The sequence below is a fragment of the Lemur catta genome, chromosome 7 (assembly GCF_020740605.2).
Source record: "Lemur catta isolate mLemCat1 chromosome 7, mLemCat1.pri, whole genome shotgun sequence".
In the NCBI taxonomy this organism is placed as follows: domain Eukaryota; kingdom Metazoa; phylum Chordata; class Mammalia; order Primates; family Lemuridae; genus Lemur; species Lemur catta.
In genome coordinates this window covers 56,477,069-56,548,846 of record NC_059134.1, presented here as the reverse complement: position 1 = coordinate 56,548,846, position 71,778 = coordinate 56,477,069, and the positions used below count along the sequence as shown (strand labels likewise).

The 71,778-nt window shown below is 42.7% G+C and overlaps 3 protein-coding genes and 1 long non-coding RNA gene across 6 annotated transcripts; 1 reads left to right on the top strand and 3 right to left on the bottom strand.

Annotated features, from left to right (window-relative positions):
• Positions 1–12,250: 12,250 nt before the first annotated feature.
• On the bottom strand, positions 12,251–25,316 carry LOC123641237. 3 transcript variants are annotated; one of them, XR_006736252.1, is made up of 4 exons: positions 25,173–25,316; positions 17,729–17,953; positions 13,218–13,384; positions 12,251–12,345 (listed from the first exon to the last, which is right to left on the bottom strand). It is a non-coding gene; the product is annotated as an uncharacterized LOC123641237 (long non-coding RNA). The 3 variants fall into 3 exon arrangements; XR_006736253.1 differs by lacking the exon at positions 25,173–25,316 and adding an exon at positions 22,289–22,325; XR_006736254.1 differs by lacking the exon at positions 12,251–12,345 and adding an exon at positions 12,622–12,694.
• Positions 25,317–29,933: 4,617 nt separating this feature from the next.
• LOC123642319 (52 kDa repressor of the inhibitor of the protein kinase-like) lies at positions 29,934–34,566 on the bottom strand. Its single transcript, XM_045557319.1, has one exon. The coding sequence runs from the start codon at positions 32,870–32,872 to the stop codon at positions 30,854–30,856; it is 2,019 nt and encodes a 672-aa protein (XP_045413275.1). The 5' UTR covers positions 32,873–34,566; the 3' UTR covers positions 29,934–30,853.
• On the bottom strand, positions 32,740–54,391 carry THAP12 (THAP domain containing 12). Its single transcript, XM_045557320.1, has 5 exons — positions 54,241–54,391; positions 41,877–41,997; positions 38,547–38,654; positions 35,149–35,243; positions 32,740–32,766 (listed from the first exon to the last, which is right to left on the bottom strand). The coding sequence occupies exons 1-4, from the start codon at positions 54,327–54,329 to the stop codon at positions 35,199–35,201; spliced, it is 363 nt and encodes a 120-aa protein (XP_045413276.1). The 5' UTR covers positions 54,330–54,391; the 3' UTR covers positions 32,740–32,766; positions 35,149–35,198.
• Positions 54,392–54,839: 448 nt separating this feature from the next.
• On the top strand, positions 54,840–56,866 carry GVQW3 (GVQW motif containing 3). The gene has a single exon (XM_045557318.1). It carries the CDS (start codon positions 55,307–55,309, stop codon positions 55,934–55,936), a length of 630 nt encoding a protein of 209 aa, XP_045413274.1. The 5' UTR covers positions 54,840–55,306; the 3' UTR covers positions 55,937–56,866.
• The last annotated feature ends 14,912 nt before the right edge of the window (positions 56,867–71,778 follow it).

The window sequence follows — 71,778 nt, the reverse complement described above, 5'->3', positions numbered from 1 at the left end:
CTGCAGCACCAAGCAGCCCTCTACCTCCACAGGCGCCTTTGGGAATACTGGCAACAGCTATCCCCCAAAACAGGCGAAGAAACTGAGGCCCAGAGGAAATCACCCACTTGCCCACATCCACACCTTCAGACAGCACCCGGGATTAAAATAAACCAGTTTGGAGTTTAAGACTTGATTTCAGATTCCCAGATGGGGCACTGGGCACTGGGCATGCGGGGCCATTCCGGTCCCTCCCTCTGTGGTCCCTCTTTCCTCAGTGATCCTGTGGAGGTGGAGGGGCCGGCCCTCTGGGGTGTGGGGAGGCTGGGCTGGGCATGGCACAGGCGTGGTAACCTGCAGAGCCTTGCAGATGCTTGCTGGCCCTGTGGGGGGATTGCAGGGCCCTGCCCCCCAAGCCCGACCCCCAGCAGGCCCTGGCTGATGTCAGTGCGTCTGCTGGCCAAGCAGCCCTGCTTGGGGCAGAGAGATCAGAGCTGAGATGGCGCATCTCTGAGATGAAGCGATATGACACAGCGTGGGGCTAACGCAATTTGATGGGCCCTTCCTCCACCCTCGGCAGGTGGGGCACACGCCGAGGGGCAGGCACAGGGAGGCAGCTTCACCCTGAGAATCTGCCAGGGTGCACTCAGCCCCACCCTCATGCCTATTTCTTAGGGGCAGAAATGCGAGGGTCTCATTACCCCGGTGTGCGATGTGGCATTTGAAACCAGCATGGAACAGGGCTTTGCCCAATGTCACCAAGCCAACTGGTGGCAGAACTGAGGCCCAAGGTTGCAGACTGGAGATGTTTGCACTGCCTGTTTCTTTCATTCATTCATGAATTCATTCAACAACCTTCCTTCCTGGCCCTGTCACAGGAGCTGCAGACTCAGAGGAATCAGACAACGCCCTCCCCTCAGGGGACTCCTGGTCTGATGGGGAAACAAGCACATAACTAGTCAATGACAACATGGAGCTTGTGCCACAACAATTCATAAGGGAGAGCCCAGAGTGAGGTCCCATCCAGGCTCAGGTGCAAAGACGCTTCCTGGAGGCGGTGGAGTCTGTAGGAGATGAGGGACTCCCAGAGGTGGACTCCCAGCCAGCCAGGGAGCACAGAGGCGTGAGAGCCACATGGGAGGGCAAGACACAGGAACCCACAGAGGGGACACCCCGCTGCTAATTCAGCCCCCCATCCACATCCTGGGTTCTCTTCCCCCTCCTCAGATTTTCCCTGGGTACCCCTCAACAGTGGGGACTGAGAGAGAGGAGATGACACCCTGGGAAGTTGTGAGGGACAAGCACGGCTCTGCCCACAGGCTGCTCCTCTCTGGCCTCCACTGCCACTTCAGCACACAGTATGGTGGCCGCCAGCGCTGGCACTGAATGCCAAGAAGGGCAGGTCATCTCAGCAGCCCCCAGCCCTGAGAACTAGTTTGTCACTCAACCAGTCATTGAACAGATATTTACTGAGTCCCTACTATGTGCTAGTTATTCCCACCAGTTACAATCAATTTAAGAAAAAACAATGAATGGACTTTCTCTATACATGCATGGAGACAGCTTAAGAAAAGGAGTGAATTTGGATTCCAAAAGGTTTACATTCAAGTCCTGCTTCCCCAGCTTAGAGGCTCGACAATTCAGGGTCTCAGCTGGTCAGTGGGGACGGTGACGCCCACTGCTCATGGAGTGGCGGTGAGGCATTTCTGCAAGCAGGCACTCAGCACACGTGCGTCCCCTCTCTTGACCAGTGGAGCACGCACCCTCCACACACGTCCCTGGACAGGGAGTGGATGTCTCAGCGATGAGGCAGGGCCTGAGGAAGAGCCAGGAGGCAGGAAGAGAGGATCTGGGGCAAGTTAAGACTTGCCTGATTTCCCCACTTGGGGTGGGACGATGCTTACCCCTCATGACCCCTGCAGCAAGTTGGTGGCACCATCTCAGAGGCTGACCTGACTTTTCCCACCAGGGAACCCGCAGGGACGTCTCTCTGCAGCCCACAGCTGGGGAGCAGAGACCAAAGGCCCCGCCACTGAGAACCGGGTGGTGGTTGGAAGAGGCGCCCTGCCCCGAGAGTGATGACCCAGGGGAAGAGTTACCTTCCAACAGGAGTGGCTGGAGTCCTTGGCTGAGTCACAGAGAAGCCCTGACCAGGATGCCGTTGGGGCTCCCAGAGAGAGGATGACCTCACCAAGCGGTGTGATGCTGGCGGGCAGGCGTGGTGATGGGCTGGCAGGCATCGGCCACCAAGCAGACACCCCTCTCCACAATGCCCTGCCCCAAACACACCCCCAGGCAGGGTGGCTGCAGCCAGAGGGAGCAGGCAGAGATTCAAGGAAGTTCTTCAGCACTCTGGAGTGGGGTTAGGCCAGGAAGGCATTCTGGACACCTTCTCTTGGGGGTAAGGGTTAAATTGCTGCTGCTCAGCCACAGGGGCTGCACCAAATGACCGCCAAAGGGTTCCGTGAAAGACCTGAGCACTAGCCTCGGAAGAGCAGGAGGGAGTGTGCCTTGTGCCGTAACCAGGTCAGACGGGGAATCAGAAGACCTGGATTCTGGGCCTGGATCTGTGTGCAACGTGGGCAGGACCAATCTCTGTCTGGGCCTCAGTTTCTCCTTCAGATAATGAAGGGCCTGGGCTTAGACACCAAGGACGCTTCTGTTCCTCTGTGTAGCTTCAAGTCTGGAAACCTAGACACAGGTCCCTTGGGAGGTTCCAGGCTACAGTTTCCCTTATTGGTGCCTAGAGAGGAGCAGAGCCCAGACCAAAGTCACACAGCAAGTTGAGGACACGCCCATCATTTATACTGTGACCCAGAAGCCTGAGACCACTCTGTTGGCCCCTCCCTCTGCCCTCCCCACCCCTGGGTTTCTCTGCAGCAAATATTTGCAGCTTGTTCCCACATTCTGCCCACCTGTCCTCTGTGGGCAGCCCCGCCATGGCCACTGGGCCCCGCCTGTCCCTGGATCACCTGGCCAGCCTCTTTGCTGGCCTCCAGCCACTGGTCTCTGCCTCATGGCAGCCACATAAGTACTTCTGGTCCTCAAGTCTTCCCAGGGCCCTGCCTGACTCAGAACAACTGGGGGCTCCTCATGCTGCAAAACAGGGAGGGAACCTCCCTTCTTGAGGGCCCAGGCACCCTGAGTGTCCAACTGACGGCTCCACACCAGCCTTGCTCAGCCCCTCTGGGAGATGTGGCCCCCACTGCCCTGTAGCTCCTCACAGTGGCCTCACGAGCTGAGCCGATCCCTTCAGTTGTGGCTGAGGCCTGGCTGTGCCAGGCACCCTGCCAAGACATGTGACCTTGGGCAAGTCACCTTTCCTCTCTGCGCCTCAGTCTCTTCTACAAAACAGGGATAATAATTCCAATCTGACCTCTCCGGGTTGTTGTGAGGGTTGAGAGGCTGTGCGAGAAAGCACCAGCACAATGCCTGGCCCCCAGCAGGTAACAATGCCATAGTAACCTGGCAACATGCCCCCCAGAGTGTACCTGTCATTCAGTCATTCACCCAACAAGCCTGCACCAAGCTCCACCTGGAGCCAAGCCCTGTGCCGGGAGAGCAATGGTGAATCAAGTGCCAGGGTGCCCACCTTGGAAGCATTCCAGCAGAGGAGATGGGCACAGGGACCCTCAGTTGCACAGAGCAGTCATGGCCCTGGGAGCCTGGAGGGGCACCTAAACCCCTACACCTCGAAAGCCCCCACTGACTGGTGAAGGATGAGCAGAATTTGGCAGTAGGGTCAGCATGGATAAAGGCCTGAGGGCCGGAGGGGTCTGGGGGCCCAGAGCAGATCTGCATGGCTCAGGCCTGTGAGAGGAGAGGGGTAGCAGGGGAGGAGGGAGGCCCGAGGCACTGGACTGCCAGGCTAAGCAGCCTCTAGCGGTGACGGGGGCAGGCAAGGGTTTCATCAGGGGACGGTGATGGTTGGATCTGTGTGTGAGAAGAATCCCTGGGCTGGGTGGGGGATGGCTGGGCCAGGGCCAGGCAGGCAGGGAAGAGACCACAGTGCAGGGCTGGGTGGAGGCTGGGGTCGTGGTCCAGGCGGGCAGATGGTGAGAACTGAGTAGGCAGGGGCGGGGGGTGGCAAAGAGGAGGCACACTGCTGAGGGGTTTGGGAGGAAGGGGCAGGATGACCTCCCACGTCGGGCACACTGCAGCCACCCCCACCCCCAGCTCGGGCCTTAGTTTCTCCACATGTGAATAGGAACATGGGCCCCAAGAGCCCTGGAGGCCCTCTCTGCTCTCATACCCTCTGCTCTGTCAAGCAAGTGGCCTTCCTTGTTCTGGAGGAGGCAGAGCAAAGCCCATCCCCACCCCACCCCAGCCCTATCACTGGAGATAGGGCCCAAGAACCAGGGCCAAGCAGGACAAGGGGTCTCACTGGCCCAGGTGAGGGCAGGTAGCCCCGCCCTGGAGGCTGGATACACAGAGCTGCAGCGCCACCTACCGGCCGCGCGGGAAGAGGCCACCAGTCCCAGGAGCCCGTCTCTGACCTAAGTATTAAGTCCCAGGGGACTGAAACACAGCAAAGTGTTCCAACTGGGACCCACTGTCCCAGTTCCACCCCCTACCCCACCCCCAGGCCTCTCCAGGTGGCTCACTGAACACAGAATGTGTCCTTCTCTAGTGGATTCTGATCACGTCATTCTCTTGCGCAGAAACGTTTCACGGCTCCTCACCGCCCTTGGATTCCATGCTTGCTCCTTAGCCTTGAATGCAATGCAATTCAAGGCCCTTCCCATCCCAGCGTCTGCTGACCTCTGCAGCCCCATTTCCTACGCAGCAAAATAGCAGCAGCTCACTAAACACTCCACATGTTCCCCAGCCTCACGGCTTTGTGTATATTCTTGCCTCTGCTTAAAATACCTTTCTCTGCCTTTTCGGCTTAGAAAACTCCTGCACGGCCATCAAGACCAGTGCAAATGTCATCTCCTCTGTGAAGCCTTCCTTAACATACCTTTTTCCCCACGTTCACTACCGAGCACAGAACCTGCCTGCAGTAAAGGTTCGATATCATCTTCTTCTAGGTCCCCACAGTCCCTGTGCTGTCCTTCATCCCTGCATTGGCCAGGAATGTTTCTGAGCCCATCTCTTGCTTTCCCCAGGCTCTGAGCTTCTCAAGGGAAGAGACTATGTGTAACCCACTGATTCCCAGCATAGGATTACTGAATAAAGTTGTATTTATTAAGCATCTACTATGTGCCATTGGACAGAAACTTTCCCATGCTTTACCTCATTACCGTGACTCAGTTCACCTGTGCTGAATGGGAGTCTTTACCACTTCGTTCCTGCTCTTCCTGTCAGCCAAAAGGCCCTGCCGTGAGCCTGCTGCATGACCATGGGTGGCTCACTCCGCTTCCATCTTTTCACCTGTTAAGGCTCCTTCATCTAGCACCTACCTAAATCCTATGGCTTTGCTCACACACATCTCATCCTGCTTTTCCCAAGATGCTCACTTCAATGCCCTGATACCTGCTGCAGCTGTTCCAAGCCAGGCCCTTGCCAGTTTGTCATCTTAGACCTGTAGTTCTGGGCTGGCCTTCCAAGTAGCTCTGCCTTCCAAGGAATCTCAGGCCCAATCCCACCAGATTCCAGGCCCTGCTGGAGGACAGGCCCCAAGTCTGGTCTCTGCAGGTCTGTAGGAGGGAGGGAGATACTCTTTCATCCCCATCAGGTGGCCCAGGGGGAAGCCAGACTCACAGGCTGGAGGGAGGAGGTCATGGCAGCCTGGGAATGAGCAATGCTATCCCACAGTGCTCAGGGCCTTCTGGCAGCCGTGGAACTCCACTGGAAACCGGATGATTGAGGCGAAGCAGTGGGGACATTAGGGGTCATCCTGCCCACCCCTTTCTTGTCCAGGGTGCACACAGGGGCCCTAACTTGCCTGAAATCATATAGGGAATCCACATCAGGAGCCCACGTATTCCAATCGCTGGCCTTAAAAATCTCTCTATCTATTCTGTTACTTCTATCCAAAGTCCTAGGGACGTTTCCAGGCTGATCAAGTAGTGGGAGAAAAGCTCACTGAACATACACCACATGCCAGGCACATAGAATCCTTCAAGAGAGGGATCATTACCCCCATTTTACAGAGGAGGAAAGTGAGGCTCAGAGGGAATGAATGACTTTCCTAGGTCACAAATCTGCATAGGACTGGGGCTCTCATGGGGTTTTAACCACCATGCCAGGCTCCCTTGAAGGCTGATGCACACAAATTAATCCCAGAACAAGACTAGACTGTAAATAACCAAATACAAGTTTGGATGTTCTGAGAGCCATGAGGGAGCAAGGAAGGCTTCCTGGAGGTGGTGGGGTGGGGCAGTAAGTGACTTTTGGAAGAAGGATCCAAGCTGGGCAGACAGGGAAGAAGGGGTGTTTTGCAGGAGAAGGCATCACCCTCCCCCTTGCTTCTACTTGGGAAAGGCCCCTCCCTCCCTCCATATCCTCTTCCTGACCCACATCCAGTCTATCACCAAGTTCTCCCCATTCTACCTCACAAATTCTCTTTCCTTCATCCCCTTTCCTCCATTCTCACTGCCAATCCTTGGCCGAGGCATGTGACCTCTGCCTATAGACTCCTCACCCGTGCCCCTGTCACCACTCTATTCCACCGCCCACACCAAGCCAGAGTGGTCTTCCTTAAAAGCACATGACTGGCTGGTCACAGTCCTGCTTAGAATCCTCCAGTGACCACCCACCCCTCCAGCATGGTTTCACAAGTCACTGCTTGGGGCTGGCCCCTGTCACCCTCTCCAGCTCCATCTTGAGACACTTCGCCTTGAACTCAGTATTTCAGTGACACACAATATTTGAAATTTCCCCAGCTGCCACCCTTTTGGTCTTTGGTGTTCTGTTCCCTCTGCCATCATGTTCTTTCCTCTTTCAGAGCTTAGCTTAAATGTCCCCAGGAGGCCTTCCCTGTCCCCTGGGCTGAGTGGGAGCTCTCCCCCAGAGGCCCACATTGGTGCGGGTCTGCGCGCCCTGCCCACGCCGAGCATGCACCCCTCCAGCCCCCAGGCTGTGCGGGCAGCGAGGTGCTGACTGGCTTCCATGCTTCTCATCCAGGTTCCGCAGATGAAGGTGGGCCAGGGCCAGAAGGCGCACTGGAAAGTCAGTTTCCGCCCCCTCTGGGCCCAGGGAATATTTATGACCTGCTGGAGGGGCGGGCGGGGGCAGGTGGGGGCCGAGGCTGCCTGGCGGGCAGGAACGCAGTGCACTCGGGTCTCCTGCCATCCCTGGGGGTGGTCTGCGCATGCGGAAAGCGGCCTGAGCCCCCAGCCTCTGGCCGATTAGGAGGCGACTGCAGCCTGGAAGTGAAGCGCCTCCAGCTGTTTCCTTCCACCCGGGCGGGACTGGACCGATGGAGGCAGGCAGGAGCCCGGGAGAGGCAGGTGTGGCAGCCGTAGGCGCTTCTCCCTCTGTGCTCCACGTGTCGGCCCACTGTACAGGCGGGAAACTGAGGCGGTCCCACGGCCAGAACTGGGAGAGGCGGTGCTGACTCCAAGCCCGCTCTGCCCAACACGCTCCTTGGCATCACTGAAGGCCAAGTGCAGCTCACTCTTAGGTCACCACAAGAATCATCAGGGACAGTTGTTCACATACAGGTTCCAGGGCCCCACCTCCCAGAGATCAGGTAGGTCTGGGGTGGGACCCAGTAATCAGCTTCTTAAAACAAGCAGACAGTCCACACTTTGTGAAACTTTGGTGAAGAGATATTTTGGAATAGGAAGGTTCCTCTTGGCCTGGATAAAGCAGAGAGCCTAGACTTACTTGGAAGGGAGGGATTTGGATCCTGAAGCCAAAGCTTTCCGGCTGAGTGATTAACTTCTCTGTGCCTTGATTTTCTCTTGCCCTAAAATGGAGATAACATTCAACCCACAGGATTCTGTAATCTCAAAGAGATCTGTGTAAAAGTGCTTTCCAGACTTCACCACCACCATCATTATTTGCTGTCACTGCCGATCCCCTAGGTAGGGAGAGAAGGCAGCCTGAAACGATGAGGCCATGAGCTCATATGCCACCACCTCTGTAAGGGCAGCCCTGATTCAGTGGCTTGGGTGAAGGCCTCCTTGCTTTGAACTGCACACCACTCCCTTACCCCATTTGGTACTCCTTTCCTATTCCTGGGGCTGACTTTGCAGTATATGTGCCATTTTTCACCAAAATCTGAGCTCCTCCTTTGGGGAGCTTCAAAGTCAGCAATAATGTCAGAGGGCTGGGTGGTGGAGACAAACTTGAGTTGAAGTCTCACTTCTATCACTTACTAGCTGTGGGATCTTGGTCTGTAGCTCCGCCTCTCTAAGCCTCAATAAGCTGTAAAGTGTAAAGGTTTAAATGGAATATTGTCTTAAAACACCATAATGTTTATCACTCAGTTGGCCCAACTTGGATAAAACAGAATACAAGACTGAGAAAGGCATCTCAGGGATGACTTTTAACCTGGGCTTTTAGAGCCAGGAAAGGTTGTAACAGGTCAAGAACTGGCGGAAAAGGGCCCCTATAGGCCCTTCTCCATATTCTGGTTACACTCTTTATTTGTATTTATAAATTGGCAGCAGAGAATTCCTGCTCTGAAATGTATTGTTGCTGTCCATTTAAAAATTGAACTTGTATAAAGATAGGAAGTTGAATTCACACTGTGGTCTTTCCTGAAACCAACTAAAATGACAGTAAAGAGATTTATCAAAATATTGGAAACTAGATCTGTCGTGGTGGTCTGGTTTCCTGTAATGCTAACACTTTGGGAGGCTAAGGCAAGAGGATTGCTTAAGACCAGGAGTTTGAGACCAGCCTGAGCAAGAGTGAGACCCTATGTCTACAAAAAAAACAGAAAAATTAGCTAGGCATGGTGGCATACGCCTGTGGTCCCAGCTACTTAGGAGGCCGAGGCAGGAAGATCACTGGAGCCCAGAAGTTTGAGGTTACAGTGAGCTATGATCACACCACTGCACTCTAGCCTGAGTGACAGTGCAAGACCTTATCTCAATTAATTAAAAATGAAAAACAATTGGAAACCAGACACAATAAACAAGAATGGTAAAGAATCCTAAACAGGCAACAAAGACAGCTGAAAAGCAGCTCAGTTTACACTGTGAAACCCCTAAATGGTTAAGGAATAGGTTGTACCAGGTAGGCCAAAAACAGGAAGATTGCTTAGAAATCTATTTAAGAAGCAATCAGATTCTCAGATACCCTTTCTCCTGGCAAAATACTAATACTTGAGATTAGAGGAGCTTTTCTCTTGACCAACTCGAAAGAAAAGACACAGAAAGGCCCAACCAGATCCCTGTGCACAACCCCAATCTTGTTCAAAGGGTAGCAAATCTGTTTTAGTGTCCCATTCTTAAATATGAGCAGACAGCAAAAGATACGTAAGCATTTGAGGAAAGCCTGTAATAAGAAAGAAGTCAAAATAACAGGGGAAACAAAAAAGGAACTTAGAAGACAGTAACTATACAAAATGCAAAAGACCTAAAAGAGAAAAAAACTATAATTAATGCCCTAAGAAATAAGATAGTATGTCCATGAAAAACAATGGGATGCTACAAAAAAAGAAGTCTTAGAAATTAAAAATACAATAGCAGAAGGTGAAAAACTCAAAAGAATGGTTGGAAGATAAATTTGACAAAACAGAGGAAAAAGGCAAAGAGACGGAAAACAGAAAAGATAATTAGAGGGCTAGTTAAGGGGATTCAACATCTGGATGGCAGGAATTTTAGACAGAGGGATTAGAGAAAATGTCTGAGAACTAAAATACGTGAGTTTCAGATTGAAATGACCCATTGAGGACTCAGCACAACGTATGAAAACAGATTCACAGCAAGACATCAAAATTTCAGAATCCTGAGACCAAAGAGAAGACCACAAAAGCTTGCAGATAGAAGAAAAAATAAGCAGGCTTCATACAAAGGATTAGAAATCAGAAATATCACTGGATTTCTCAATAGCAAGATGGGAACTAAGAGACAATGGGAAAGTGCCTCCAAAATTCTGAGGGAAATTATTTCCATCCCAGAATTCTATACCCAGCCAAATGATCATCAAGGGTAAAGACAGAATACATTTTCAGTCAAGTAAGTTCTCTTTGCATGCTTCCTCAGGAAGCTGCTGGAGGATGTGCTTCAGCAGAAATGAGGGAGTAAACCAGGAAACAGGAAGACATGGCATCCAAGGAAGAGAAGAGACAACAAAGGAGAGGGGCAGAGGAATCTCCAGGCCAATGGATATGCAGTAGAAAGCAGCCCATCCTGACCAGAACAGGATAGAAGACTCTGGGGGAGATTTCTCCAGGAAGATGAAATTGGTAGAATAGCCAATGCATTTAAACATATTGACAGGAGATTTGCATAACTGTAATTGTTATGCAGGGAAGGAAAAAGAATTGTAGAATATTACATGGTTCAGTTGTGGACAGCATTTACATGGCCTAATAACACAAACAATGACTACTCTTCCAACCAAACTTGTGATGTAATTATACTTGGGGGAGGTGGGGAGACGCAAAATGTATATGTGAATGTGGAGAGAGCAAGCGGAGAGGCGAGAGAGAGGGAGAGAGAGAGAGATTGAAAAATCAAGAAGTAGCAATATAAGCAAATAATTTAGAGGTGAAAAGCTGCCTCCGCAGAGTGGAAAATATTGTGTGCGTGCATTTGTGTGTGTGTGTGTGTGTTCAGGGTGGATGGCAGGGGAACTGCTTTCCATTACAAGTCTTGTAGACTTTCTAAACTATGTGCATGTACAACTAAAATTTTTTTAATTGAGTGACAATAAGCCCTTAAGTCAGGGCTACTAGTGGCAGGAAGGCAGCCATTTTCAGTAGGTCTAGCCAGATACTAACCAACTCCATGAGGCTGGCAGGAGAATGTTCTGAGGACTCTGGGGTGTTAAGCAGAGTAGGTGGAACACAACTCACTTATCGAGGACAAATTCAAGTGCTGTGCCTTTGAAAAGTCTTCCATGGTCCCTGCAAGCTCATATGATGCTTGCTTCCTCCTTGACCTTCATCCCACTCTCATTACTGTGATTATGGCCTGGCTTCAACTGTAGATATTTTGCCTGGTCAGCTCTACCACCAGGCTGTGAACTCCCCAAAGACAGTGACTTCAGCCTAGAGACACAGAGAAGCTGCTAAATAAATGTTTGCTGAATGGTCAGCACTTAGTAACAGCCAGGCATATACTTATTGAACCTAAAATACTTAGTTACCTATTGAACAGAGAACAGAATAAATGTTCTTCCTTTGACTCACCTTAACCCATGTTTTGATATAAAGCAAGTCCTTGATAAATGTGCATGCCTTGGTTGAGTGGATATGGCCTCCCAGACTCCCAGCCTGTTGTGTGATTTTGAAAAACTCTCATAAACTTTCAGAAAAGTGCCAGGATTTCCCCATATATCAGTGGAGAAAAATGGGCAGAGAGTGAATTCCCAGGTCTGGGAGGATGACCTAGGAGTTGAGTGGGGGGAGAGGGGATGGCAATGATGGAGCACTGAGGATTCACAGGAAGACCTGCCCCTCGGGCAGGCAGGTGGAAGGGGAAAGTAATAGCTAATGAAAGGGGGCTGCAGAGAGGCCTGAGGAACGATTCCTTCCCCCACCCCCACTTCCTACGCAAAGACACTCCTCCTTACTGCCCCTTGGCTCTGGCTCCCAGCAGCCAGCCATGCTGAGTGAGTCCTGCTTCTGGAGGGATATTTTGGCCAGATTCTCCCTATCCCCTGAGATCAGGTGGCTGGGTCCCAGGCCCAGGCCTGCTTCCTGCTGGCTGGTGCATCACCAAAGATAATGGCTCCAAGGGCTCCAGCAGAACTGCACAGGACATTAGTAGATCAATTAGCCAAAAGGTCCCCACATGTTAGATTTTACCAACTGGTAAAATTTAAGTAAAGAGGAGGCAACCAATATAAAGTTACCAACTTTTTAATTTTGTTAAGAAAAGGACATTAAAAAAAGCACTATCACAATGTTGTGTTTCTTGATCTGGGTGGTGGTTACACGGTGTGTCACTTAGTGGAAATGCATCAAGGCTGTACATTTATGAGCATGACTATTTTATAGGTGTTTGACTTTGTAAAAAGTTTACTCGCGGCTAGACTCGGTGGCTCACACTTGTAATCCTGTCACTCTGAGAGGCCAAGGTGGGAGCATCACTTGAGGCCAGGGGTTCAACACCAGTCTGAGCAAGAGTGAGACACGTCTCTACAAAAAATTTAAAAATTACCCAGGTATGGTGGCACATGCTTGTAGTCCCAGTTACTCGGGAGGCTGAGGCAGGAGGATCACTTGGGCCCAGGAGTTTGAGGTTGCAGTGAGCTATGATGACACCAATACACTATAGTCCAGGGCAAGGGAGTGAGACTCTGTCTCAAAAAAAAAAAGAAAAAAATTTACTCAAACTATCATGTACTATCACACCATTATTTCATCTTAAAAAAATTTTAATACCCAAAAATGGGAAAGGCATAACCTCAATGAAGGAGAGTTGGTCCTTCTAAAAAAGGGCAGGGATAAATTTACAATAGCATATTTTTATATACGATAGTTTAAAAAAAATTCCAGGGGAGAAACTATCAAAATCTTTATTTGACAATATTACTCACACATTGGTTTTGTCAATTTAGAGATTCAGATGCGAAGTGGAATCCTATATCCAGCTGTTCTTAAGCCTTATCATAGTTTTTGAGAAAAATCCAGTTTCACTTGGTTATCCTAAGGGGAATGGAAGCCATGTCCAACGTAGCTCCACTGAATCTGGATGTTCCCTGACTCCTGATGGCAGCTGCCAGCCCCTGCACTCCCTACCGCTTGAAGGGCCAGAAGGCCAGGTGGAGAGGACCCACAGCCCTCCCATCGGGCACCCTGATCACCCCGCAGAGTAGTCAGACCTTCACCTGCAAGGGAGGCTGCAGATGGAGAAGACCCTGGCCAGTCGGTCCATCTAGAAGCATGTGGGGACCATCTGTCAGACTCTGTTATGTGAAAACTGAGGCCCAGAGTGAGGAGGTGATATATTGGAAGTCACACAGCAAGTTAGTGGAGAGCAGGGGCTAGAACCTGGCCCATCAGCCCTGTGTCGCCGCCCCCTGCCCCACACCCCGCCGGCTCTGGAGCTCCTGGTAGCCACCCTCCTTTCTGATCTTGAAAACTGTTCACGAGTCCTGCCATGTCAGAGGTAAACTCTTCAGAGCTCTGGCTCTGGTGGCCAGAGCTGGGCTGCAGGGAATCAAGTTACCTGCTTAGAGAGGGCCCCCTCAGGAGCCAGCCGCTCTCCAGCTTGGCAGGAGGACAACTTGGCGAGGCTGGGCTTGTGGAAGATGCCAGAGTTGCTACAATGGAGGGCTTCAGCCATCCAACACCTCCTTCAAGGCTGCTGTCACCAAACCCAAGCTGACACCCTGGCTGTGGGCAGAGGATGGTGGGGGTGGGTGGAGGGGGGGAGCTTGTTAGGAAAAGCCTCTGCCAGGCAGGCCAGCGGGGGGCTGGGGGAGAGGGTTGGCCCCTGCAAAATGGGCCTCTTTCCCGCCTGGAGGGCTTTGCGCTTTGCTCAGCCGTGCCTCCTCCCTATTTCTGTCTCCTCATAGACACACCCAGTCTCCACCAATCGCACAAAGCCTCTTTGATTAAGGATGCCATAAAGAGGCTGCTTCAAGGGGACCAGGGCCTTCCCCACCCAATCTGTGACATGGCCGACTGTGAGTTTGTGAGTATCTCTGAGGCTTGTGTCAGTGCTGACAGGCAAGCTTTCCGCTCAGCACTGTGACTGGGGGCTCCCAAGTGAGGGCGGGGGCCCTTGGCAGACCAGGTGGCCCATTCCTACCCTGAGTGGGTAGGGGGAGGGATGCTTAATTTCTCTAACACATGTCAGAGAGACTCAAAGCAGGAAGAAAAGCAGTGACCCATATGTTTCAGGTACCCTGAAGGTCTCAATATTTGTTGAATGGATGAATGAACAAAGTTCAGCTTAAGATTATTTTAAAGAACAGTGCCACTGCTTAAACAATAAAATCAAAGACCTCATCTGGCTGCGCTCATATGACAGAAGAGCAACAGAACGAGTGAAAGACCCTGGTTCGGAAGGTCCCAGGGAACACATGGGGCCAGGCAGGCATCCTGAGCGCGGCTGCTTGGCCGCTGCTCTCTGGCTGGGCGAGAGCCCCTACTGCTTGCCTGCAAATCTACAGCTTCCACGGACAGCCCCAGCCTGAAGTTTCCGGAAAATTCCTATCATTGTTTGGGCGAGCCTGCTCTACCTCACCTTTCTTTGAACTTCCTCCAACTTCCTGGACCCTCTGCAGCTAGTTGTGTGACTTGGGCAAGTTGCTCCGCTTCTCTCTCTAAGCTTGAGCCTCCATATCATTAAAGTGAGAGAAACTACTGACCCTGAAGGGTTGTCGTGAGGCTCACAGCTCCAGCCAAGAAAAAGTGCACGATAAAGCCAACATTTATGAGACTCCTACTCTGGGCCAGACATATGCAAGACACAAAGTAGTATAGGGGTTCAGTGAAAATTTGACTCACAGGTGGGGACAACCAGAGTTACAATTCTAGCTCTACCATTGACTTACTGTGCAACACTGGGCAAGTCACTTAGCTTTTCTAGGACTCTCTTTTTTCATCTGTAAAATGGATATGCCAGTTGCTGAAAGGATGAAATGGGAACCCTGTAAATGAAATGCATATAGCAGGTGCTCAGTGGAGGGCAGCCTCCATGCATTTCCTTCTCCCACCAGGCCAGTCCTATAAGTAGGTTCCCCGGGGCCTCAGGTGAGCACTGGCCTCCGGTGCTTAGTGCATCGGCAGCCCAAGGCTGTGGAGTCCTACTTGGGTCTAACTGCAAACACCAAAGTAAAGACATATGAGGAGGTCCTAGGAGGGTGAGCTTGGAGTGGGGGTGCTGTGTGGGGCGGCAGCCAGCAGGCCTGGCTCCGAGTGTTGGGGCAACCATCTTTCTAAATCCAATCCTGCCCTCCAAGCAAGCAGGCAGGCTCTGGTGAAGGCTCTGGCCAAGCACAGCAGAACCTTTGTGAGCTCTTGGCTCTCCCCATGGCTTCCCCCTCATCCTTGTCATCACCTGCAGGGAGCTCTGGGGCTGGGCTGCCCAGCTCCCCGTCACCTCCAGCAATCTCAGAGATTCAAGGTCTGAAGGACTTGTCTCCGCTCCTCTCTCCCGTTGCACCTCCCTCCAGCCCCCTCCTCCCCTCCCAGGCTCCTGCTTTGTCTTTGAGGCATGGCTCTCTTTCCCTTTGGGTCTCTGGAGAGGTGTGAACTGGAGTGGAGGCCAGGGCTATGGAGGGGCAGGGGGAGGCCTCCGCTCCAGGAGAGGCCAGCGCTGCTGCCCCTAGAGCAGTGCTTCACCTCTGTCCCATCTCATCCTAACCCCTCAGACCTCAGTCTAAGTCTCACTGAGAGGGTGACTTTAGCCTTGAGAGTCACTTTCCTCCTCTGTACAAAGAGATGAAACTCTCTAGACCCTAGTAGGGCATCTTTTGGTCTACCTCAGGGACTCGAGGAGACTTCTTGGACTCCTGTCCTTGCCCCTCATGCCCAGGCATGGCTGTGCCAGGTGTGTCATCACCACCCAGGACAGCTTAGGCTCCAAGAACCTGAATTCTAAAACCTCTCTCTCTCTGAGACCTAGCCTTGCACTAGTTACTGCTCAGAACTCTCCCCCTGCAGCCTGGACCCCTGGGGAGTCCCTCTTCATTCCTCAGGTCTGGCTGAGGGAGGTGTCCCTGTGACATCCTCGCTGAGTGCTGCCCTGCTCACCCACCATGGCCATGATGGCAGAGCTTCTGCCCATCACACTCATCCCTGGATTCCAGTGTCTGGTCCAGGGCCTGGAACAAGGTACGGGCTCCGGAAACAGGTACTGCCTGCCTGGCCCAGGTCCCCCATCAGCTTCACATCAGCACCTGAACCCGCCTTCCCTTCACTGAGAAGTCAAATAAGAAATGGAGAAAACATTTGCACACAAGACAGACAAAATGCTAATTACCTCAATATTTTTATAAAGCAGTAAGAAAAATACCTTTGTTCATATTCTTTATTTTTTGACACAGGGTCTCTCTCTGTCACCTAGGCTGGAGTGCAATGGCACAATCATAGCTCACTGTAACCTCAAGCTCCTGGGCTCAAGTGATCCTCCTGCCTCAGCTTCCCAAGTAGCTGGGACTCAGGCACGTGCCACCATGCCTGGCTATTTTTTTTTTGTAGAGATGTGGTCTTCTCACTATGTTGCTCAGGCTGGTCTTGAAATCCTGGCCTCAGGTGATCCTCCTGCCTTGGCCTCCCAAAGTGCTGGATTACAGGGTTGAGCCACCACGCCCAGCCCCTTTGTTCATATTCTTTGTCCAATTGGAGAAAAAAAAAATTATAGAACAGAGGAAAGTAAAAATTTTTGTATCTCTAAAATGATGTTTAACCTTTTATAATAAAAGAAAAAATCAACTAAAATAACAGTAAAATGTACTTTTTGAGCTATGTCTCTCAGATTGGCTTACATCAAATAGGATATTTATGAAAGATCTCTCACACATGTTTGCCATGATGGGGAAAGATAATTCTTGCAGCTTTGTTTAGAGCAGGGGTCAGCAGACTTTTTCTGTAAAGAGCCAGAGAATAACTTTTAGGCTCGAGGACCATAGGATCTCATCGCCAGACATACTCAACAATGCTATGGCAACTCAAAAGCAGCCATCAACAAATGAATGCGGCCTGGTGAGGTGGCTCACTCCTGTAATCCTAGCACTCTGGGAGGCTGAGGCAGGTGGATCGTTTGAGCTCAGGAGTTTGAGACCAGCCTGACCAAGAGTGAGACCCCGTCTCTACTAAAAATAGAAAGAAATTATATGGACAGCTAAAAATATATACAGAAAAAATTAGCCAGTCATGGTGGCGCATGCCTGTAGTCCCAGCTACTCGGGAGGCTGAGGCAGGAGGATTGCTTGAGCCCAGGAGTTTGAGGTTGCTGTGAGCTAGGCTGACCCCATGGCACTCTAACCTGGGCAACAGAGTGAAACTCTGTCTCAAAAAAAAAAAAATGAATGGGTGTGGTTGTGTTTCCATAAAATCTTATTTGTGAGCATTGAAACTTAAATTTTGTGTACTTTTCATGTGTCACAAAATATTTTTTAATCATTGAAAAACATTAAAAAAAAAAACATTCATAGCTTAAAGGTCATACAAAAACAGGTGCTAGGCTGGATTTGGCCAGCAAGCCAAGTTTGCCAACCCGGGTTTAGATTGACAAAAGACTAGAAACTATTTCCATGCCTCTCACTAGAGGAATGGCTAAATGCATTATGTTATGTGTCAATATTTAAGAGGGACTACACCCACAGCCCTTAAAACGCCTGCAGTAGAGATGTGCGTTTCAGTTGTTTTCACTTGCATTTTGAAAAGAAGGCACACCCATACATCCTCGTATAGCCTAGACCTTCCCTGGGAGGATACAGAAGAGAGACAAACGACTACCGGTGGGGAAGGAAACTGGGGGGCAGAGGGAGCCAAAGGTGGGAGGGAAACTTTTCAAAGTATACCCTGTGCTCTATTTGAAATGTAATAATGTTGTTAAGCAAATTAACTTTCTAAAAAAACAATTAATCCCCCCCAAATAAAGATGTTCCCTGGCACCAAGTGATCTGTGGTAAGTTTGGTACATGCAGGGTTAAGCAGAGTTAGTGTCTTTGCTGCAGGATTTGGGATGGTGTGGCCTTTCATGTGCTGCTTTGCCTTGTAAATTACCTGAGGACGGGTGCTTCTCACGCTTACTGCTGAGACATCTCTGAGGATAGTACGCTTAGAATAGATGTTGGGGATCACCGCATCTAGGAGCCAGTACAAATGCCTTCACCCTCACTCTTCTCTCCGCACACATCGCATGCCACAGCATTTTCTAAAGTAGTGTATTCCTCAGGCCAGGGATCTTGCGAGATGCTCCGTGGTCAAATAGTCTTAGGGAACAGTGCTCTGCCAAAGTGGATGACAAATTATTGCTCACATTTCTCCCAGACTTTACTACTTCTCTGCCTTTGCTCCCACCTTTTTTTTTTTTCCCCATCTGGACTGCTCTTTGTTTTAACCCATTTCTGTCTGCCAAAGTTCCATCTCATCTGTCAAGGCTTGGGTCTCATGCTTTCTGCACCACGATGAAGGCTTTTTGGATCCTAGCAAAATACTAGAGGTGCCTGACAGGTGTCCCCAGACACTCGCTGAAAGAAAAAAAATTACTGAGTGCAATAGAAAATGACTAAAACGAAGGAAAGGAAATGATAGGTGGATGGATGAGTGGAGGATTAGATTAACGGGGGTGATTATGATTGGGTTCATGAGTGGGGACATACAGTGGCTTGTTATAACCGTGTCCACAATTGTATTCATTGTGGGTGGTGCAGGCAGGAACTTGAGCTCTGCAGGCCTGAGGGTCCCAGAGCAGCTTTTTGGCCAGTTCTTAGGCAGCCCCCAGGGACAACTGAAAGGTCCCATTGCATTCTCGTTGGTCTCTCATTCCTGTTCGAAGCCCCACCAAGAACATTAACCACTTCTGGATGTTGGTGTGGGGGGGCCTTGCCACATTACTCATTCTTGCCCTTTAGACCATCCCCACGGGCACTCCGGCAGGGGGGAGGACCCCGAGTTGTTTTGACCAGAGAACCTGGTGGGGATCCTCACTGGGCTGTGCTCACTTCCCACTCAGACTCTGCAGCTCCCTGGATACCCGAACACTGCCCCTGTCCAGGGCCATATGAGGGTGGACCTCCACAGGGACCCAAAATGGAAAGAGGCCAATTGATCTGCTTATTCTTATAAGCAGGATTCCTTATAAGCAATTTCCTCTGGAATATTCAGCAAATTGCCTAACCTCTTTGAACCTCATTTTCCCCAACTCTACAATGGGTATATCTACCTCACTGGCTACTTATACGTTAAATAAAGTGGATGAAAGTGCCTGGCACAAAGTAGGTCCTTGGCAGCAGTTACTTTTCCCCAATTCTGCTTCTGAGCTGCTAGAGACAGACCGTTTCTTAGTTTTCCATTGCACGGTGTCAGGACACTGAATGAAGGATAAGTTGGGATGGATGGGAGAGGGCAGCTGTGGCCCAGTCCATGACAAATACAAGTATGCAAATATCAAAAGCAGCCTCGCCCTCCAGGGAAAGCTTCCCTGATCCTTTCCCCTCCCAGGATTGCTTTTATCGTGCTATCTTGTAACTAGCTGGTTTTCTCATCAGTCTCCCAGTCGCCCCCACCCACCTCGCACAGATGTGAACTCCCCTCAGATCAAGTGCCGGGGATGACCCAGCTGTGTCCTCAAGCCCCTTCAAGGGCTTGGCACGGAGTAGGCTCGCTCAATAGAATCGTGAGAAAGGCTGTGCTCTACAATTGTCACTGATGGTTGCTGAAAGAACAGTGTTACTTGCTGCCAAGAAGGTGTGGAGCTCTTGGCAAGAGAGAGCAGGCACTGGGGGCCAGGCAAGGAGAGGGGATAGGTGGTGAGAGGCAGGGGTGCACCCGAGCTCAATAAGGAACAAGCTGCTTTGAGATTTACCCTTGGGCATTCACTCATTAACTCAATTAACAAGTGTTAAGTGCCTAGTGTTTGCCAAAATCTTCGCACATTCTGGCTTAGGGTACTGCAGTGTGTTGGTTAAGAGTGATGTGAATTCTATGCATTCTTGGGCAAGTTACTTAACATCTCTGAGCCTTGGTGATATCCTCAGCAATATGGCCATAATACTCAAGGAACCACAGGTGGTTCTGAGAATTACGTATGTTTATTTACGTAAGTTGCTTGACACAACCCCTGCTAGAAGACTGTTCATGAACATAATTGTTAAAGATAAAAATAATCGTCACTCAGTTCTGTATGGTTGGAGCAAGGGCTCCAGCAGGCCTTGGAGCGCAGGACAGCAATCCAGTTCCTTCATTTGAGGGCTCAGAAAACCGGGGCCAGAGAAGACAGAGGTGGAGCAGGAACAGATCCCTGGCCAATGGCTTTTAGGACACTCTCTTTCATCTACACTGTTGTTTTTCCTGGAGTTTAGAATCTGCAGAGGAGGCATGTATGCTGGTTTGCCAAGCACTCCTTTGGGGAAAGTGGTATGTGAAGCTGGGGCGCAGTTTGCACATAACAGTGCAATAAAGGCGACTTCCTGGACTCACAGCTGAGGATGTACTTAAGGAGCAATTCGCTGCTGGGCCTGCAACGTGCTGCTCTGAGCACCTCCTCTCTCTGGCTGTCCCTTCTGCTGAGTTACAGCCTGGCCTGGGAGAGTTTATTGCTTTGCCCCAGCACATTCCCTGTTCTGGATGGAGTTTGAGGCAATAACAATGATTCAAGTGTATTTGTAAAATTTTCCACTGTTTCCACAGTGCTATCATATCCTTGATTCCACTGGATCCACACATTTTTTAACAGATGGAGAAATTCTGGCTCAAGGAGATAAATAACTTATCTGGGAACTTGGTACTGGTCACCAGGTATTTTCACTAAATCTAGTGCTCATTCAGTACTTGAAATAAGAGCTGACACTGAGTGCCTTGTGGAAGCCAGTCTCCACTTGAAATGCTCTGCCTGCCTTAAGTCCTAGTAATCCTCACAACTGTTACCCTATGTGACAGACAGTTATCATTCCTTTCACAAACACAGTGAGGGACAGAAGTCCAGTAACTGACCCAAGGATACACAGCTAGTAGACGGCAGAGCTAGTGTTCAAATCCAGGCAGTCAAGCTCCATAATCTACGTTTTATAGTAACCTCTATGTCAAGGTTTCTTAACCTTTATGGAAATTTTGGGCCAGATGATCCTTTGTTGTGGGGGCTGTCTTGTGCATTGTAGGACGTTTAGCAGCATCCCTGGTCTCTACTAACTAGATGCCAGTAGCACTTCTTCACCACGGTTGTAACACCCAAAACTGTATCCAGACGTTGCCAAATGTCACTTGGGGGGGCAAAACTGCCCCCAGTTGAGAACCACTGCTCTGTGTCATGCTATGCTAAATGACAACATACAGAGTTTTTACAATTAATAAATGGTAACCCCTAATTTTAGACAAAATATGTTCTTGTAGACCTCTTTCCAAACTGAATCAACATTCAGATTCAAATAACCTTCACTGTTCACCTCCTATGCCCAGACAATTTATAGACCACTTAAAAAATGAATTGACGCTTAGAGAAATCAAGTGACTTGCCCAGAATAACAAAGCTAGTATGTGGCAGAACAGGAACCTGAATGTTGGTCCCAAAGTCCACATGACTTTTTTGGTAGTATTCATTCTGAAGTGTTGTGACTGTATTTTCTCAACTCCAAGATACATTTTCTCCCCACAATTTAATGGTTTTGAAATTGGGATGCAACTTAAGACCAGTGTTTGTTTATAGTAGGAATGTTTTATAATTCCCTTAAAAGTTATTTTTTAATTAAAAGTGAGTCCAAATAATAGCCTTTTAGAATTGAGGACCGAGGGCTTGAGCTGTGAGTGTGGAGGATGCTGTCAGAGCATTAGCTCTCCCTGTTCTGAGAGGGCGCCTGCCTCTGCCCTAGTTGTCTACGCCAGCTCTGCATCCTTACCCCCTGACCCCACCCCAGTCTTTGTGACTGAGCTCACACCACACTCCTCCAAGAACCTAGGGCTAGGTCCTTCGGTGTAAATCTCACCCTTTTCTAATTTCACCTAGAAGCTTTTTTTCTATAAGAGCATTTCAGTAACACAATATAGTATACAGCTGGTTAAATATTTTCTCCTTCATCATGGACAATTTTAGCATCCTTGCTTTACAGATGAGGAGACCAAGGCACAGAGAGGGGCCGCCACTTGGCCAACATCTATATCAAGGCCAGTGGAAGGAGAGGAAAGAGGAATCTCCAGATTCTTCACATCAATACTTCATGCTTGTTCTGGGACAGCTAACCACAACCAGCTGGTTAGCAGTTGGGTCAGCCAAGCCTTTCCTTGGAGAAAGTGGCATTCCAGGATGTGATGAGGTTTGCACGTGATTCCACAATAAAAACTGTGATATCTGAGCTGAGAGTGGTGAGTGGTTTACCAAGGCCCCACAACTCCCAAGCGGTAGCACTTAGGCTCTTACACCAAACCCCTGCTTTCTCTTGCTCCTTGCTGCTGGTCTGTCCAACCCTGCCCCCTCTCTCACTCTGATGCTTCCAGGTCCTGGCCAGGCCTGCCTCTACTCTCACCAGCAGGAAAGGGACAACAGCCTTTTCTAGGCCTCCCTGAGCATAGGGGCCGAAAAACTTATGGATGTCACAGGGGTTGTGGTCTTGCTCCACCAGCATATCCCACCAATGCTCTAACTCTTCAAGAGCTGGACTGAACTCCCTCCATCTAGCACGGTGATGTGCACAGGATCCTGTGCACCAGATCCTAAATCAGAGGTCCATAACTGTAGAAAAGGAGACATGAAGTCGAGTCCCAGCAGTGCTGCATTTTGGCAAGTCACTTGGCGATGACACCACCATCTCACAGGTTGTTACAAAGCCTGAAATGACAAAACATCTGTGAAGACCCTTGGCACACTTTTAGTGGCGTGGTGGGGTTGAGGCTGGCTGCACAGTGTAGTGCAAAGAGCACGGCCTCTGGCTTTGGACAGACATGGACCTCAGACAAATGATCTCTTTGAAATTCAGTTCTCTCATGGGAATAATACATCAGCCTCATCAAATTGTGAATCTTAAATGAGATAATACCCATAAAGCATCTCACATAGTGCCTGGCATACAGGAAACACTCAATAAATATTATATTCCTTCCTAAATGTGCCATTAAATGAAGCGTAGCAGAATCAATCCCTTAATTCTATTATATAAGCACATAGATAAATCTCATGCTATTAGTAGGAAATTTAACCTCAAATGAGCACTGAGATTGCTAATGATTTTAAGGCACTGGCAACCACCTTTGCATTTAGTCATCTATTTTCCAGGGAGACCGCAAAGCTGGAAAAGAAATTGCAGTTCAGAAAGACACACTATGTAATGGGGGTATTTAAAATTGCACATCTCTTCATCTGTACAGTTTCAGGTCTGCTTCCCTTCTCCATAAAAAGGCAGGAGCCGAGATACAAACAGGTTCTAAAGGGGGCAATGAAAATTATATGGGTTGTGGTTTGAGAAGGGAAGGAATAGAAGAAAAAACAAGGCAGGAATTACTTAACTTGGAAAGGAAGGCGTAAGACAGGCGATAAAGAGGAGGATATTGTATGGCTGAGGAGGGTGGTGAGTCGCAAGCCAAGGTCGTTACTGTGGCAGGGGCCTGGGGTACAAAAGGGATTGTATCTCAAGACTTGGAACACTTTGTAAGAAAGACTATACAAATCACAGACATTATTAATTATGATTAACAATGACCAATGTGAGGTTTGCTTTTTGGTTTGACCGTGTTCTCTCAGTTTCTACACATGCCCAGAAACTGCAGGCTGTCCTCTGCCGTACACTTCTCACCTATGAAGGGCAGCGTTCCTACGGCCAGTTCACATAGGCGGGATCTCCAGGCTCAGCATCTCTTGGAGCACCTCTTGACCAGAGAATGATGGCTAACTCCTGAGCAGGACTTCCTAGGGTTTTCAAGGATTGGCCCCTAAATCGCTTTCTATCCTCTTGTCTGGTTGCTTTCCTTGCCAATCCTCTAGCCGTTCTGAATTTCCCATTGGTCCTAGAACACATCATTTGTTCATTCATTCAACAAGTATGGAGCAACTCTTACATGCCAGGTCCTGTTTTACACAGTGGCGATACAACCACAGTCAACAAGGCAAGAAAGATCCCAGTCCTTGTAGAACTTACATACCAGTGTGAGGAAACAATTTCTAGGAAGTAGGCTAGTTTTGAAAGGGTAGTCAGAGAAAGTGTCTCCGTGGAGACATTATTTAAGCAAAGGCCTGAATGATGCAAAAAGTGAGCTAAGAGCTAACTGGTTCAACAGCTTTCAAGGCACACCGAGTATAAAGGCCTTAAACAAACTATGAATGAGCTTGGCGGGTGGGAGACCATTAATAGCTGTGTAGAGTGAACAAGGTTCAGAGGGTGGCATGGGCCAGGCCATGTATGGCCTTAGAGTCACAGTCAGGAGCTTGGATTCTGGCCTCAGCGTGGGGCTCTGCGAAGAGGAGGTGCACATGATCACTCTGCCTGATGGGTGGAAAGATGAGGTAGAGACGATGATGGTTTCTACTAGGGTGGTTAACAGCAGGGAGGGTAAGAAGTACCTGGGGCCAAGAGATAGGGGCACACTGGTGATAGACACTTGAGCTGCACCTTGAAGAACTAGCAGCTTTACAGTTTGCCAACAGGGTCAATGTCTTACCTTTGTGGCCAGAACACCTGGCATAATACCTGGCATGATGTGTGCTAAATGGAACTAGAAAAGTAGTTAACAAATATTTTAGCAGAAAAATGGTTTCATATAAATAATCTTGAATTTTCTATTTCAGAATGCTACTTAATCCTTACCAAGATGGGAAAAAAATACTGTACGTTACAGAAAATTTGGAAAATAGAAATGTCAAAGGAAAATTTATAACTCCTTGTACTCCCACCACTTGGAGACAAACATTGGTATTTCAGTGTACTTTCCCCTGTTTTTTTCATACTCATGTTTAAAAAGGTGAGTATTTCCACTTTGACGAGTAGCCTGGTCTACCAGAATGAGTTGGTCAGGGTCTGAATCCACTCTACTACTGAGTGGCCTTGGACAAGTCACTTGTTTTCTGGTCCATAAAAGAGGGATAGCAACACCTACTGTATCCGGTTATTGTGAGCCTAGATGAAATGACTCATACAAAGTACCTAATATGATGCTTGGTACACAGTAAGTGCTCAATATATAGTAGATGCTATTAATAAAAGAAAGTCCAAATTTCACAAGACTCAATTATAAAGAAAGCTTTCAACATCTTATTTTTTAGGAAAAAGGCTTTGTAAATCTACAATCTAATCATGTGTACTGTTTTAAAGAAAAATAATCATACCAAGAATGGGAATTTGCCAAATGAGATGTAAGCAATACCAAATATTTTTAAAACCAAATTTTACAGTACTACAAAACCAAAATGTGCCAAGAACTAACCCCAGACCCTGGCCTGTTTAAGAAATCTCTCTTTTATAAAGCCAGCATACTTACGGGATTACCATTTACATTAACAACTGCTGAAATGATAGACACTGCTCACCCTCCAAGAAATGATCCTTTCAGGTTTTCCATCTTGAGTTATGTGTGGCATAGGACAGAGGACAGCACTGAGTTAGGACGCTTCTGTTTCCCCCTGGCCTCTGCCATCACCAACCAGTGTGATCCTGAGCAAGCTGTCCTCTCCAGTCCCCTGTAAAATGAGGAGTTGTCCACATAGTTTCCAAGACTCCTTCCAGCTCTACAACTCTACCACCATGCAGAATTTACAGTTTACCATGTCTAATCTTCGTGTGAGGAAGAAGTATTACATATTAATCGGGTACCTTGAAAACTTGAAATAGCATGCAGGTCATAGTTATCATTTACCGTTTCTTTGTAGGGGAGACATGAATCACACATTATAAGGGTATACTTCTAATACCAAGATAACTACATTTTCATTGAGAAGTGAGAGTCTAATTTAAAACCAATTGGGGTCATGAAGTTTCACAGTACACACCATTTCAAAGGTCCACCTACTCTTAGAAAATGCCAATTTCTCAGTGGCTTCAAGCCTATTCCAAGAGGACCTACACTGGCAATGATGGTGGTGAATCTGGCTTAGTTTTATATACCATCATCAAGCATTAATTTAATGAGGTAATACATGGGGAAACAAATGTTACTGTTTTTATAGGTTTCTTGGGCAAAGGCTGTTGCCTACCTCCTTGGCCTCCTGTATTCAACACCGTCTACTACTCTAAGCTACACACTGGGAGATGCGTCAGAACCACACAGGCTCTCACACAGCTTGTACCTGGTGGAAAAGCCAGGCAAACCTGGGAGCACATGTAAGGGCCACTTGACCCAGATTTCAGGGCTGGGGAAGCCCCCAGAGGAACTGACATCTAGGCCAAGGTCTGTGGGCATGACAACTGCTGCACTCTGGGTTGGTCCTCTGTCAGTCAGGGCCCTCTCCTCTCCTCTGTGCTCCCCTCACACCCTGAGTTTACCTCTAGTTATGGTGAAAAGTCCTGGTTTGCTCTGGACAGTCCCAGTACTATCAGTTGTCCTGGCATAACTATTAAAAGTGCCCTTGCAAGGATCACTATTATACGGTTACCCTATCTTTGGCACTGCTCCTTGGCAGTCCCCAGCTTTCCTGTCTGGCTCCCCAAGTTACTCACTCACTGAGGGCCTGGGCTCAACCTTATGCATCTTTGTATGCATGGCACGGGCTCTACTCATTCACAATTGTATTCATGATACTTAGCCTTGTGCCTGATGCTAAATAGATTAAGGACCACAGGTGGTCCATACAATATTCTAAATTAGAAGGAAAAACATATACAAGAGACAACAAATTAATTTGTGAATCTTTGTATCATGTTGGAATCCTGTTCCACCTTTCACTAGCTGTGTGACCTTCTGATTTTTAGGTTTCCACCTGAAAAATGGGAATAGTAGCTTCTTCACAGGATAAAGAAGTTTAAATGAGAGTACAGGTAAAGTGCTTTTGCACACACCTGGCACATACTGAGCACTGTTAGCAGCAGCTGCTACTGTAGACAATGACTCCTCCTCCTGCTACCACAACCCTGTTTTGTTTTAAGAAAACTGGTTTCAAACCAACACTTAACCAGTGTCCAGTAGGGATTCAGTAAGTGCGCACTAAAGGAATGCTTGGTCTCATGCTAGGTGCTGGCTGCAGACCAGATTCTTGGATTACAAGATGCATTAATCAAAATTACAATTTAGAAGTCAAAAGTTTTGACTCCTCTAAGTCCAGCTTTAATACTAACAATTTAAAGAAACCTCCACCTCATATCCGTAAGCAGCTAAGAACACAGCAGCTCTATCTGGCTGCACGCTAGATGTCTTAATTAACAGCATTTAAACCTCACCCTCCTTGTAACTATACTCTTTTTTAAGAAAGTTACTCTTATATAAGCATGCCAACTTGGATATTTGGGTCCATCTCTTCTCTTTTTGAACTGTCAACCTCTGAAGTTTTATGTGATTAATGTATATAGAGAAAAGTAGAAAGGTCTCAGGTTGAGTCAACAGTAGTTTTCTTGATCCCCCAATTACAATATCCTCTTTGCAGTATATTCTTGAACATTTGGAATGAATTAAGACTTTAAACTTCCAGATGTTTAAACTACTACTGTAAATTCAAACTCATTAAAAAGGGGCAGATTTACTACCTCTACTTAGTTTTGAAGTCTGTTGTTCACCCTGTCCAAATAATTTATGAAACCAAATACAGTGGCAGGTAGTGTATTCTATTTATATAGTATTCATGGTGAGAAATAAGGGGTATAAAAAAAGATTTGGAAATTAACTGCCATTTTAGCCAACCTATAGATCACACTTATTGTTGTTCCAAAGCTAGTAATTGTTTCCTGAAACCGATCTAGTAGATATTTTTATGCTAATCTGTACTAAAAATTACTTTGCTTTTTCTGGCCACAAAAAATCTGGTTATAGAGCAGCATTTGATTGTGGCAAGGAGACAGCTGCATCCAGTCTCATGAAATAAATGGACCTGGACCTACAGTCCTTCGTGGTAGTGTCTTGGCAGCCAAACAAAGGTGGCAGCATTTCTGCAGTTTGTAAAGTCTTAGAAGTTTCAGGCTCCAATTTTTTTTGCAAGAAACCTATGTCGACTATAATGAGTGCATTTTAAAGATGCTGTGTTGAAAGCTGGCAATGGATAAAGCAAGAACATAAAAAGAGCCTATTTCTAAAGCAAATATTTCTTTCACAAACCTTAAGAATGAAGTGGCTTTCACAATCAATTTTAATATCGAAGGATTGCATTGAAGTACCTGGCTTCAGCACTTAGTAGCTATATAATTCGGCGCAATTAATTTATCTCCATGAGCTTGATGTCTCAACTGAAAAATGGGGTTAATACCTGCCTGAGTTTTTCTGAGAACTTGAATGAGATAATTCAAGGTGCTTTGTAAGCTCTTAAGTATCATATAAGTATTAATAAGCACTCTAAGTACAATTTTCCTGTTTTCTGAATTACTCACTTTAAATTGCACTTAAAAAGTGGCACTCCCTAATATCAAACAAAAATAAACCAGATCCAACTAAGCTACTACAGAGGAACTAGCCTCAAGAGGAGGGCTCTTTCAACTCAGCCAACTACTACTTACTTTATAGGAGTGTTTTTTGTTTTTTTTTTAAAGACAGGGTCTCACTCTGTAGTATAGGCTAGAACGCAACAGTGCAATCACAGCTCACAGCAGCCTCAAACTCCTATGCTCAAGAGATCCTCCATCTCAGTCTACAGAGTAGCCAGGACTATACTCAGCTAATTTTATTTATTTAGAGACAGGGTCTTACTTTGTTGCATAGGCTGGTCTCAAACTCCTGGGCTCATGTAATTCTCCCTCCTCAGCCTCCCGAGTAGCTGGGATTACAGGCGTGAGCAACTGCACCTGGCTTAAAAATTACATAATATTACTAATAAAGCATTTGTCCCCATTTATTTTACAGGTAACATATCCCATATTAGGCTTCAACTATGTAACTTTTTCCCAAAATTGAGTAGATATGTCAAGAGCAGAAATTCCTCTAATTAGATATTCTAAATCTGGAATCTATTTCCTAGTACTTTTTGCAAACTGATATGACACAGAATTTATTTTTTTTTAAAGTGTACAAGGCTTCCATGGATACTCTGTTATTTTCCTCTCCTTTAATTTCAATAAATCTGATGTAGTGAAGTCTATTAAGTTTGTGTGTGTAGTTATAAAAGTACAATTATAGTTCTGTGGGCCAACTCTGGGCTGTAAACTCTGCAAGTCAGAAAGTACATCCGATATTGTCAGCACTTAGCCAAGAAGCCTGGCACACGGTAAACATTCAACTCATATTTGTGGAATAGTCACTACACCTACCATTTTCTAACTACCTAATCTTGCAAAAGACAATCTGTTTTTATCTGTGAGACTACCATTAACTCAATCTGTCATCAAAGATCATAGTTTGTGAAAATGCCTTTTAATAAATTAGGGTTTTTAAGCTTTCAATAAAATCTCAAATTAGAGAATACACATAGATTATAAAAACAAATGATGCATACCTTAAAAGCTTAAAGATTGTTTCATGAATGTTATTGGATACATTATTGTGGTAGACTGAAAATAGGGCCATATCTTGCAGCTTCTCCCACTAAGGAGTCTGTATCCTCATCCTCAGGATCTAGGCTGGCCAAGTAACTTCCTTTGATCAAAAGAAGAACTGGATGAAGGTACTGAAACACCAGCTGTGTCTCCTTCACTGTTATCCTGCCATCAGGAATTTGATCAATTAGTTCTTTCTGCCAAGGACACAGGCATCTCTTAGGGCTCTGGCTATAAGATAAACTCTCATGCTACCTTTTTTATAACTTGCATGGGTAATGTGCCCTGATTTGACACATGTGCTGGGCTTGCCCTCAATAGGGAAACGTACTGTGGGCATCAGGAAGACTCTACACTTCAGCAAATGCACCCCATTCTGCTTTCAACATTAACTTACCCCAATGTAAAATAATTCAATGATAACTCTGCAATTAAATTCATTCATTTACATTTTAGCCAGAAACAAACACAAACCCTGACAATTTACATCAGGGCCCATACAGTATATAATATTAAAAAAAAATCAGCTAGGTAAACCTTACATTTAGTCATTTCTTAATTAAATGTCTTTTTCTATACCCCAAGTAGTAAACTGCATACAACTGTGAAGCTGATTATCAAATATTTTTGAAGAGAATGTACCACAGAATGTTTTGACCACACTAAAAATAATGTACCTGAACTTTAAACAAAATTCACATTTTATTTAGATTGAAATAAACTATACAAAATTTATTTTCTTCACCAAAAATAACAGCAATATTTTCCATATTATTTCTAGATAAACCACAAAACACTTATTTTTGTAGCTTTTCCAGGTTTTGCTTATAAATCAAGACGAGGCAGTAGATAAAGCCATGGAAAAAGACAAGTCAGTTGTCAGTATCCATGGCCTGGTTTTGTCCTAACCATGAAACAGAAACGTTCAACATACACCTGCTAAAAGGCTTAAGAAGATGTAGGCTCAACAAAGGAATGTAAACAGCAACAACCAGATGTGGAACAACAATGGCAGGCTCTTCCATTCAAACTTTAATTATCACTTGTTCCTTTAAGTTCATTTGATAAAGAGAAAATCTACAATGAAATCCTTGTTTGGTGAGCTCACAAGCTTCTCTCTCTGATAATTTCTTTTACTGTCCATTATAGATTTTTTAATAATGTATTTAAAACTTCTACTAGTCAAAAGTCAATCACAGGCTTCATTGTAACATTTTATAAAATGTATTCTTTCCTCCCACACCTCCTCAAAATGTATTTCTTCAAAGAATTGATAACTCAATACCTGACATGGATCTACCGTGATAGTAAATGTTATGTCTAAAATGACTTAACTAAAACAACTCCATAGTGCCATTGGCAGAGATCACAAAGCACTTTCAATGCTATCTTCTGGAACAACAGATAGGTCTCCAAGCATGAGAGTTCAAACAGGGGCCATTCAAACAGGTAGATTATAAAAGGCTAAACTATTCAATGGAGGCCTGTAGGCAAAGATAATCACTGATTAAGTGGCCAACATACACATTAGGGCTCTTCTTTCAAATATCAAATACAAGAGAAAGCCTATTTTAAAAGTCTCTTAGGTATTTTCAATGGTTTCTCAATTATCTGTAGGAAGCTCTGATTTAGTTGTATAGAGTTTGATATATGTGTCTACCATTAAATCCAGATCATGTTTTATATCAAAATTTATGTTAAGCAAAGCCAAGTTACTAGACCTTTGGTCTGTCAAAGTGTTCCTCAAGTATGCTTTGAGACGCTTTCGTCCATTTTCATAGCGCTCATTCTCAACCTTCATCACAGGAAGAATACATAGGACCTTCAGCAATGCATACACATTAGGAAAAAACTTGATGTCAGGCAGGTGGAGGGCCTCATAAATGGTGGATGGAAGCTCAATATCTTTCCCTCTGTGTTTCCATTTGATTCTCCAACAGTGAAGTTCAGCTGAGAGTGTGTCAGGATTGGGTAAATCACTTCTGTACATGTCAGCATGGTGTTCCTCTGACGTATTGAATTTGAGTTGACCCATGACTGAGGGTACCAGAGATAAACATTTAAGAGCTTTGAGGTGCTGTTCTGAGAATATATCTTTAAGTTCCTGAATAATGTGCTCCACTGTTGGAACACTTAAGGTTTCTTTATAATAACTCTCAGAGGTTAGCTGAGGTTCCAAGTTACTATGCTGAGCTCTGCGGAATTTCCCAGGGAGTTTCATCTGAATATCGAGTTTGGCAGCCAAATTTGTGGCTTCCTCAAACCAAAACTCATGATAAACTTCAATATTTTCCATCACTTCATTTAGTGAATGCAATACTGCAGTCAAGCTACTGGCTGCAAAGAAGACATCAGAGGTTTGCCCCTGGAGATTTTTCCCAAAGGCCCTTGTAAAAGAGAGGACATTTTTAAGAACAACGATAGTAACAATGAAATCAAAATCTGTTACTGCACTACAGAGGACAAATGCTCGGCCAGCTATACAGTTATTCCATCTAATAGTTGTGTCACTATTTATACCATCTAAACATAAAACAAGTGCTTGCAGGAGGTCCACTAAAATTTCAAAAGCATCATGCCTTCCTGTCCACTGAGAATGGCAAATTTCCTTCAGTTCTTTACCCCTTTCTTCACTGTTCTGAAAAAGAACAGAAATTACATTGTCAAGTTCTAAAAGCAGTTGTGGTGATCGATGGAAAAAAGAACAAACTTCCTCAATTGTTCCCAATGCAACAGATACTCCCGTAACAGGCACTGATTTTGCCAACCACATATTTAAGGCACAGGAAGAGCAAAGTGTGTAGATAGCTTGGGGATATTTCTCTAAAAGTCTAGAAGCAACAACTTTCATTTTGGAAGAAAATCCACTGGACACAATATAAGCCTGTCCACGACAATACTCCATATTTAGCCCCCACTTCTCAGTTATTGTAGTGTGAAATTTCACAGCCAAAATTTCTGCATCAGCTTCATAGGGCAGAAAGCCCACAAACTCCTCTCTCAGGTTATGCGATTCGTCAACGAACCTCACCAGTACGGGTAGGTGCTCTTCCCCTGCTATGTCCACTACTTCGTCAGTGATAAGGGAAAAGAAGTGTGAGTCTCTCACTTCCCTGAGAGTTTCTTCCCGAATACAGCTCTCACAGATCTCTAGCATCTGTCTCTGCTGTATTTTTGAACAAAACAATGTGTTAACCGCTGTTGTCTCAAAGCGCTTTCTCAGGACCTCTTCACCAGAATTTATCCGGCACTCCAGCAGTGCTTGAAAGTTATCAGGAGTAAAAAGACCTTCTGGGATTTCGTCAGCCTCATGTCCATCCAGAGGTATGTTTTGCTTTCCCATAAGAATCAAGATTTCAAATAGAGATTTTAGGTATTCTTTGTTTTCCTTCTCTTCAAGGGTTAGAGGTAAAATGTCCTCATCCTGTTCTTCACCCCCTTCTTCCGCACTGGGGTTCTGAGCATTGCTGTTGTTGGTTTCTTTATGTTTTTGTTCTTGTTCAGAAGTTTCATCAACTGGAAAACAAGGAATTATTTTACAAACAGGCTCATGACAAACTATACAAAACAAAAAAATTACATCTTTGATTGGTAAACACTTAAAATCCACAAACTCATTCATTCAACATTCACAGGGCATCTACTGGACCACAGACTTAGATACAAAGGTTAAAATACGACACATTCTAGTGGGAGAGACAAACAAGGTAAACAGATATATTTTAATCCTAGATGTAAATGCTGTTATAAGATAGGAACGATTTTTTATAAACTTAAGGCGCTTAACATATTATACAGAGTAATGACAGACAGTCCATACCTCCAGAAAAAGGGAGAGAGAACTAATATTTACTATTATATATATTACTGTATTTATATGCATCACATTACTCTTTCTGCAGGCAGGTGATGTCAACCCCATTTGACAAATGGGGGCACTAAACAACTTGCCCAATATCGCAGATACAGTTAGAAGGATAGAAGTGAAATTCAAATCCATGCTTGTCTAGCTCCAAGGTCCATGCTGATGCTGTTTCTATCAAACCATTAAGCCATACTTTTATTGAGAAGATAAGACGACTACACAAACCAATATGGTATTACGTAGATTAATGTGATTCTCAGGGCTAATATTAGAATACCAGAAATCTTAGCCTAATCTTTTCATATTTGGATGGGAAAATTGAGGCTCTGCGGGTTACGTGTCCTGCCCACAGTCATACAAAGTCAGTGGCAGCCCCAGGAAAAGAATTCAAATCTGAGGAATCACAGTTAGAATGTAGTTCTTAGAACATAAGACTATGACAGGGTCACTAAGAGTTGTACGGTATTGTAGGGGGGGAGGGAGGGGGCAGGGGAATAGAAAAAATTCAGAACAAAGAAGCTGCATTCAATAAAGACAAGGATAAGGAAGGAAGACAAGGCGGGGGTGGCACTTCAGTTGGCAGGAAATATTCCAGCAAAAGTGCTAAGGTGAAAGAAAGAAGCAGGCTGTCCAGGTACAAAGGGAAATCTAGTCTGACTGGAGCCTCTGTAAGCCATGCTTCCAAGCATCCCAGGCCCTTCAGAGCTTCACCAGGGTTCAGTAAGTGAGGGCAACATCTTCCTCTTGCCCCTCCTCAGTGGTTCTATAATAGGTAGGTTCCTAAGCCAGAAAGAAGTTATCCTGGACACTTGCCTACTTGGCTTCCTCCCTCCTCCCCTCTCTCCTCTACTACTTCTGTACTTGCGATCAACAAGTACTAATTCTTTTGTTTGTATTTTTTTTTTCCAAAAAGATGCTCACTAAAGAGCAAATAGTATAAAGTGAAAAGTCAGTCCCTCTCCTTCTGGCATCTTTCCATATGCAAGTCATAGGTATACAAGTTTCCTGAATTCCTTGAATCTATTCCCTTTTCCCCACTCTCCCTGCCATTGCCTTATCTCAAGGCCTTTCAACTTTTAATTGGTCTCCTGACAGCCTAACTGGCCTCCCTGCCTCCAGTGTTACCTTTTCTAACTCAACAGTGCTCTATATAACATGGAATCAGGTCCATGTTATCACCTACTTACAAACCCCTCAATGGTTCCCTCTTGCCAACAGCCCACACAACACTGCAAGTTCTGGCCCCCGTAGTCCCCTCTAGGTTCACTTTCTAACCATCAAGGGTTATCAGAAACTCTAACAACACCAAAATGTGTGTAGGTCCCCAAACCTAGTACCCTGTTTCATGCCACTGTATTTCTGTATAGAATACCTTTCCCTCCTTTCTCTGCCTGAGTCCATGTCTCCATCCATAAAGGAGGAAAATAATAGTACTTATCTCAGGGATACTGTGAGAATTAAATGAATATTAGCAAAACACTTAGAATAATGACTTGGCACAAGTACTTAATAAAAAGGTCATGTTAGTAATAATAGCAGCAATAGGTGAAAGAAACACAGGAAGAGGAGTAACAGTAATATCTGACAAGAATAAAAATCCTTTGGTGACATAGCTCAGGTATCAGCACTTGTAGAAGAAAGGCTGTGATCACTACCCTCAATGACACAATGTCACTAAGTGCCCCCACAGCATTTATTCCTTAAACATTTACCAAGAACTTATGATGCACCACAAATTGGGTGGACAGAGATACAGTGCCTGTCCTTACCGTTGCCCTTCCTTCCCTACACTGGGACACCCTGTCTGTGTGCCTGACACCCTTACCACACTGAGAGCACTGAGTAGGGAGAAGGAGTCAACTCTGTGAGGCCTGCACATGGCAAAGCATGTGGCACAAAGCACTGAATAAAGACAAGCGGAACTAAGTGTTTACTCCCACATACAATTCCGGACCATAGGACAAAGCTGAGCACACACTTCCATCCATTCTCAAGGTAAGTTTTTGACGTAAAACATATTCATTTGTCCTTACCAGGTCAAGGCGTTTTTAAAAGGCATTCAGAAGTTGAGTCATTAACACTATCACTTACTTTTTTTCTGTTTCAGTGTCCTGATTTCATCTTCACTCTAAATGACAAGAAAAAAACAAACCATCCTTAAGAAAACTGACTTCTAGTATATCACCTTAGACTCACAAATAAAAAAGCCTATTTGGAGACAAATTTAATTCTTTCAAGAGCATAAATTCTTTGTATGGAATACATTCTTCAAACAGACAGATGATGGGAAAACCAGAACAATAATTTGCTAATGACTCCAGGCTTATAATAAAGTCCTAGAGCAAAAAGAGAATACATCATTTAACTTACTTTCTATCTAAATCTTCATAACTTTGGGTTACAATTGTTTACTGGCTGGTAAAAGGCATGAATGTACACCATGGCACTTGGGGGCAAATTCAAGAGGACACAAATCATCCCCCTTCCTAATTTAACACTGGAGATGCCACAAAAGGGAGAGGTTGCTGAATCTTGGAACCTAACACATAAAAGTGGTAAGTAATCCCTGGGAAGCAAAAGGTGACAGAGTGCCAGCATGAAAGAGAAATGAATACAGAACACAGTAGGCCAAGTGGCACAGACAGGTTAGACTGAGGAAATACTTTCCAGCTGTGTCCTTTAGTCTCCCTCCAATCCTCTACTAAATGCTTAAATCATGACCCATCTCATTATTGCTCTGTGGCAGGAAAGCAGCAGTGCCAGTCACAGCTGAAGACAGCAGGGTACCCGCTGGGCAGCACTGGACATGGGGTGCTGGTAACATCAATCAGCAGGCCTGTCAACCTCGAACATTCCCTCCTTATACTGTGGGCTGCAAATTATAAGGTTGGCAGATCTGGAATAATGTGCCTACTATGAGGTATCTGAGGTTCCCTGAGGGGTAAAAGACAAGGAAATGATAGCTACAGGGCAGGAAGTGGTTGAGCTCCTCACCCCTGGAACATATTACAAGTGGCCCTCTGTAGCAGTGGACTCAACCAACTGTGGGTCAAAAATATTCAGGGGGGAAAAAAATGGATGGTTGTGTCTATACTGAACATGTGCAGACTTTTTTCCTTGTCATTATTCCCTAAACAATGTAGTGTAATAACTATTTACACAGTATTTACACTACATCAGGTATTATAATTAATCTAGAGATGTTTTAAAGTATATGAAAGGATGTACATGAGTATATACAAATGTATCATTTTATATTGAGTATCTGTGAATTCTGGTATCTGAAGGAGGTCCTGGACCCAATCCCCCAATCAAGTTTTTCTAGAAAAATTAAGAAAAAAAAAAAGGAAAGGTATCCAACTCATTTTATAAGGCTAACAGAACTTTGATATCATAAATGAATTAGGAAAATACATGAAAAGAAAATCGTAAGCTAATCATTTTGTAAATGGAAAATCCTAAATAAAATATTGATTACTTGAATCCAATAGTATATAAAAGCAAATAGATATACTGCAATTGATTAGGGTTCATCACAGGAATTTAAAGGTGGTTCAACTTCAGAAAATTTATTAATGTCATTCACTGCATTAAAGAATTTTTTATAATTGTGAACTTTTCTACTTAACAGATGCAATGAAAGCATTTGATAAGTTTAATAGGTTATGATAAAAACCTTGAATATAAGACTAGAATGGAATTTCCTTAACTTGATAAAAAACGATTTAACAATACCAACAGTAAACATCATACTTAGTGAAACGAGGCAAGTGTGCCAACTGTTACTGGAACTGTTGATCACAGTACTAGGGATCTTGACTAAACAATAAAGCAGGCAATAGAAAAAATTAAAATAAGAATTGGAAGAAGAGACAAACTTCTCCTTATTTGTAGACGATACAATCAATTGCACAGAAAATTCAATAGACTATTAGAATTTAAAAAATTATTCAAAAATTTCAACCAGAATATATAATCTATACTGACAAGAACTATAATATTTAGGAAGTACTCTAAGGAAGAATACACACGTTCTTTTAAAGAACTGCAACAAAAACCCCAAAACATTTTGAAATATTTGATTTTCTGTGCTCCTAAAGGTATTTTAATAGTCTTTTTAAACAACTGGTATTTAGTTTTGTTAGTGATTGCTATTACCTGACAACTAATTTATTGGTTTTTTTTCTATTCATGGATGGGACTAATCAACATGGTAAAGATGTCGATTCAAAACAATTATAATGAAAATTCCAACAGAATTTCTAAGAGAACTTGACAAAGGATTTTCAAATTTATATGGAGGAATAAAGCTCCACATATAGCTAAGACAGTTCTGAAAAAGAAGAGTTAAACAATCACCCTATCTGAAAGTAAAATATATTACAAAGCCATGGGAATAAAACAGTGTGGTACAGATGCAAATAAGCCAGTGGAATGGAACAAAGCTCTCAGAAACAGCCTTGCATATATGTAAACTTGGTATATGACAGAGATGGCATTTTATACTAGTGGAATAAAGCACAAATTAATTAACAGACTATATTGGGAGAACTGGTTCTCTGTAACGAGAAAAATTAAGTTAGATCCCTACTAGACACCATACACAGAAACTCCAAATGGATCAAAGATCAAATATGAAAGGTAAACATAGATGAGAATAAGGAAAATTAAATAAATGTTATCTTTAAACAGCACAAAGTAAGTGGATTGATATGACATACATTAGATACAATAGCACGGATACCAACAGGTAGGGGAGGAACAAGAATGATAACTATAGACAAAGCAGAAAAAGTAATCAAGCAAAATAAGGGCCTTGCTAGTGGCAATGATGACAGAAAGCCATGGACTGAGGAGTCTGAGTAATTTAATTTTGTTTACCTAAGGTCAAAAAAAAAAAAAATAAAACAGGTAGGTTTCAATCTTCAGAACTGAAGGATATCAAAGGAATATAAAAACATGTATAAATTATGCCTTATACAGATTTAAGAGCTTTTTCTAAGCCTGTCAGTATTTAATAGTGAAAAAATCTTCATCTTTAAAATTGTCCATGCCTCGATTTTTACAGTTTCCCTTTCTTTACTCCTTTGTGCTGAATTCTGAAAACACCTCAGTTCCATTTTCCTTACCACAGAAAAGAAGGCATCTTAATTTTTTTCTTCCCCAGGAACAAAAGGAGCTGGTGGCCTGTAATTAACACATTCTGGCCAAGTCAACTAGCTATCAATTTGAGTGAGATTTTCCAATTTAAATACTGAAACAAACTAATCATCTTACATCCAGGGTACTTTAATAATAATTGTAACATTCATTTCCCATTATGCTTACTACCTCTGAAATAGAGAGTAACTTGAATTAATTTTAACATAAATGCATCTATATTTGATTTCCTAGTATTATGGAGGAGGAGGCTGAAGGCACACAGACATACCAATTCTTTTATTCGTTTTCTGTGTCTACTGTGTGGATTGTTCAAATGACTGGTAAGATCAAATATTGTTGGTATTGCATTATCTCGAAGAACTGTCCTATAAGGACTCTGAAAAAGAAAAATGTGTTAATTCAGAGATGGTCTTTAACAATGTATTGCATCTTCCCTTCTGGCAATCTATTATAAATTAAGGAATTGAACGGATGGTAGGCATAAAAAAGAAAATGTACTTGCATTTTGCATATCTATTTCTAATTCAGCCTCCTAACTATTTTATCTATTCTGCCTTCCATGAGCCTACCTAATCTACAGGGGACACAAGTCTCCCAAATAATCCGCCCTGTAGTATGTTGTATAGTAATGCTTCCCTTCTTCACCTTCTGTTCACTCTACTTTTGCTAATATTACTGAAAAGCATCAAGGCACAGTGAAAATAATATTGGACTTGGACCCAGGAGATCTAGGAACTAGTCCAAAGTCTACCAGTGACTCACTAAGAGACTCAGGCTAAATTACTTTCCCTTTTTGGACCCCAGTTTCCTTTTCTGAATAAAATTCAGGTATTGACCTAAATCAACATTTCTCAGAATGAATTTATTCACATACTAATGATTATATTTGCCATTTCAGTTATATCACCATCTGTACTTTACACAATCTACTCACTTTTTTAGTAAACACTGTCTTAATAAAAATGGTTAGAATAATGATTTGATGGGCTAGTTATGTGTTTAACACGTTATGAAATTTCTAAAACAAAAATTGGTTCAACTGTCACTTGAAATCATACCTCACATCACAAGTGATATACATAATCACATGTTTGCAAATGCTAAACTAGGTATCTCTAAATTTCCTTCTATATAATCTTATCATTGAAGGATGATCATTCTCTATCCTACTTCCTATTAACCTAATCCAACCTGGCTAAAAGCTGGATGCATACTTAGATGGTAACAGTCTTCCACAGCCAGCCCTGATGAGGCTGGGTAGAGACAAGAAGTTTATTAAGAGGGAGAGTAACAGATAAATAACTGCTATTCCATTCCCTCTATCTAGTCCAAAGAACAGTGCCTTTAAGACAAAACGTACTTCATTTAAACAAGCTTTCTTAGTAGTGATTGTTTCAAAGTAGTAAAGCATGTTCAAAGAATATGCCAAACAAAATAACTCCTAAGTTTTTTCACCCAGAGAAGGGAGGTTGGGAAGATATGAAGGGAAAACATGTATGTAAATGGAACACACTATCTTGGGTTTTATCCAAAGGGTGCTAAACACATTTAGGAAGAATTTCTATTCAGAGTCAATATTTTCTAGTTCAATCCCATGCATCATAGAAAACAAAGAAGAAACACAGATTTACTAATGACACTTAGCTTCTAGTGCTAGGCTACTGATCCTGGGTCTACTAGGGAGTTTGAATCAGGGACTGATTAGGGACGCAATCACTGAAGGGAACAAAAACTATTATATCCAAAGCTTCCCATCTTTCCCACTGAGCAAACATCTCAAAAATAAGAAAACACACACATACACAGTCAACTCTTGATATCTTACCAATTATTAAAAAAGGAGGGGAGGGATAAAACATTAATAAATTTTAAAAATTCAAATCGAATTAATTTGCTGTTTGCAAATAAAGCAAAGATATTACACACCAGAAAGCAGAATATATAAATGAAAACTATGGGAATATTTTATAAATATTTATTTATAAGTACACATGCCAAAAAAGGCTATATCCAATTCATATGCATGATATCAAGTATCTCAGTATCAAGATTTAATCTCTAACTGCTGAATTAAGGTTTGAGCATACAGTAACAATCTTACTCTAGCATCAAAATAATAAAATATTAATATTTGGCTTTGGTTGAACTAGTCATGAATGTTTACTGATAAGATCTTAAATGCCAACTAATGAAGCCAAAACTCTCAAACATTTGGATATAGATCTCAGATAATCCAGTTTTAATAGCAACATTTTCTTCTACATGTATAGAAACAACATTTTCTCATATTTGGATTTATTCAAGATTGAAGAATTGTTTGGAAATTAAAAAAGCAAACCTAGCTCATCTTTCTGTTCTATTCTCTGATTAAACAAGAATATAAGAATGAACTCTATTTTAAATTTCTCATATTAATCTGGTTGGAATTATCTAATTAAGAGATCACATTTATTACTGAAGTAAAAATGCAAAAATGTATAAGGCTTATGTATTTAAAATAATAATTTGGGATATTTTTACTTAATGTCAAGAACATAAAAGTAGTTTGCCTTTTAAATATATGAGACCTCTTATTTTGGTTGCTCATTACTACCCTCTTAACAAAGCAAGGCAAAAATATCCCTCAAATATTCGTGATTAAACTGTTGAACCGGAATTGGCTCACCTCCCAATGACTTCACAAGTATCTGCTTCAATTAATTTTGAGAAATAAAATAACCCAATCATTCTTTAGTTTTCTGATGCCTCTGCAAAATGTATCTGAAAAAAATATCAAAATAAATTGCTGCATAACAATATATAGTGTACCTTCAAATCAAGTTTATGTCTATCTCAATATCTGTGACGATACATTATTTATACCTAAACAGGAATATATTATTTAATAAAACTGTCTTCCTAACAGTTATTAAAGTGTTTCAAGTCTCCTTTATTTCAATCAAATCTGCTCTACTTGTGCCTTTTATAAATCACAGCAATGGAATCACAGAGAGTTAAAAGTCCTAGACCTCAGGAATTATCTGCTCTAATCTCTTCATTAGAAACTAGGGCCCAGAGAGTGGAAGTGACTTGGCCAAGCTCACACAGTTAACAGTAGGTTTTGACTTGAAATTGCAAATGACTGATGGAAATTACCTGTATGATTTGTTTCCTGTTGTATCTAGCACATAAAAATTAAGGGTTGGTACTAACAGTACGAACAAAAACATGAAAACAAAGAGCTCCATTCCTAGATGAAGATTACACTCATAAAAAAGCTCTAGAAAACTGCTCCAATAAAAACACCAACTTTACCTTAAATAAATATATACTTTTATAATCATCTAAAATTTCTCTGAAGACTAAGTTTAAAAGTGATAACCTCAGGTAACTGGGGGGAATGGGGCATCAGGAACAGGGGGTTGGAGGGTGGCAGGGAAAGATTTTTTTAAAAATCAGGTTTTTAAGAATAAAATAGATGCTATTTGGCTCCAAATGTGTATTCATCTTAAAGTAGCAGGATACAGGGATACCTTCCAACAGTAATAAATATTTACACTTCCAACCAGACAGAGTGAGACAGAAAGAGAGAGAGAAACCAAGCCCTTCTATTACTTACAGTTCTACAGATCATAGAGGTCTCAAAGTGTTTGGCACATAATCGATAATGTTTATTTAGTTGATCAGGTGTTTTATCTTCTAAGTCTGCTCGCCTACAATTCTCCACCCACTTCTGGCATCTATAAATAAAACCAAAATACAATTATGGAATATCAGCTCAACATTTAAATTTCAGCCTTCAGTTATAAGTCAAATATATATTATAAGCAATGGATTCTTGTGCCCCTCCCCTAAAACATAACACAATTTGGAGAATTTGATTAATAACAAGATGAGAGTTGGAAGAGACCTTAGAAATCATTTAGTACAAACCCTTCAATTACAGACAAAGTTAAGAAGTAACTTATTTGGAGTCCTGTGTAAAATCAATAGCAAAACTAGAACTTAAACCTGGGGCTTTCAACTCCCAGAACATTCTAGCATCAGAAAGGATTCAATCATCAGCAGTATAAGCAAAAAGTTGCACAATCATGAGGCCAACAGCCTAACATTCCCTTCAGGATTACAACTTAAGCAAATCAAACAACATTGTCATCGTAGAAAATCAGATGTTCTATAAATACCTAGAGTTTCTTAGGAAAGCATGGAGACTGTATTTGTTTGCCTTATTAGGAACATGATTTATTATCTACAATGATACATATAGATTAGATTGCAAGCTCCATGAATGCAGGGATTGTGGCTACACAATCTAGTACATAGAAAGTGTTGAAGATAGGAAACAAGACAAAGCTTATGGCCTCCTGGTGCTTAAATATTTGCAGAAAAACAAATAATAATAATAATAATAATAATAATGCTTACCAAGCACTTATTATGAGCCAGACACTGTTCTAAGTCCTTTCCAAAGGTGGATACTATCATTATCCCTTTATGCAGATGAAGAAACCAAGGCACAGAAATATTAAGTAATTTGCTAAAGTCACAATTAGATCTTTCTCTCATTCCTCAAGTTTCTAAGAATAAAAAGTTCTGCAATGGTTAAACACTACCACAAATCTGAAAACTTATTCATTTTATAATTACATCCTAATATATTCTTATATTTTAACACTACTGTCTTCTGCCCCCCACCATACACATACCCTGACACTCAATTCCCTCTACTTGCAGCTACTTGGGAGGCTGAGGCAGGAGGAACACTTGAGCCCAGGAGTTCAAGACCAGTCTGGGCAACACAGCAAGACCCCGTCTCCTAAAAAAAAATTTTGCTAGGCGCAGTGGCACATGCCTATAGTCCCAGATACTGTGAGGCTGAGGTGGGAGGATCCCTTGAGCTCAGGAGTTCGAGGCCAGCCTGGGCAACATAGCAAGATGCTGCCTTAAAAAACAAATAATTTTTTATAAAAATTCCCTCCACTCTAAAAATGTAAAACAATGGTGCTCTTGGCCTACAAAGGATAAAAAATGATGGTGAAATGTTGGTTTTCAAACCCATACTAAAACTATATCTGAACTATACAGTATTTCATTCAACAAAATATTACTGCACATAGTAATGATGCCTAAGATGTCCATATTTTAATAGCTTTGTACTTGTACATTATGATTATAAACATTTATGCTCAAAATCCAAATATTAAGTATAAAAACTGTTTCACTATAAAATAATTTGCCATACTGCTACAGCTAAGTTTCTTTTTTTAATTCTTAAATCTCCAGAGACCTTCCACATAGAACACTATTGTCCATGTTACCTCTGAACTAAGTTGAAACAGCTTTCTGATACCATTACCAACTCATATTCAATCAAGAACAGATTATACATCAGGCAGAGTGCCCAATTAACTACACCTGTCTTTCCATATCAAATATTTAAGAATAAATCTAGTAAAAGATGTGCAAGACCTCTAATAATTTTTTTAAAGCAGAATTAAATAAATGGTGGGACAGACAAGTTCATGGATTGGCAGACTAAATTCTAAAGATATCAACTCACCCCCACTTGATTTACTGATTCAATATAATCACAATCCCAGTAATTTCATGAGAGCACGAGAGCAAGAGAGAAACAAATGACAAGATTACTCTAAAACTTTTTATACAGAAATTCAAAGGACCAAGAACAGTCAAGATAATATTGAGGGGAAAAAAAAGATGAAAGACTTACACTAACAGATATTAAGACTTATTGTAAAGCTTATTAAGTCAGGGTAGTATTGGTACAAGGATAGAACAATGGAACTAAATAGAGAGCTATGGATACTTAACATAAAAGTAGCTTTGAACAGCAGTGAAGATGGATTTTTTTTCCAAAAAACAGTGCTGAGATAGTTGCATAAAAAACACATCTTGACCCCCTACGTTCATGCTATACACAAAAATAAATTCCAAGTGATTGCAGATCTAAATAGGAAAGGTAAACAAAGCTTCTAAAAAATAACACAGGAGACTATCTTTACTACCTTAGAGTAGACAAAGATCTCTTAAGGAAGGCAACAGAAAGCACAAACTCTAGTGGAAAAATGAATAAATTAAGCTACTTTAAAGTGAGTAACTCTTCTTCATTAACAGAAGCCATAAGAGCATGAAATGACAACCCAAAAAATGGAAGAAGATATCTGCAGTACATATATCCTATGTATGAAGAACTAAAAATAAACCAGACAACCCAAATGGGTAAGTGACTTGAACAGGCACTTTATAACAAAAAGGTCATAAAAATGGTCAATACACAGATTTAAAAAATGTTCAATCTCATTGGTCATCAAGAAATACCAATTAAAACCATTAACAAAATATTACATACCCTCAAGAATGACTACAATGTAAAAAAGATAATACCAAATGTTGGGGAGAAGGTAAAACAACTTTGCCCACCAACAGTAGAAAGAGTAAGTTGTGGTACATTCATTCGATGAAATACTACTTGGCTATGAAATGAACAAACTACCTATGATCTCACAAACTTAACACTAAGCAGAAGCAGCCAGGAGTACATACTACATGATTCCCTTTAGATGAAATTCAAGAATAGGCAAAATTCATCTATGATGATTGTTTCAGAAAAAGAGTTAACCTGACCTGAGATTGCTATCCTTCACAGGCCTATTTGTTAAGGGCCTTGGGCTGGTGTATGGGAACTTGGCTGGTAAATACCTACTACACAGAAATAAAACTTTTCCTAACTATGCCTAGACTGTTTGTGCAAACAATATGATTTATACTGAACACCTGCCCTCCTTTTGGGAGTTTGGAGTTTTAGTATGTGCCAGGCAACAGCTGCTATGTGACCGGGCCCCAGTAAAAACTTTGGCCACTGGGTCTCCTCTAATGGGCTTCTCTGAGCAAAAACATGGCTCCTTCATTTTCATTGCTGAGAAAAAGTGGGCTCTGCCTGACCCCTCATGAGAAGGAAAGCATAAAGAAGCCTACACATGGATTCCTCTAGACTATGCCTGCGTCTTTTTCCCTTATTATGATCCAGATGTGTATCCTTACTCCAACACTGTATTAAATCTTACCCATGAATACAACTATATCCTGAGTCCTGTGAGTCCTTCTAGTGAATCTCTGAATATGGGGTGGTCTAGAGCCTCATCCAACACAGTAACAGAGGAGTACATACATTTGGGAAGCGGTAACAGCCGGGAGTAGGTACAAAAGAGGCTTCTGACGTGCTGGTAATGTTCCATATTTTGAACAGTAAAAATGCTTCCCCTCACTCTTCCTGTTCCCTCCAAAATCCAAATAATCTAAGGTAAAGTCACAATGGTTGCCACTGAGGAGAGGGGATAATGACTAGGAGGGCCACAGAGGAGTTTGGGATCCTAGTAATATGCGATTTTGAAAAAAAATCTGGGTGAAATTTTCATGGAAGTGTCACTCTGAAAATCCAACATGCTGTATTTTTATGATTTGTGTATATGTTTTTACATCAAAAAAGTTATAAAAATTATGTATGACCACAGTCTTTTTACATACTTGTGAATGCATGTGTATATGTACATGTATATATACTTATTTATGCTTATAAACATATACTTATATAACTGTCTTTCAAATTTTTACCAGTGCCTCCCCTTTCCCAGCTCTCCCTTTATTGTTCTGCTCCCTGTACTCTAGATTCTGTGGCCTTTTTCCTTAACACAGTGGAATGATTCCCCAAATCCACCTGCTTATCTCCACCACTAACATCCTGACCCGAGTTACCATTATTTTTCACCTGGTTTACTTGTAACCTCTTCCAAACTGGTCTTTTGCTTTTGCTAACCCCTTCTCCATCGTGCACAATAAATATTTTTAAAAAATAATTTGAGAATGTCTTTCCTCTGCTCAAGATCTTTTAGCAGCTTCTCATTACTCTTAAGATGAAGAACAACTCCTCATGTCTCATAAGACCCTGCACAACCTGGACCTTGTCCACCTTTCCTTCTTCACATTGTACCACTCTTCCAATCTATCTTTGTCCCCTCACATGCCTTACTTCAGTTTTATGAACGGACTGTGCTCATTTCTGTCCTAGGGCTTTCCCCACATTGTTTATTCAGCCTAGTATACTCTTCTTGCAGCTTTTTATCCTTTTTTTTTGCATAGTTAACATTGACTCAGCCTTCAGATCTTAGCTTAAATGTCATTTCTTGAAGGAAACTTTTCCTGATTCACATGTGTATATAGGCAGGTGTATGCATATGTATATACACACAAAAATCCAAGTATTTAAGACTCTCCACCTCTCTATATATGACCCCTGAACATCTTATATTTATCTTACTATATTATTCCCATCAGTATAAACATGCCCTAGTATCTCCCATCTTAAAAACTCCCTTAACCCTCATCCTCTAAATAGCAAAACTTGTTAAGAGTCCATTTTCACTCTGTCCACTTCTTTATCTCACATTGTCTCCTTAATCAATTCCAAGGAGACTTTGTCTCTATCCCTTTTTCGCTGAAACTGCTCAAGAAAATTATTAACGACTTCCATCCTATAAAATCCAATGGTCACTTTCTGATTGCATCTTAATCTACCCGTTCAGCACTATTTGACCATCACTGACCACTCCTTTTTTGTTTTGTTTTTAATGTGTTCTGTCAATGGTTTCCTCCTAATGCAGCATTTCTAAAAGTGTATTCCAAAGACTACTAGGTCAAAGAATTATCCCCCCCCTTTTTTAAAAGGTTCCATGGCCAAATAACTTTGGGTAACACATATTTTATCCTATCCTATTCCTGGAGTTTTAAACATTCCTTCCTATAGGATCCTGAACAAGTCAGCTAACTTCTCTGTGCCTACTTTGGTCATCTGTAAAGCAGGGACTACCTCAAAATTTATTGGCAAGGGTTATATGAAATAATGCACATAAAAAAGAACAGTTCCTGGCACAAAGAATATGCTATACAAAAAGTATTATTTTTATTACTACTCACAGCATTGTTTGGAGGATTAAATGAGATGATATGAAAGTACTTTATACTTCAGAGCAGTGATTCCCAAACTTCATAGTCTCAGGACTCCCTTATACTCTTAAATTATTGAGGACCCCAAAGAGCTTTTGTTTATGTGGCTTTTATCTACCAATATTTATCATTATAGAAATTAAAACTGAGAAAAAATGTTAAATATTTATCAATTAAAAATACCAACCTATTACATGTTAACATAAATAATATTTTAATGAAAGTAACTGTATTTCCAAAAACAAACAACATTTAGTGAGAAGAATGACACTTTTCCATCTCTGCAAATCTCTTTAATGTCTAGGTTAACAGAAGACACCTAGATTCTCACATCTGCTTCAGTATTTAATCTACTGCCATATGTTGTTTTGGTTGAAGTATATGAAGAAAATCCAACTTCACAATGATATACAGTTAAAGGTTATTAAAATACTCCTCCTTTTCCATATAATTATGGATGTTCTTCTTTGATACTATACCAAAACTCCACAAGTAATGGTTTCTTAAAGATTAGCTGTAATGTGGAAGCTGAAACCAGACCAATGAGCTTTTTCACAGTGTTACATTAAAATCCATTGGTCTTTCATTTCTAATATATCTTTTATCCATGTATATTTCTGTAAAATCATAAATTGGTCATTTGGAAAATATTAGTTCGGTTAGTTATACAGACCATCTGAATGTTAATGCATTTCATTATATAATATTTAAAAAATCACATCTATCAATATTGTCAGTGATTTCATCAGAAAAGTCTTTAAGTATCAGAGAGCTGTTAAGCTCACGGTGGCACATACAAATTTTCCAAAATTCTAATTTTCACTCTAATGCTCAAATATCAGTTGTTTTCCTTGAAGTGGCAGGCTTATTTCATTTATTTCCAAGAAAATGTCTACCAAACAAAATCTGAAGAATAGTATTCAGAAAATTCTAAAAGACACAGTATACAACTTATCAAAGAAAAGAGACCATCATTTGTTATGTAGCCCCCAAAAGACTCCACTGTCCACTCCTGAGAGAATGAGTGTGAAAAAGACAAATAACATCAGAGTGTTATGAAAACAGTTTTGACATTGAGAACCCCCTGAAAGGGTCTTTGGGACTGCTGTGGTCTGAATATCTTGTGTCCCCTCAAAATTCATGTGTTGAACCTTAATCCCAATGCAGTGGTATTGGAAGGTGGGACATCTGGGGGGTGATTAGGACATGAGGGTGGAGCCGTCATAAACAGAATTAGTGCCCTTATAAAAGAGGCCCAGTAGAGCTTGTTTGCTACTTCCACCATGTGAGGACACAGCAACAAGGCACCATCTATTCAATATGAAGCTGAGAGCAAGCCCTCACCAGATGCCAAATCTGCTGATGACTTGATTTTGGATTTCCCAGCCTCCAGAACTGTAAGAGATAAATTTCTGGTGTTTATAAACCCAGTCTAAGATATTTTGTTACAGCAGTCCAAAGGGACTAAGACAGGAACTCTCCTGAGTACCAGAAAACCACTGTTTTACATTTTACAAGGTAGAGTACATCAACTCTCAATTAACCTTGATTAAATTGTCGGAAGAACTCCTGTATGAGTTAGTACTAGCTGCCCGAGGAGAAAGAAGAGAGCTTCAATTGCCCACCTCACTCTAATCAGAGCAATTCATTAGCCTGTATCTTCACCTGGTTTGGGGATGAGGCCCACTATGAACTGTCCCCAGGTTCCCACCAAGCCTTGGCATTAGGCACATCACCCTGGGGCAATCAAGATTTAGGCTTTTTTTTTTTTTTACTTAAATCCTGCCACTGCCCTAAGCTGAGTTGATTACATTATTTTACTTAAATAAAAAAAAAAAAAAAAAAGTACATTAATGTCACTTTTTCTAAACCAGTAAGAACTACTATAGTATGTAAATTCCACACTCTGTACTTTATTATTCTTGAATTTTAAATTATTTCTATACAGCCATTTCTAAAAGTGTTTAAGGAATGTATAAATTTGATGAATGGAAAATGTACTGTTTAATAGCACTAAATATATTTATCTTTGTTAGTTAATAATATCAGTTAACTTTTGAAGAATATGTTGGCAATGTCACCTTTTATCAACTTCCCTACAACCTGTTTACCTAAAAAAAAAAAAAAAAACAACACCTAAAAATACTGTTATTAATTCAATAAACACCTTTGGAAACTATTTCTCTATCATAACTAACTCTGAGAACAGTGAAAAGGAAAGTGTCAAATACAGAAGAACTTGAAATCATGAGATTTGGTTTGGATAAAAAGACCCTGAACACATTATGTTAAGCAAAATATGCCAGACGTAAAAGGGCAAATACTGTTATGATTCCACTTATATGAGGTACCTAGAACAGGCAAATTTATAAGGACTGAAAGTGGATTAGAGGTTATCAAAGGCCGGAGGAGCAGGGGAATTGGAAGTTATTGCTTAATGGTTAGAGTTTTTGTTCAGGATAATGAAAAAGTTTTGGAAATAGTGGAGATGGTTGCACAACATTGGAAATGTAATTATTGCCACTGAATTATACACTTAAAAATGGTTAAAATGGCAAATTTTGTTATATGTTTTACCAAAATTTTCAAAATAATGTAATATACCAAAAACCCTTGATTTGTATGCTTTAAGTGGGTCAATTACTAATACATGGTATGTGAATTATACCTCAATAAAGATCTTTAAAAAAATAATTAAGTTCATGATTTGGTCTTGAAATATTCAAAGGGTTCTAACACAGAAAAAAGCACAGACTTAGTGTGATCCTGAGGACAAAACTAGGGCCTCCAGAGCATAAATTACAGGAGGCAGATTTCCACTCAATACAAGGAAGAGACAACACCCAAAGTTATCCAGAGTCCTCAGGTGTCCCCTCACAAAGCAGAGAACCATTATAACACTATGTGTCTTATAGATGCCCACCTGTCAGGAATGCACAGGGCCCATAAAGGGTCCATAAACACCTTTATGGTGGAATGCAAAATTGTATGTCTATGTTTTTCTCAGATAAGGGCCCTTATGTTAGTTAGATTCCCAAAGGGAACAATGACTCCCTCCCAGATGGTTAAAAGCCACTATTATTGGCTGGGCGCGGTGGCTTACGCCTATAATCTTAGCCCTCTGGGAGGCCGAGGCGGGTGGATTGCTCAAGGTCAGGAGTTTGAGACCAGCCTGAGCGAGACCCCGTCTCTACTAAAAATAGAAATAAAAATTATCTGGACACCTAAAAATATATATAGAAAAAATTAGCTGGGCATGGTGGCGCATGCCTGTAGTCCCAGCTACTCGGGAGGCTGAGGCAGTAGGATGGCTTAAGCCCAGGAGTTTGAGGTTGAGGTTGAGGTTGCTGTGAGCTAGGCTGACGCCACGGCACTCACTCTAGCCCGGGCAACAAAGTGAGACTCTGTCTCAAAAAAAAAAAAAAAAAAAGCCACTATTATTGAGAAAATTCTGACATTTCAAGGGAGATATCACTAAATCTTAAAACTCCTTTCAAATTTAAGACTGTAAACCCCTATAGTCTATATTCCCCTAAGGAGTATAGTGAAAAAAGCATTCACTACATATGAATGCAAATGACCTGTGGTACAGAACTGTCTAGGGGTGCCCTAATTATGCAAGTAAATAAACTTTTTTCTTTTTTTTCTCTGAGACAGAGTCTTACTCTGTTGCCCAGGCTAGAGTGCCATGGTGTCAGCCTAGCTCACAGCAACCTCAAACTCCTGGGCTCAAGCCATTCTCCTGCCTCAGCCTCCCAAGTACGTGGGACTACAGGCACACGCCACCACACCCCCACACACCGGCTAATCTTTTCTATTTTTAGTAGAGTCTTGCTCAGGTTGGTCTCTAACTCCTGACCTCACGTGATTCTCCCGCCTTGGCCTTCCAGAGTGCTCGATTACAGGTATAAGCCACTGCACCCAGCCAAAATAAACTTCTAATAATACCCTTGGGCTAAAATTTGGGTAAAAGGAAGATAATATTGGGATGAGGCTAGGTCAGATTAAGATGCTTCTCTTCACTGTGCCCATGAAACCCAACAGCTATTTCTCATTCTCCTGAGCTAGTTCCTCTTCATCTCCCTGAACTTGAAATACTGGGAATGCCTCAGACCTACTCTGCTTATCTTGCTCACTCCTTAAGTAACCTCACCCAGTACTATGGCTTTAAATACCCTCTATAAACTGAGAACACCTGTATTTACAACCAGCAGTCTGGAAGTCTCTGGATTTCAGACTTGTATATCCTACTACCTATTCAAGACATTTTTTTAGGTGAAATTCACATAATATAAAACTAACCACTTTAAAAAAGTGGCATTTAGTACATTCACAGTGTTGTGCAATCACCACCACTATCTGGTTCCAAAATATTTTCATCACCTCAAAAGGAAACCCTGTACCAGTTAATTAGTTGCTCCCCATTCTCCCTTTCCCCCAGACCCTGGCAACCACCAATGTTTTCAGTCTCTATGGATGTACTTATTCTGGATATTTCATATAAATGGAATCATACAATATATGATCTCTTATATCTGCCTTCTTTCACTTAGCATGTTTTCAGGATTCACCCATGTTATAGTATGTATTGGTACTTCATTCCTTTTTAAGGCTGAATATATTGATTACATTTTGTTTATTCATGCATTGATAGACATGGGTTGTTTCCACCTTTTGACTATTGTGAATAATGCTACTATGAACATGTGTGTACATCTGGGTTTTCTGAGTACCAGTATGAAATTCTTTTGGACATATACCTATGAATTGAAGTACTGGGTCATATGGTAGTTTTACATCTAATTGCCACTCATTGTGTTTTGATATATGTTTTTATTTGAACTTCCCTAATAACTAACTAGTGATGCTAAACATCTTTTCATATGTTTGTTAGCCATCTATATCTCTTCTTTGGAGAAAATATATTCAAGTCCTTTGTCCATTTTTTAATTGGGCTGTCTTTTTGTTGTTGAATTGTAAAAGTTCTTTATATATCCTGGATACTAGACCCTTATCAATTATAGTATTTGCAAATATTTTCTTCCATTCTTTTCCCTTTCTTGGTAATGTACTTTGATACACAAAGTTTAATTTTAATGAGGTCCAATTTATCTCTTTTTTATTATATGCTTTTGGTCTCATATCTAAGAGTGTGCTGCCAAATCTAAAGTCATAAAGATTTGCCCCTATGTTTTCTTCTAAAAGTTTAATGGTTTTAGCTCTTATATTTAGGCCATTGATCTAAATAAACATAGGCCATTTTGAGTACATTTTTGTATATGGTATGAAGAAAGACATCTATTCTTATTAGGCCTCTAAAACTTCACATGTCCCAAACCAAACTTTTAATATTCCCCCACAAAACCTGCTTTTCCCAGTCTTCCCTAACTCAGTAAATGCTCAGATTAAAAATCTTGGAGTCATCCTTGATTTTCATCCTTTTTCTCCTACAATTTACATCCAAACCATTAGCAAATCCTGTTGGCTTCACCTTCAAATCATATCTCAAATGCAACAATTTACCACTCTCCTCTTCTAATCTGGATTACTGCATAGCCTCCAACTGGTCTTTCTGCTTTCAACTTCCCTTCCCTACAATCTATTTAACAAGCAGCCAATGATCCCATTAAAGTTTAAGTCTCTGCTCTAAAACCTTTAATGATTTCCGATTTCACTCAGAATAAATGCCATAGTGCTTTCCCTGGCCTATAATGTCCCATACAATTTGCTCCTACCATACATACACCTTTCTGGTCTCATCTTTGACCTCTCCCTCTTTCCCTAAAGCAATACTAGCAGTCCCTGGATGCCCTGCTTTTTGCATTTACTGTTTCTGGAATGCTCTTCCCCAAGATAGCTTCATGGCTGGCCCACTCACCTACTTTGGTCTTTGCTCAAATTCATCTTGTTAGTCACGCCTTCTCTGATCACTCTATTTAAAATAGCAAATTCTGCCTCCCCTTCTACTACTTTTTCCCCTCCCCTGTAACTTTGCTTTCTTTTTCTCCATAGTATTTATCACCATGACATACTATATATATTTTTTTACTTGTCTATTTCTCCCCACTAGAATATAATCATGAGAGCCAAGGGCTCTGATGTGTTTGTTCATCTGTAAACCCCACTGCTCAGAACAATGCCTTGCACCTAGTAGGACCTCAAAAAAGTATTTGTTGAACTAATAAATAAATTGCATGCTATAATAGACTGTGAGCTTCCTGCAGCCAGCGACACTGTCTCGCTTACCTCTGGATTCTCAGCACCTAACATTAGTGCTCGGCACATAGTAGGCCTTGATTTTAAATGAATGAACCAGAGAGGCCTACGAAACATCCTCAGCCTTTCAAATATAGTCCCTATGCTATCATTCCCTAAATTTAAGTTAGAGCGTATACATTACCTCAAGGAAGAGGTTTCAATACCAATTCCCACGCACTCACGCGTATCCTGTTATCTCCACTATAACCAAGTAAGATAATGAGTAACGATCAGCTCCAGAAATTGAGCCCTGAACCGCGCAATGACAAGGCCGAAGGAGAGAGTAGTTGCGACTTGACTTAAGATCAAGGTGGGCGGTCTCCACAACCATAGAGTCCTAGTCTCTCTTTTGACAGCTAAGGGAACTAAAGCCCAAAGAGGAAGGCGACTTGCCCGAGGTCACACAGCAAGTTAGCCACGGCGACAAACCCCTCACGCCGCTTCCGCGCGCCACCCAGCAGCCTCGTATTTCGGGTGGTGCCCTCCGCGCCGAACCCCCGCCAGCGCACGTGCTCCGAGGCCCCCGGACGCCCGCCCGCCCACGGCTCGCGGGCCTCTCCCCACCTGGGTCCGAGGCTGGGGTCGACGGCAATGCGCAGTACCCGCTACGCCTCTCTCAGCCCCGGAGCCTGCCCGGGGCCGCGGGTTGGCAGCGCTCACCGCGGAGGTGGGCCCGGACTGCCAGCTCGGCGCCCGCCGCTTACCTGGCCGGATCCCGCGGGAACCTGAAAAAGGCCAGGTCCGACTGCGTGCTCTTCCGCGTGCAGTTGGGGGCAGCGCAGAAGTTCGGCATCGTTGCCTGCCCGCCGGCCGGCCCAGCCCGCCCCTCCCCGCCTCCTCAGGGCAGTCCGCCCGCCCGTCGGGGCCGGGGAGGGGAGCCAGGCCGGCCGGCCGGCTCGGCAGGGCCGGCGCGCGGGGGAGGGGCGGGCGGCAGAGAAGCCGCGAGGGGCAGGAAGGGTGCCGCGGTCCGAGGCCGGGCTGAGGACGCGGCTCCACAGTGCTGTGAGCGGCCGGGAGGATTTACCGCCGCCGCCGCCGCTGGTGCACCTCCCGCCCGCCCGGGACGCTGCCGCCTCCTTCCCACAATGCACCCCGGCGCCCGGGGGTGCCCTCTCTTCCCTCAGCTTTCCTCCCCCGCCCCTCTTTTCCACCGCCTTCTCCGCAGGCGAGCACGCGCAAGGAAGCGCGCCCGCCGGGGTGTGGCGAGGCAGAGGCGGGGCCTGGCACGGGCTGCCGCATTGCGACTGCGCAAAGCCTCACCCTCGAGGAGAGGGAATTGCGCATGCGGGCCTGTCCCCGGGACTCCAGGGCCGGCGAGCCCCAGGCTGCTCCGGTAGGTCTGGCGTGCGCGGGTTTTGCACATTTGAGGCGAGCTTGCACGTTACACCACCGATGCATCTCTCCTTGCTTGCTTATGTTGCCACCACTTAGGCCTTTATTGCAGAAACCGTCGTAGACTCTTGAGGGCCACGGAATCGAGATGACCTTGGTGACTGATTTGCAAACTCCGGGCAGATCTGCGTGCACTGGTTGAACACAAACGCGTGTTGTAGATTTAATTTTTCCCTGTTAGCGTCCCAGAACGGGTCTCCCCAGCCCGACTGGAAGCCGAGGGGTGAAAACTCAGAAAAGCAGTTACTCTTTCCTGGTGAAGCTTCTAGAAGAGCAAGAATAGCGACAAGATTATGCCTGCAACCCCATAGAGATTTGTCTCTGTCTTCCCCCCTACAGTCGTGGCCTGTTAACCTTCTTGTGTTGTTCATTGCCAAAATGAGTGACCGCTATTTAGAACAAAGGATTAGTATCAAATTTTGCGTGAAATTGAACAAGTCTGCAAGTGAGACCCACCATCTTTTAAAAGAAGCTTATGGGGATGAAGTCATGTCAAGGGCCAGAGTTTTTGACTGGCACAAAAGGTTTAAAGAAGGGCGGGAAGATGTTCGAGATGATGCCCGAAGTGGTCGTCCAGTGACCCACCGGACCGATGAAAACATCCAGAAGGTCAAGGACTTGGTTTGTTCAAACAGGCAGTTAACGGTGAGGATGATGGCTGAAGAATTAAATTTAGATAAAGAAACTGTTAGACTGATTCTGAAAGAAAACTTGAACATGAGGAAAGTTTCTGCAAAAGTTATCTCCAGTATTTTGAACGATGAGCCTAAACCTGGAAAACTTGACTTCAGGTCTGATCTTTCAAAGGAAACTAGGAAAAATAGTTTGTGTGTGAGGAAAAAGGTAACAAGTTCTGAAACACGGAATCAACAGGGCGAAGCTGGTGGGGAAATGCCCCTGCCTGTATCCCATCCCAGAATCCACCACCCTGCCAGCCAGCTTCTGCAGGCCTCATCTTCAACGAGCCTTCCCACCAGGGTAGCTCAGGATTGGTTCACACCGTGGTGAGAGGTAGCTGAACCGGAACTAGGGAGCTACCTCACTGCTAGGCACCCTTTGCTGCTCACCTGTTCTCAGTCTTTACCACTTCTCCCTAGGTGTCAAGGCCCTCCTAGTTACTCTTTGCTGGACTATTGGACCGTAATTCCTTGCTGTTCTTCACAACTTTGAGGAACTTTTGGCTGTTGACTTCTGGTACTTGCACGTTTGTGATTTCTTTTGCCTAACAATTGTGGATCTTTTCACTGCCCAGAGCTTAGCTTGCTGTGGCTGTCCTGTTCCTTTGTTCTCAAGATTCTGCCAGTGAGAAGTGGGAACAGGATCTCCTGGCATCTGTATCTCTGTGCCCAGGGAGGCATGCTCTTCTTGGAGGACCCCAAAAGAAGACTTACAGTTTTAGCCTGCTGCACAGTCAGGGCCTGAGGTATGGTACAGAAGGCAGTGGCATGCTGACATATTGAGCTATGCTGGGCCTAAGGGCTGATCTGGCTCAGATAACTCAGTGGGAGCCCCTTGGAAGTCAGGGGTTGACCACCAGTGCTGATCTTCTCACAGATCTATGCCTCACAGAAGGGCTGGATTTGTTTCATTTTAGTCGTCTGCTTTGGACCTCCACTCATTTTAGTATCCCCTCTGCTGGAAGAGGAGGATCTGGTCCTAGAAAATAAAAACCAGGGATCCAGGCCTAGGCTGTGATGTGTAGGGAGGAAGACCAGGTGACTCTCTAGACTCTGAACTAAGGGAGCTGCTGTCTATGTGCTGATTCCCACACAGCAGCTTGTTTTTACTAACTGATGCGAATTTGTAGATGTGTTTTGAGAACTTGCTATTTTTAGAACACTGCTGGGCATTGACAATGTGAGGTTGTGGGGTTTTTCTTTTATGAGTCAGGATCTTGCTCTGTCACTCAAGCTAGAGTGCAGTGGTATCATCATAGCTCACTGCAGCCTCAAATCTGGGCTCAAGGGATCCTCCTGCCTCAGCCTCCTGAATAGCTTGGGACTACAGATGTGTGCCATCATGCTTCACTAATTTTTCTATTTTTTGTAAAGATCAAGTTTCTTGATCAGGCAGGTCTTGAACTCCTGGGGTCAAGCGATTTTCCCATCTCAGTCTCCCAAAGTGCTAGGATTACAGGTGTGAGCCACCATGCCCGGCTGACAATGTGAAGTTATGAAACAAGATCATCAATGGCTGATGGGCTTTATAAATGAGGTGGTTCTTGAACTGGATCTGTGAGGAAGGGTGAGACAAGGAGCTATGAAATTAGGGAGTTTCCCAGGCAGATGGAACAGCATGAGGCTTTGAACCTTATCAGTGGAAAATGATGACACTATTGGCTAAAATAAAAAAGTCTAAAATAGTCTTGCAGAAGATGAACAATTTGGGGTAATTTGCTTCCTCTCCTCTGCCTCAAACTCTATGCCAGTAGTTTATAAATTGCTTCTCTGAGTCTGTGAATAGGTTTATAATAACTGATTTATTTGATTATCTAATTTTCTAGTCAGACCCCCAAAAGCCGTCTCTCACAAGTTTAAACTCTGTCTCTTCTGTTCCTGCCTCTCTGCCAGGATTTATGAAATGGGACTTTTCCCAAGTGGGTTACAAGTAATACCAAATAGTCTGGAAACAGAATACTTAGCACGGATGGAGGGGGCCAGTGTTTTGGAAACAGAATTTCACAACCTTGACCAGTGTCTTTGTTTTATGCAAGGATTTTTACACATAAAAGATCCTCTTGTTTAACTTGTAAGGAAGCAAACCATATTGGTTGATAATAGAGGCCCAACACTTATTATTCAATATACTTTTAGTTCTGTTCTTTCACTGACTCTACTCCCTTTGAAAAATTACAAGTTTCCCATTAACACCTGTCAGTTTTGAGGCACCCTGAAAGCTAGACATTGCACAAAGAAGAAATATTGTATAAGAACACTCTTTTTTTTTTTTTTATTTCAGCTCATCATGGGGGTACATAAGTTCAGGTTATATACAATGTCCATGTCCTGCCCATCCCCCTGAGTCAGAGCCTAAGAACACTCTTAAACCAAACAACAGCATATAGACTTCCATCCACCTATTTAGCAATTTCTTGACATTCTATTTCAGGACCATTAAGTCTTCCTAGATCAGACCAGACTCTGGGTTGCCCACAAGTACTTGCCATTAGGGACGCGGCACTTCAGGATCAAAGCCCGCACCACTAGCTGTTGTAACTTTATTGCTTAACCTGATATTAACCTTTTCTGGGCCCACTCGTAATTGTTGCGGACTTATATGTCCGCAAGGCCAGGCCAGGATGCCACAATACCTACAAGCATTGTCTCCAACATATTATAACACAGAAGTCCTAAGAATATTTATTTCTGGATTTTATTCCAGTCCCGTGAACAGGGCTGGAGTGACCATGCCAGTATGATGCTGGACTAAGAACCATGCTGGAGTCTAGGGTACCAGAAGCAGCATTGGCCCAGACAGGATTTAGACACAGGACAACCAGAAGCAGGTAATCAGGAATGTGAATTCAAATTCTTCCAAGTGGCTGTAATGAAAAGGACTTAATTTATTGCCTTAGATCATGTGCTGGGTAGTAGTCATGTTGAACTACTGCCTGAACTCCATTGCCCATTTGCAGAGCTTCCCAGAAAATATTCAATGATTATAGGATGCCTCAGATTTTTGGAAAGTAAAATTATTGCCCTAATACTCATCCAGAACAAACCATGCACACATAGCTGCTGCTCAGAATCACTAAACCCCAAGGCTAAGGAGCATGATTTAGAAGAATCTCCAAACAGGAGAGTTGCTGTGTAAGAACTTATAGAAGGCACTGCTTATGTGTCTATCCACCAAGTCCATTTTATTGCTCATCCAAGTTTTGCCCTGGCCTGCGCCTTGCTGCTCAGGACTCTTGAGCTCCTGGTCTTAGAGTCTCACAGATCCAGCCATGCATCACACCCAGGCTCTTGTCATTGGCTCTTCTCAGACACCTCTCAATTTATTCACCAGTTTGCTCTTGCTCCGCTATTTCCCTGGTGTTTTGTTTTCTGGTCCTGGAACACACCTGCAATGGCTGCTTTTGGCAACTTTGGTGTGCTGATCCTTGAATTGCCCTTTGGGTCATGGTTTTCCACTCAACTTGCAACTCTTCTCTGATTTTTGGATCCTTCTTCTAGCCCCCTACTTTAGCTATTGAGTAAGGAAGTTGTCTGCTCCAGCCCTGGCCCCAGGTTGCCTTTCTATCCCCACAAAGTAGGGTGGGGAGATGAGGGGGATGATGTATTCTTGTTTTTGTTTTTTAAGAGGGATATGGGGGAGGAGCTCCCTCCCTCCCTTAGCTGCTATCATTTCTGCTCCTCAGAGACAACCAGTGTTACCAGTTTCTCAGGGAAGCAATTGGTTACCTCTGGTACTCAGAGTCATGAAACTTTTTCAGAGCTGTAATATCCAAATCCCATTCTCCTAGCAACTGTATTTTCCCTAGCAGGAGAAACTCTACCTAACCACAGGAGATCAAGCCTGGCTGTCTGTGGGCTTCTGCAAACCTTGACCATCATCCTCAAGCTTACCAGAATTAGTCAGTGAATCTCCAGCTTTCGGGGTGACCTTCCTCCCCACCCTCACCCTCATCCCCATTCTGGTTCAAAATCCACGTGGAATGTTTTATGCCACAGCTGAAAGTCCAGGAGGAATAGACACCTTCTAGGGTAGATCATCATATCAATGATTGATTGAATGATTGATTGATTTACAAATGAATGAATGAATGAAATGAGGTCAATGATTTATTTATTTATTTATTTATGAATGAATGAATGAAACGAGATCTTGCTGTTGCCCAGGCTAGTCATAGCTCACTGCAACCCTGAACTCCTGGGCTCAAGCAATCCTCCTGCCTCAGCCTTCTGAATAGCTGGGACTACAGGTGTGTGCCATTATGCCTGGCTATCATTGATTTTATCTAATTCTGCCCCCCATGACGCCACCCCACCTTGCTCCATGTGTACCATTGGTAATGATCAAAAAGGGAAAGAATAAAATGTTCACTGAATTTTTGACTTAGAAAAACATGTGGATGGTTCTGCAGTCTTCTGAATTCTGCCCCCGACTCTGAATCATTGAAATGTTCCCATTATTTGGGAAGAATATTTAGCCAGGGCCTACTTTCCAGAATCTTTCTTCTAGATCTATTTCTTAGTCAAAGTCCAGACTTGTCTTTGGAGATGCTTGGCTAAATTTGGGTGCTAAATGACTTGAGGACACCTAGTAAAGGAGTAGGGCACTACTGGGGAATTGTCTGTCACTGTATCACATATACTGCTCAGCTTGCCTGCTATTTTCAGACACCTCCCCCAAGTTTCACCAGGCTCCTTGGGATTGGATCTCACCTGGGTCCCATGTGGCTTAATTAGTAAGTGGCTACCTTTACTGCTGAATTGTATGTTACCCTGCATTCTCCAACTGCTTCAGTTGGATAAGCCCTCCCAGATTTTACCTGGTGTTTATATCCTATCTGGGGCAACCCTTGTGTATTTATGTTCTGTAGTCTCTGCCTTACCAGGGCCTTGCAAATTCTGTCTCAGTTGTATCACCCTTCACCCAGTATTAATATCTAGAAAGAAAAAATCTATAGTGAGGAACTTCAATACCTCCAAGGACCCACCTGGATCTAGCCCAGGGGTCAGCAGATTTCTGTAAAGTCTTAGGCTTTGTGGGCCATATGGTGTCTGTTGCAACTACTCAACATTTTAATGCAAAAGCAGACATAGCTAATATGGAAATAGATGAGCATGGCTGTGTTCTAATAAAATTTTATAAATGTCTACTGGAATTTGAATTTCTTATAATTTTTACAAAATAATATTTTGATTTTTTTCAACCATAAAAAAAAATACTTAGCTTGCAGACTATAGTAAAACAGGTGGCAGGCCAGATTTTGCCCATGGCCATAGATTGGCAATCTCTGGTCTAGTGTATATAAAGTATGTATATAAAAATGACAGGTGATTGTTTTCTATCATTAACATTGTTAATGCCACATTGATCTGGCAGTGTCTGACAATTTACTGTATAGAAATTATGAAATATTGGAGAGAATCTTTATGGGACCAGGAGAATAAACTAGAGCTGAATGACTGACTATTTTCCCTTGACTATGTTCAGATTCACAAAATGAATTTTGTGCTATTTTTCACTAAAAATGACATTATGTAAACTACCACCTATATTATTCCCATGTGGTATCTCAAAAGCAATTTTGGCAATACTGAAAATGATGCCAAGTTGCAACTTGCAATAATAGAATGAACTGAAGGTAGTTCTAAAAACTGCCTTGACCGTGGACACCATTTGAACAAGTTTATGTTACCAGCTATTAAAGTGTACACTTATGGAGATGACAAAACTCCCTGAAGTATATTTTCTTGCACGCTTGCAAATATTTGCATCTTGGAACTGATGCCGAGGTATTTCCTCTTAGGGGAGTATGTTTGTTTTTCCCCTAGAGAGAACTTTAATGTGTCATCTTTAGTTAAACTGATTTTCCAGAATTGTAATAGAATCTCAGGATTGAATAGACCTTTACAAGAGTATCTGATCGAGCCAATCATGTTTCCCATGAATCCAGGAGTGACTAAACCCTACAGCAGCTGAAAGATTGCATCTGAAAGAATATGCTGTGTTAATTCACTCAAAAAAAATTTATTGAGTGGCTGTATGTGCCAGGCACTGTCCTGTGTACTGGGATACAGCAGTGGGCAAAATAGACACAGTCTTTGGATTTGGCAGTCTGAAATCTAATTACATTACTCTTCACTCTTGCACAATTTTGTTCCATGTGCTCACACTAACTCATTGTTAACTGCATACCTGGAAATAGGTATGACCTTTGCTACATGCCTTTGTGCTGTGGTCTTGAATCCCTCTCCAACTACATTAATAATTTGAAAACTGTATGTTTCACTTAAATTTTATTATCCTTTAGACAGATCTATATTGGTAGAGAAACACACTGGCAGTGTTGGAAGTATAAATTGGCAACAGCTTTCTGAAAAGCAATTTGGCAGTATCTATCAGGAGCTTAAAAAATGTTTATATCCTCTGATCCTCTAATTCCACTTCTGGGAATCCGTCCTAAAGAAATAGTCTAAAATGTGGGCAAAATTAATGTTTAACAATCTTAAAGTCCAACAGTAGAAAATTGGTTAAATAAATTGCAATATGACTATGCAATAGACTGTTGTACAGTCATTATAATTAATGTTTCTGGAGAGTATTTAACAGCATGGCAAAATGCTTATAAGTGAAAGGAGTGATATACAAAATTGTTTTTTAAATGACTAGAAAGCTTATGCTAACTCTAAGTGGTTAGATTGTGGGTGTTTTTTAAAATTTTCCTAGTTTTTATGGTTTTAAAAAAATATTTCTCCAAAATATTATTACTTTAATTGTCAGTAAAAAACAGTAGTCCCAAAAGGTGGCGGTGGAGAGATGGAGGCCAAATCACTAGTTTGACCCCACAATTAACTGGTTGGGTCAGTGTGGAGGCCGTATGATCCTGTGTTGGCAGTGGGAGTGGGACAGAAGGGAAGGCACCTGCCCCAGAGGAGAAGGGGATGTGACCAGAATCCCTACAAAAAAACACAGTGGTTAGAGGAGACACCACGAATGGCATGCTTCTGTTATGTAGTTCTAGGTAGGTAAAAGAGTACTTATAAATCAAGTACATTCTGACAAATGGGAAAGGATATGAAATACTCTCCTGGGTAAAATTAACCACCTTTGGATTTCACTCTCACGTTCTCACACAAAATGAATTCTCGAGACAGATTTTATTATAGCTGATTCTCTGAAGAATTGTTGAGCCTTCTGTATAATTTCTTTAGTATAGGAATGGCTTTCAATGTACCAAGTCTACCTCGCCCCCACACTGGGACACTCAGGTGACTCAGATGTACACTGGAATATTTGGTATTCTACATTGAGAATACTACACACACATCATTAGTTATCTTAATGTTATAACTTACTAAACTCTTAAGGTTTGCAGATGTTATTTTGTTGACATCCAGAATTTCTGTACTTTTTATTTATGTCTGAAGAGTAATCACGTGGGATTTTAAAGTGAAAAATGATGTAGCTAATGCCTATCCATAGATGAAATTGTTATGTTGGGAAAATGTGTACTTAATTGTTGCTTTAGTAAAATGATTATTATTGAAATGTGAAATATATCTCCTCAATGAAATTTTAAACCTTCAAATGAGTGCACAAGGTAAATACATTTTTACAGGGATGTAGATCAGATAGTTGCAAAGCTGGAAGAGTTCTTTAAAATCTAAGTGTAACACCCTTGGTCTATAGAAAGAACAAAAGGTGAGACGAGGTTTTATTTCTGCCTCCTTCACTAGCTATGTGACTTTGAGCGGTTCATTTGTACCCTCTGTGGTATTCTTTTATTCATCTGTAAAAGAAAAACAATACCATCTATCTCATGGAGTTGTTTATTTTTTTCATTCAAACAAATATTTATTGAGTGCTTATATGTGTCTGACACTGTTCCAGACACAGGATATAACAATAAACAAGACCAAAAAAAGTTTCTCCTCGTGAACATACATTTAAGTGAGGGAAACAGAAATAGGATAAATGAGTAAAAATATAGTATGTTAGACTGTGATTATTAGATGTGAGGCTCACATTAAATAATGTATATGAGGTACACAGCACAAGACCTGGCACGTAATAAGTGCTCAATAGATAGTAATTTTCTTTGCTTCTTTAGTCTCACTAACAGCTCCTGAATTATTTTACAAGTGCTCAATAGATAGTAATTTTCTTTGCTTCTTTAGTCTCACTAACAGCTCCTGAATTATTTTACAAAATGGTAGTAATCAGCCAAAAAGCCTGACTCATTCATTGCCTTCTATCTCTTGCCAGTTAATAAGGCCTAAACCTGTTTGTGCTTAAGAAGACAAAAGAATTCTTAGGGTTGTGTTTTGTACTTCCTGAATGGCAGATTAATCAAAGTGTTGCCTTTTCTGGAGCCCGTTGGCAAGAGTCTTTCCCTGGGGCTGGATGGCAGGTGTGTTAGGTCCACAAAAGCAAATGCATAGTGTCATTACTGTTTAAGCAAAACAGACTAAAAGACTGAAATGGCTGTTTCTCTTTAAGAAAGGATGGGTGCCCTATGCCCTGTGCCAAACATTGGAGTACTGAGCAAAGTTTGCAGTACTAGAAGGAAACTAGGTACCATGTTGTTTATGAGAGACCAGGGAATTAACAAAAAGCCAGGAAAAGGAGGGTTTAAGGCTTGTGGTTTGTTCATATTTTTGCCCATTGTAGCAGATTTGGAAGGTTCAAAAATGTTTAAAGAAGCGGCCAGAAGTTTATCTCTAGGGTTTGGGTCTTTCACCAGACCCATCTGTTGCCTTAGCTTCCTCCTTCAGAAACATCCAGTGAACAGTCATTTACTGAATTCCTTTTTGGGGCCTGGGCATATACTATGCACTGAGGGTACTGCCCTTGCCTCTAGGCAGTGCCCAGATTTGTGGGATAGGGGAAGGGCCAGAGGTGGGAGGAGCACCAAGAATGGGTTCCTACCTTAGACTGTCAGTTTTTCCCAGAAGACAGGTCTAGAACAAGCTCTTGGTAAAGAATTTGGAACAAAGAGTTGGAATCATCACACTTAGGGTGATTGTGAAAATGAGGAAGTAGGCTATGAAGATGCAAAACACACATTATGATGGTAACTGCAGCTCCTCTTATGTAAAAGGGCCTTCAACTCTGTCAATGATTCAGTGTAGAATATCATTAATATCTCTCAGAAGAAACTGGACTTTAAGCTGTGGACCAGTACCCCTTATCCCTTACATTAAGAACCTAATAAGTGAAAATTCAGAATTACAACCCAGATTAGATGAGGAAATTGGCCCAGGGAGGTTGATTGACTTTTCTTGAATCACACCATCTAGTTGGTGCCAAAGCCAGAAAAATAATGAAGGACCTTGACCCTCACTCAATCCAGTGAGTTTTTTCTATTACTCTGTTGGTAATAATTTCCTTTACTATTACAAAATGTACATTCTTAAGATATCTTTAAAATAGTCCTCACCTTTGCATTTAACAAATGATTTACCAACAGTTCGTTTATATACAATTTTTAAGGAACATATTTATAGCATAGAAAGTGGTGCAGAGAGTGTTTCCAAATTTCCCTGGAGTGTCCAGGTCCCTTGGTCCTTCCAGAGGTGTGTATTCATAAGTAAATGTTGGCATTCTGTCATTCGTTTTTTTCCAGATGTTCTTCCCAAGTAGTGTGTTATGTTTTGTGTTTTTAATATTTCTTATATACATTTTTTAAAATCTGGGCACATAAATCCTAATAAAGCTCTCAACTATCTCCTCTGTGCTGTCTCAAATTTCCGAGTGTGTTTATATTCATGACACAGTGTCTGAAGTCATGAACACTATCACATAATTAGGGCTTATATCCCTAAACCCCAGTCTTGTGTTTCTAGATGTTCTGAAAATTCTTTACACTTCACTTGTAAATGCCGCTGTCCTGTGCCATGACATTGCCATAGTAACATATATTTCAAACAGGAAAACAGAGGAAGCCCAAGGAAAAGGGAAGTAGGTTTCAATGCAAAAAAATTAAATTAAAAATTGTAGAATACATAGATGGGGCAAGGGGGATCGTGTAAGGGGGTTGAATATTCTATTCTAGTTTGCTGTCTTCTGAGAACATAATGTCCTGCAGGCTTCCTTTAAGGATGGGCAGTATCCACAACCCACCAACTGGCCCGATCTTGGAATCACATTTTCTTTGACCCTCACATCCTGGCAGGTCCTCACCATTCCCCTAACATTTCTTACTGTCACCTACTGCGACTGGACAGGAGTGGTCACCCACCTCTCACTGGAGTCCATCCCCTACACTGCACATGTGCTCTCTGGCTTGTGGTTGGCTGAAAACTGGAGACTTTTGGACACCAACTTTTTGAGCTTGCTCAATCAAGCCCCACCCTCTGCTGGAACCCCTCCCTGTGCTGCCATCCACCTGGCAAAGTCCTGCTCAGCACTCAAGCCTCAGCCTTACCATTGCTCTTCTCCTCCTCCCCCCACTACCCCCATTTAGGAAGCAGCCACCCCAGTGTACAATGCACATTCTTAGGTCACGAAAACTGCAGCATTTAACTTCATTGTTTGCAGGATGTTTTTTCTCCCCTAACAGCCCATGAACTCAAATGCCAAAACCACATCTGATTCGTCCCTTTGTTCCCTGCATCCAGAATGAATCTGGCCTGGAACTGCTCAATAAATGTTTGATGGATGAATTAAAGAAGGGACTTTTATGGTAATTGTTTTTTGTCATGGTGGTAAAATTGACGTAACAAAATTCACCATTTTAGCCACTTTAAAGTGTACATTTCAGTGGCACTTAGCACATTCACAACGTTGTGCAATCATTACCACTATCTAGTTCCAGAGCATTTTCGTCACTCCAAAAGGAACCCTGTACCCAGCAAGCAGGCACTCCCCATTCCCTCTTATCCCCAGCCCCTGGCAACCATCAATCAACTTTCTTTCTCAATGGATTTGCCTATTCTGTAAATTTCATATAAATGGAATCATACAATATGTGGCCTTTTGTGTCTGGCTTCTTTAACTTAGCATGTTTTCAAGGTTCATCTGTATGATAGCATGTATCAGCACTTAATTTCTTTTTGGGGGTCCATGATATCTCATTGTATTTATGTACCACATTTAGTTTATTCATTTATCCATTGATGCACATTTGAATTGTTTCTACCTTTTTTTGTTTTGTTTTATTTAAATCTCTTACTACGTAATGGATTGTTTCCATCTTTTGACTATTGTGACAAGTGCTGCTGTAAACATGTATGCACAAGTCTTGTTTACACACCTGTTTTCAGTTCTCTGGGGTACATACCTAGGAGTGATACTAATAAGTAATTCATTACTTTTTGTATTCCGCGGTGTGCTGGCAAATATTTAACAACCAGTTCTTAACTTGGTAGGGGTTGGGGATCTCTACTTTGTAGCATTTCTTGATTTCTAGAGTATAAATACTCACGTTCCCCATGTGACATCATTGAATGTAAGGTTGGGAAGAGATGAACAGTAGCACACTATTCTATAGTATTTTTACCATGTAAATATAAGAGATATAAATAACCTCAAGAGCATAGATAATAGCGCAATGTGGTAAAATAATTAAGAAGTGATGCATTGTGAGGATTTTTTTACCTTTATATTTTAAATCAGTGGTCCCCAACTTTTTTGGCACCAGGGACTGGTGTCATGGAAGACAATTTTTCCAGGGGGGTTGGGAGGGAGCCCATTTCCTAAGTTTCATGGAAGACAATTTTTCCACGCATGGTGACAAGGTGGGAGTAGGGGCACTGAGCTCAGCAGCCTGGTTCCCAACAGGCCTCAGAGCGGCACCAAGGTTTGGGGACTTCAGTTTTAAATGATTCATTTAATTGCAGGTTTATATAATTTAATTTTTGATAAGACTGTGTCTAATAATCAGTTCTCAAAACTCCTAAAATTTTAAGTCTTCTCTCTGGGCTGATGTCAGCTCCTGTCAGTGCGTCACTCATATCCCACTCCTTATATCTCACTTCTTTCAGGATCCACTTTTCTTCTTATTGAAGTTTATCTATTAATGTACTTTCAGCAAGAGTTTGTATGAGGTAAACTCATTGTCTTTACTTGTCTGAAAATCAAAGTTTGGCTCTCACTAATTTAACTGTGTACAGATTCTGGTTTGAGATTTATTTTATTTCCACATTTTGAAGATATTATCCTACCGCCTTCTGGTTTCCATTGTTGCTGATGAAAAAGCTGCTTTCATCATAGTTAACATCCCTTTCGGTAATCTGTCCCTTGTCACTGCAGACCTTTTTTTTTTTTTTTTTTTTTTTTGAGACAGGGTCTTGCTCTATCACTCAGGCTGGAGTGCAGTGGCAAGATGATAGCTCACTGCAGCCTCAAACTCCTGGGCTTAAGTGATCATCCTGCCTTAGCCTCCCAAGTACTAGTACTACAGCCACATACCACCATACCTGGCTAATTTTTTTTTTTTAATTTTTTAGAAACAGGGTCTCACTATGTTGCCCAGGCTGGTCTTGAACTCCTGGCCTCAAGCAATCCTCTCACTTCAGCCTCCCAGAGTGCTTAGGATTATAGGGGTAACATTGTCAGCTTTTATGAACAATTTTTGCTGGCATTTTGCTGAAGCAAATACTCTAAAAAAGATTCCTCCTGCTTCCTATGTAAGGCTGTTTGGGGGAGAAGGAGAGGAAGTAGAAAGCAAGCAGGAAAGCCAGGCTCTCCTAAGCCTGAGAGGCCCTGGTAGGACCATTTGGCCAGGAAGATGTGGAAGCCAGTAAGCATTTCCTGCACCATCCAGAAGCATCTCCAAACCCGCCCAAGAGGTGGGCAGTGAAGGGGACATAACAAGCGTCCTGCATGTTGTCTTGGGCCTACCTCAGGTAGGAGGAAGCTCAGGCCATGGCAGAACCTACAGGTAAGTTCTGCTGGGTTGGGGGATGTCTCAGCAGAGCCTGGCATACTCGCAGGCTTTTCACTTCCCTCCTTATACTGGGACTGCTTCTTGGCCTGTGCATCTTCCTTGGAGCCTGGCCCTGAGAAAATGTCCCACAAAGGTGTGGGGGATCAATGGGGATAACTGAGGTCTAACTGAGGGAAAAGAAGGCATTTCAAGTATTTACAATAGAGGGACTTTAATGAGGTGGAATGGTTTCACAGGTGATGGGATAGCGGACAGAGAGACATCCCAGAGCTTGAGAACAGGAAGCCACTGCCATATCAGCCAAAGGGGCAGAGGGAGGAAGCAGAGTCACCAGGGTCCAGGAAACTCACTGATCAGAAGCTTGAACCCTGACAGGAGCCATGGGGGACATGTAGCCACAGAGACACCTGAGACAGACAGGGAGAAGAAGAAACACCCTGCCTCTTCCCCATTCACTCAATCCCAGTGTCCTACTAGTACTTCCCTTTGGCTAAACTCAGCTGGAAGTTAAGTATCTTAGAGCCTGAATTCATAGCCTGAATGAATCATGGATCAACCTCCCTATGTCACAGAGCAGAGTAGAGCAGAAGACTGAGGGACAGGTCTGAGAAAAACAGGCCAGGACTGACATGGAAGGAAAGAAGAAAGGAAGAGTGAGAGGGAGGGAGCGAGGGAGGAGAGGAGGATACAAGACTGTGTGCAGCATATAAGCATTCTAAAATACTTCTTAAACATCCTTTGTAATTAAAAGGAGTCTTGATTTAAAAAAAAAATGTTGCCTTCCTTGCATGCAGAGTTGTGAGAATCAAATGACAAAATGGATGTGAAAATCTTTTGAAAATTGTCAAGTGCTACATAAATATAAGGGGGGACCATCATTAATATCATTAATTCCCTGGATGGAGGAGTTATATGTGAATGTATTAACAGCTACCCTTTATTGAGCACTTATTATGTGTGGACACTTCTTATGCATGTTTTTTGGAATATTTTTAGCTGCAAGTAATGATAACTAACAGTGACTTGAATAGATAGTTGTTTTCTGGCATGATAAGAATTCCAGAGATGCTCCTTTGGCCTTTACATCTTGGTTACAAGATGGCTGTGATGCCCAGCCATCACCTCCAAGTTCAAGGCAGGAAGGGATGTGGGATGAGGGGCAGTTCAGACTCAGCAGTCCTGTTTCATCAGAAAAGCAAAAGCTCTCCCAATAACTCCCCACAAAGTCCCACCTAAATCTCATTGGCCAGAACTGGGCCACATGATCACCCCTAACTACAAGGCAGCTGTGGTGAGGTAGCAAGAAACAAATGGCTTCTGGATGGCCAACTAGCAAGGTCTGCCACATGCATAGGAGCACAGCATGTACTTGGCAGAGGGTGGATACTCAGTAAGCATTAGCTCATTCGTGTACCTGTGTGTTTGTGTCGGTTATAGACATTCTCCATTTCTCCTAACAATCCTGTGAAATAGCATCCTTCTTTACAGACAAGGCCATTAACACACAGCTGGTAAAAGGTAGAGCTGGGCGTCAGACTTGTTTCTTCCTGACTGAAGTCTGAGGGCTCTTTGCATTGCAATGCCACGTCCCACCCTCCCTCTAACGTCTCAGCCTTGGAGTTCACATCAGGCCCAAGAAGACTTGATGGAGAAGGAAGAGGGAAGAAGATCGATTCTGAAATATGTTGACACCTGTCCCTGGGGCTATGCACAGAGTAGCGATGAAGTCTCGAGAAGAGGTTCCATAACTGTATATGCTAGAGTCATACCTCCACCTGAGCGTAGCAGCTTCAGGGTGGTCACGCTGGGAGGCTTGGCCCTTATTCTGATGATGCCACCTTTGCCCCAAATTCCTGTAGGACTCCCCTTTACAAGACACAAAAATACTTCAATCTCATTGCTGCAAAATTACACCTCATTTCTGGCCCCAAACCCAGCTGCACCTCCTCATCTCATTTACCATGAGTTCCAAGTGACTTTTGACTGTGTCAAAAATCAAAAATTGCCAAAGACAGAAATGTATTGCAATTTAGATGTAGAAGAATTTGTTTTGTAGCCAATTTTCAAATAAAAACTATAGAAATGTTTAAGTCAGAGAAACACTGTTAAAATAAATATACCCCCCCCCCCGTTTGATGTCTTGGAAGAAGACAATTCTAAGTTTGGTTGTGTAATTTCTGCTGTGTTTAAGAAAAATTACTCACCTCAAGAGACATCGTGAAAAAAACAGCAGACTTGGTAAAGATACAAATGGGATTATAATGTTGGTCAGGTGAGATGGGCACTCTTACACTGGTGAAATTGTAAATTGGTATTGCTTTCTCAGCAATTTGACAGTGAGCATCAGGAAGCTTTAAAGAGTTTAAAACAGTTGACCTAGAAATTCCATTTCTAGGAATCTTTCTTAGGAAAATAGAGATGCAGACAAAGATTTATGTATACAGCTATTTATTGCAGCATTATTGGTAAAATAATAAAAAGAAGGAAATAACTGAAATATTCCACAATGGGGAAATTGTTAGGTAACTCATGGCATACTCATTAAATGATAACGTAGCCCTTTAAAAGGATGTTTTTAAAGAATTGTCAATGATGTTTGAAGGTGTTCACAATAGAATAGGTGATAAAATCAGACTATAAAACACATGAATTATAGAGTCCCATTTGACTTTCTATATGCTAAAAAAAGTTCAAGATAGCCACAAAATGTTAACAGTGGTTTTATCTGGGTGATGAAATTATAGGCTTTAAATTCTCTTCTTTATACTTTTGTATATACAATTTTTATTGTAACCCTAAATATTACTTTTATAATTAGACAAATATGTATAATAAACATTTAAATTACTTTTTTGGACAGAAAGAAATGTGTTTTATTATGAGACAAGAGATCTGCCCCCAAGGATCTGATGGTTTAATGGAGGAAATGAGACACATACACAAATTAGTCCATTGCAAGGCAGTAAGGGCTATAATGGAGGTTTTACCAAGTATGGAAGAAAGGATTAGTTCTGTCTAGGAGAGTTGAAGGTTTGTGAAAAGAGGTGACATTTGTGCAGGGCCTTGAAGGATGAATAGGAGTTCTCTGGGGCTTTGTAAATTGTTAAGCACTGTGTAAGTATAAGTTCGTCTTTGGCCTTTATTATTACTGTCAAAGTTTACCTCATATAAAGCTCTCTTTCTTGCTCTTTCCCATGTTCCTGAAGCTCAGGATCCCTGGGACAGGAAGCAGCAGCAGTTAAACAGTCACACATCAGTGCTCCAGTGAGTGAACTGAGGTGCATCCAAC

What these genes read in the sequence shown, in the direction of transcription:
- GVQW3 (XM_045557318.1), top strand. Translation starts at nt 55,307, where the DNA reads ATGAGTGACCGCTATTTAGAACAAAGGATTAGTATCAAATTTTGCGTG.
- THAP12 (XM_045557320.1), bottom strand. Translation starts at nt 54,329, where the DNA reads ATGCCGAACTTCTGCGCTGCCCCCAACTGCACGCGGAAGAGCACGCAG. An exon ending in CCTCTATGATCTGTAGAACT is followed by an intron (nt 38,655 to 41,876) that starts GTAAGTAATAGA and finishes TTTCTTTTTCAG; the next exon opens with AGTCCTTATAGGACAGTTCT. An exon ending in GAAAACGAATAAAAGAATTG is followed by an intron (nt 35,244 to 38,546) that starts GTATGTCTGTGT and finishes CTTGTCATTTAG; the next exon opens with AGTGAAGATGAAATCAGGAC.
- LOC123642319 (XM_045557319.1), bottom strand. Translation starts at nt 32,872, where the DNA reads ATGAATGAGTTTGTGGATTTTAAGTGTTTACCAATCAAAGATGTAATT.